This window comes from Castanea sativa, chromosome 8, assembly GCF_040712315.1.
Source record: "Castanea sativa cultivar Marrone di Chiusa Pesio chromosome 8, ASM4071231v1".
Classification (NCBI taxonomy): domain Eukaryota; kingdom Viridiplantae; phylum Streptophyta; class Magnoliopsida; order Fagales; family Fagaceae; genus Castanea; species Castanea sativa.
Genome location: NC_134020.1, coordinates 42,290,279 through 42,362,367, shown reverse-complemented (window position 1 = coordinate 42,362,367; position 72,089 = coordinate 42,290,279). Strand labels below are relative to the sequence as shown.

General features: G+C 34.0%; 1 protein-coding gene and 1 pseudogene across 1 annotated transcript; both read left to right on the top strand.

Moving 5' to 3' along the window:
* The first annotated feature begins 22,719 nt into the window (after positions 1-22,719).
* Positions 22,720-40,397, top strand: LOC142606353 (serine carboxypeptidase-like; annotated as a pseudogene).
* A 6,160-nt stretch (positions 40,398-46,557) lies between these two features.
* On the top strand, positions 46,558-50,156 carry LOC142608285 (serine carboxypeptidase-like). The gene is made up of 9 exons (XM_075780030.1): positions 46,558-46,868; positions 47,000-47,168; positions 48,411-48,530; positions 48,666-48,809; positions 48,885-49,035; positions 49,201-49,298; positions 49,413-49,671; positions 49,779-49,912; positions 50,004-50,156. Exons 1-9 carry the CDS (start codon positions 46,558-46,560, stop codon positions 50,124-50,126), a joined length of 1,509 nt encoding a protein of 502 aa, XP_075636145.1. The 3' UTR covers positions 50,127-50,156.
* Positions 50,157-72,089: the final 21,933 nt, after the last annotated feature.

Sequence of the window (72,089 nt, the reverse complement as noted above, 5' to 3'; positions counted from 1 at the left end):
TTGGCTAGGGCACAGTAACTCAAACCCTTTCCCTAGGGAATGTGGTATTTAGCTTGGAAGCCCTCCATACTGGTAGGAATGTCTACTAAACATTTGAATCTACCCATTTGGATGAAATAAAAATGAATATTTAGAAAAGAAAAGGGGAAAAATAAATGGCCGAGAAGGATGGCCGAGGAGAAAAAGAATCTAGGAGCATGAAAACTTACAAAGGAAAGAACAAAGGACTCTTTAGGAACTTCTTGGAAGTTAAGAGAGCAAAGGATGCTTAAGGGATGATTGATTTACGAAGTAATGAGAAAATTACACCCTTCCAAATGTTTTATATGAAAGGTGTGATACAACAAGAGTTATCCAGCTAAAAATTTGGGGGGAAAGATTCTGGCTGTTGGATTTACATCCCACTATTAAATGTGGAGGACAGGCGCTGCCTAGAGCATTTAATGTGGGCATCGTGAGTTTCAAAGCGTTAGAAATAGTTTCCAAAGGAGGAAACAACATTCTCACGTGTGAAAATTTGGAAAATGTGTAGAAGTTGTTGCATTGGGTTAAAACTCCAATTTTATCCTCGGATGGGGGAGAAAAATGAAGTTTTGAGGGGCTATTGTGGGGACAAAAGGCTCAAGATACGTTTTTGGGCCATGGGTTTGAGCCGATGATGTTTGCTTGTTTGATGACGGGTTAATGGTAATAACGATATCAAACTTACAGCCCCGGAAGCAAATGTGGCAAATGAGGTAAATGTAAATAATTCGAAGAAGACTACCTCCTCGACTAGTTGCAGTGAGGATCAAGTGGAACGTCATGTTAACTAGAATGATATTTTTGAAAGTCTTGGGTATGGAGATATGTTTAAAAGGGGCACAAATGGCAAGAGGGGTAAAGAAAAGATCTTAGAGAAAGCTGCTACCATCACATTGAATGCTTTGAACCTAAGTCTCTGGCCGCATTTATGAGGAAGTGATACCTGAACAGTGATTTTCAGCCTTACAACTATTACCTAGGGACTTCCAAAAAGGGAAGATGAGACAAGTATCAAGGGGAGAAATCTGAATCTAGAGGAAAGGAGAAGGGACTATAAGAGAGAGAGAGAGAGAGAGCTTGTAACAAAAGGGAGGGAATTTTGGTAAAAGATCTTTAAGTAAGAAGAAATATAAACACTTGATTCTCGGCTTGAGTCCGAGGATAAATTTCATCTTATAAATTTGTTCATGTATATTGTTTTGTGATCTTGGGCCATTGCCATTACCGTTTAAGCTCATTAGAATCAAGATTACTAGCCCACACTATAAATTTATTGTATTGGGTTCTTTGGGCCGACGTCCTCCTTCTTGTTGGGTAGAGGCTCGAATTACGTCCTTACATATATATAAATATATATATATATATATATATATATATATATATTAAATAATGACACAATATTGTGAGACCTTGAAAGTTTAGGGGGGCAAGATATTATAAAATCAATGAAAAGTCAAATGTCTTCAATTGTGTATATATATATATATATATATATATATATATATATATATATATCAAATATTGAATTCAATAATTGTGATAATTATTAATAATATTTTATATTTTTTCTAATAATAACTTCTAATATTTTTTTCTAATATTAATAATTGTGCCTACAAGCAATAACCTCACATGGTGTTGGGGATCAAGGGACTTAAACCAAAAAATTAAAGTCTTGTTGACCCAAGCCTTGGCGACTAAATCACCTATTGTATTGTCATATACTATGAATTTCCTGGTTAGCTAAATGCTATAACAGAAAATTAAGCTCAGACCACCGGTTCAGATTCCTTTAAGAGGCCTACAAGCAATAACCTCACATGGTGTTGGAGAGCCAGTTTTGGTAGCAAGAAAGTGTGCACTTTTTAACAAAATTGATTGAAATTGGTAATTTTTTTTTAATATTTGAGGACACTACATGGATACAATCCAAGTTTTCTCGAACATGGTAATCTGTTATGACCTATAGCTGGACTTAGTTAATGAAATTTTCTTGTTTTTTTTTTGAGTAGTGCTCTGTTTTGTACACTTTAAATTTTTTTTTAAATCTGGTAGGTAAAGCGTTTATGGGTACTTTTTAATTAATAAGGCAATTAAACTATTAAAGAATCAAAATCATATTTACTTGTGCACTAGTTGTGTCCCCCCAACCTGTTTGATAACTTTGATTAAGGATAAAAGAACACTAAACAACTTTTTCTTATTACGATATGGAGTAATTGAAGGGAATTAGCATGAAATTCCCAAACCTATGAGAAACAAAAATAGAGAAAACACACGCTAAAGAAAAAAATAATCATACGCACAAGACAGTATTTACGTGGTTCGACAATTTGTCTACATTCATGGAGTTGAAGGGATTTTACTATTATCAAGAAAAAATACAAAGTGTAGCCATATAGTTTTTTTTCACTCTATCAAAAACAACAATAACAAAAACGCTAATCACCAAAATAACGTTTTCTATATCCTGCGCACATGATTCATAATGGGCTACAAAACGGGTCAATAATAATGACATAATATTGTGAGACTTCAAAAGTTTATGGGGCAAAAAATTATAAGATCAACCAAAAGTCAAATGTCTTCATTTATATATATATATATATATATATATATATATATATATATATATATATATATATATATATATATATATATACACACACACAAATAAAGAATTCGATAATTATGATATTTATTAATAATATTATATATTTTGTCTTATATTAAATTTAATATGGTAATCATTAATATGTAATTATGGTAGTAATTAATGGTCTATTATTTTAATTGTGGCAATAATCTCATTGGGTGTTTAAATATAGGATATAATTTGAACTTAATTATCACATGGTGAAATCTTGACTCATGAGAGTGAGAAATTATTGTGTACTCTCAGAGTACCATAAATGTGTATTTCCTCCTCTCACATGAATGGTAGGACCCACTAATTAAATTCATTGTGAGACCTACCATTCATGTGAGAAGAGAGAGTACGCATTTATGGTACTCCAAAAGTACCTAATAATTTTTCCATAAGAGTTTGAAGCAGATATAGTGTGCATATTTTTTGGATTTTGACTTCCCTACAAGTTTGAAGCAAAAACTGTTATCGTTTGTCAATTGGAATATTTCTTTAACAATGAGTAATTTAGTTTTTTTTTTTTAAAGTGAGATAAAAAGTGACTTTAATCAAACAAGTTGACTGTTTTTTTGGAGATTAAATTTAATAAGGATATGGTGTAAAACTCAAGTTTTACCCTTCTAATCCCAACACACCACATCATCATATTACATATTAAAGAATAGACACAAGCACACTCAATCAAATCTAATACCCAATTGAATATCTAACTTAATTGTGAGTTTATTGAGATGTTATTTTACATGTTAGGATGTATTGAGTTTTAAGTAAAAAGCTGATGTGACAACCTCTTATTAGATGATGTGAAACATGGGTTTTACAACCCATCCTTACCAAATTTGAACTCTATCTTTTGATCTTATCTCTTAACTATACTAGTGGTTAACCACGACAAAGTTCAAAGTAATATATGCTTTTTTTTTTGGTTGTCTACATATGACATTTGAGAATTATGGTAGTTATCTATCTATATATTAATTTATATATTAAGAGGATTCGAAAAGTTAGTTACCCTCTCCTTTTAATCTCTATATATTACTAGCTTTTGAGCAGGCGTGTAAGTGTATGGTCAAAAGCTCTTCTATTTTTTTTTTTTGTTGAAAATGTTAATAATTTTCATTTATTATAATTTAGGATTACTACATTTTTCAATCACAAAATTACCTAAGGGCGTGATGAGTGTTATGCGTTAATGGGTGAAATAAATTTTTCATCTCATCACACCCCCTAGGTATGCTCAATTTCTCAAAGCTTAACTGTAGAAAGTGCAGGAAAGACTAATATATATATATATATATATATATATATATAAAATAACAAATAGTCGAAACGTTTGACTTTTTGTTGATCGTGTCTTATTGCACCACGTGGCTACATAAATTACAGACACATCTATGATTAAAATCACAAACAATTGTATCTTTTCAGTTAAACTTTCACCTTTAAAAAAAAAAAAAAAAAAAAACTGCCTATTATTACAAACAAGAGACACAACTCTTGGGGCAGTAGTTATAAATAAAACATCACTTCATTTTTATATCTTTCTCATTGAACAATCTTCTTTCACTTCTCTCTCCCTCTATCCGAAATTTAGTATTTGCAATAGGACTTCTTTTTTATAAAACCAGCCAGCAAAGTTCCAAAATGAGTTTAAAGGTCAGATACCTCTCCTCAAACGTATGGTAAATAAAAAGTGGAGTATAGATTAACGTAGCAGAAAATTTGTATCATAAACTCAAAGGAGTGAGTAAAAATTACTTACAAAAATCAATTGATTCTATTTTCTAGAGTAAGTAAAAACTCAACCAAAAGAAATAGTCAAATTATGCCATCTTAAACCCAAAACAATAAATACATTGACATTTTTTTTAAAGACCTGAAAGATTGTTTCTGCCCTTGAAATGTCTACTATGTTGAGACTTAATCATTGTAGAAAAGAGTAGTTCTATAAGAGAAGGATGACAAAGGATTTGGTGGTGGGAGAAATAAAAAGTGAAAAAGAAAAAGCCGTTCTATGAAAAAAAAAAAAAACAGGTGTATAAGCACTTTTAGTCCCTACATTTTGCATTTTTTTCATTTTGCTTCCTACATTTTATTTTTACCACTTTTAGTCTTTAAACCAATTAACGCATGACATTTAAGTCCTTACCGTCAGCCAACTAACGGAAAAAGCTGAGGTGGCAGACAGAACACCCTATTAGCTGACGTGGAGCTGATGTGACACTGATGTGGCGATTAAAATATTATTAAAAATATATTATTTAGCATTTTTTTATGCCACTTTAGCATTGTAATTTTTTTTAGTATAAAAAGTCATGTTAGACAATTTAAACCAAAAAAGAAAATAAATTTAAAAAAAAACACACACACACACAGAATCTAACCCAACTGGTTCGTGCTTCAAAAGCCACATCATGCTTACTCTGTACACAACAATCGCCCAAAATTCTTAGTAAATCAACATCTATGATTGACCTCCTCTCCCTCCCAAAATTTCAATCTCTTCGTATAAATCCTCTCCCTCCAATCCCATTTCTCTCACACATTCTCAAAATTTCAAATTGAAATCCAATTCATAGTTTCAATCTCCGAAACCCTAACCCCAATTCTCCAACTCCAATGGCTCCTACCAAGCAAACCGCTTGTAAATCCACTAGTGGTAAGGCATTGAGGAAGTAGTTGGCCACCAAGGTTGCTCGGAAGTCTGCTCCGGCCACCGGAGGAGCGAAGAAGCCCCACAGGTTTAGGCCAAGGACCGTTGCTCTCCATGAGATCTAAAAGTGCTAGAAGAGTACCGAGCTCCTAATCTGAAAGCTCCTATTCCAGTGCTAGGTTCGTGAAATTGCTTAGGATTTCAAGACTGATCTCCGATTCCAGAGCTTCGCCATGGCTATGCTACAAAAGGCCGCTGAGGCTTACCTTGTGGGACTCTTTGAGGACACCAATCTCTATACTATTCATGCTAAGAGAGTCACCATCAGGGAAGGGTTTTTTTTTAATGTGTTTGTTTCTGAAGAAAAATTCTGGGTTTATGGGTTTGCTAGATATTGAATTGGTTACTGAGTTTAAGGGTTTATTTCTTCGATTTACTTATGGTTTGGTTTGATTCCTTGGATTTATTTCTTGTTTTTCTAGATTTGATGGAGTAGATTTGGTTGCTGGAGATTGGTTTATTTCATGGACTTAGGATGAACACGAAGAACAACTTCAGTTCTTACGAAAAAATAATGAAAGTAAAAAAAAAAATTAAGTTTTGTTTTTTAATATATTTTCTTTTTTGGTTTAAATTGTCTAACATGGCTTTTTATAAAAAAAAAAAATTAAAATGTTGACCTAACATATAAAAATGCCAAATAATATTTTTTAGTAATATTTTAATTGCCACATCAGTGCCACGTCACATGAGGTGTTTTGTCTTCGACCTCAGCTTTTCCCGTTAGTTGGCTGACAGTAAGGACTTAAATATCACGTGTTAATTGGTTTAGGGGGACTAAAAGTAGTAAAAATAAATAAAATAAAATGTAGAAACTAAAATGAAAAAAATGCAAAATATAGGAACCAAAAGTCTATTTACACAAAAATATAATAAAATAGGGAGGAGTTTATTTATATATATATTTATTTATTTTAAAAAAAAAGTATTTTACAGGCTTATAGCACCTTATCACCATTGCTAAAGCTTCAAATTCCATGAAATTTGTCAAACGTTGAGATGACTGTTTTTGCAAAATCTTTTGACAAAAAAAAAAAAGAAGGAAAGATAGAAGCACAATACCGGCCTAACGCTTCTGCAAGATTTTTTTTTGTTGTTGTAAAAAGCATGTCATTTTTATTGTTTCTGTGAGTAAGACTGAGAAGAGTGAGAGAAGCAGATTAATGAGCAAGAGAGAGAAGGGAGAAGATGTAGTTGTGTTGGATTGGGAAAATAAAAGATAAGGCATTGGGAAAGTAAAAAACACTAAATGTGTGGATGGGAACAATTCAAAATAGGAGTAAAAAAAAAACAAACAGATAAAGATTAGAGAATTAATAAACTGTGGAGAAGGAAAAAAAAAATAGAAGAAAAAAGAAGAAGGAAAAAATGGAATCAACTTGGGAAATTTGAAAAGTATAGTAATTTAAAAACCTTTTCACAACAAAACACCAAAATTCAGCTAAACTATGTTTTTTCAAAAAAAAAAAAAAAAAACTTTAGGCTTGACTGGGATCTTTTGTTTTTAATGTTGATAGTCTTTCCCCTGTTTGGGTTGTGGTTGAACAGGGTATATTTTCAATAAAGTTCTATCTCTTATCTCACAAAAAACAAAAACTTTTTTTAACCAGCTACTTACCCAGCCTCACGTACTCTTCAGTGTCTCTGATTTTTTTTTTTTTTAAATTATAAAATAGGTTGAGTCATATTGGATATTCTACATTATTTTTCTTTTCATATTAATAACTTCAAAGTACTTATTCTGCAGGTCCTACTCTCATTTTCAAATAAAATGTTGCGAAAGACAAGAGTAGGGAAGAGAATGAGAAATCTAAGAAGAATAGTAGTCGTAAGGCATGTAAAGAAATTGTTTAGTATTATTGTTATTACTATTGGTGTTTCTTGATTCTTGGACCATTTCAACATTTAACAAAAAAAAAAAAAAACAACTTACAAATAGCAATTTTGGAAAAATTGCACAAGTTTTTTGTGTTTTTAAAAAAAAATGAAAGAGAAGAAGTTACCAAATACATATGAATTACTAATTATAACCAAAAGATTATGACCGTTTAAGAGCATCCGCAGTGAAGAGGGGATATCCCAAATGTAAGCCCATTTTACAATTTTGAGCCCAAAAGACCACTCCAACGAAAGATGTAAAATACAACTATGGCAAAAAAAATACAATTGAGCTACAGTGCGATTCTAAATGTAGAATCGCACTGTAGCTCAATGGTAAAAACAAAATATATATATATATATATATATATTTTAATTGATTTAGGTCTTCTCTCTCCTCTCTCAGATCATTATTTTCATTTTCTTTCTCTCTCTTTCTTTCTACGCTTTCTTCTTCTTGCTCTCTCTTCTTCTACTCTCTCTTCTTCCTGCTCTCTCTTCTTCAACGACATGGAGGCAACGGCGTGGAGGCTTGACAACTTCTGTGGTGGAGGCGTGGAGGTCGTGGGTTTGTTCATGGGTTTTTGGCGACCCTCTCTCTCTCGCCATAGCTGTTGGTGAGAACAAATGGGTTTGGGTTTAGTGAGAACGGATTGGTTTCATTTTGGATTTTGATTTTTGATTTTGATTTGGCTGGATTTTGCTCAGCGGAGGTGGGTGGTGTGATTGAGAACTGTGGAGATCGGTGTGGGTTTTGACGAGATCGGTGGGGGTGTTGACAACAGTGGAGATCGGCGTGGTGGAGATCGATGGGTGGCGAGATTGGAGTGGCAGAGATCGGTGGGTGGTGTGGGTGTTAATGTTTTTTTTTTTTTTTTTGCTGGTATATGTGATCGGCGTTGTGGTTGCTGTGGCGATGTGATCAGCATGATGGTTTTTCTTTTCTTTTCAGTTTCGCCGATCTCGGTTGATATGGATGATGGAGGAGTTGTGTGGAGGAGTTGGGTTGATATGGATGAGGACTTTGGAAGAAGGTGAACAGTGAAGCAATGGAGGATTCTGGAAGGTAGTGTGGACGATAAAATTGGGAAAAAAAAAGAAAAAATATATTTTATTGAGAAGATATATTATTTTAATGAGTAGAATAGAAAAATAGAAGTTTGGATGTTGGGTGTATTGAAAAATGGTATTGTATAATTGATAAAGTGGCTTTTTGGATGGTAAAATAGGATAGAATTGGGATAAATGAATGTTGATGCTCTAACAGACTCATTTTCAGTTAATAGACACATTTTCATTCAATATGCATATTTTCGTTTAATAGGCACATTTTCGGTCAATAGACACTTTTAATAGACACACTTTTCGTTTATTCAATATGCACATTTAATATATATCCAATATGAAGTGTTATGACTTTTTAATAGGCACCTTTTGGTATATCCAATTTAAATGGTTATGATCTTTCAATAGACACCTTTTGGTATATATATTACAACATATCTTGTATATATAGATATATATATATATATATATATATATATAATCGAAACTTTTAACTTTTTGTTGACATCTCCAGAACTTGCCACATCATTATTATTATTTATATATAATATAAAACCGAAGTCTTTAACTTTTTGAGAGACCCACATTAGAATTAGGATTAAAAAAATAATTATATATTTTTTTAATTAGACCTCACGTTAGAATTTTTTTTAAAAAGGACTCATTTTAGATTTCCAAAAAAAAAAAAGACTCACGTAAAAAAAAAAAAAAAAAAAACTTTAGAATTAAGAAAAAGAGAGAGAGAGACTCCTATTAGGACTCTCTCTTCCTTCCTCAGAACCCTAGCAATTACCACCTTAAAACCCTAAACTTAACTTCACTTTAGAAATCAAAAAAAAAAAAAAAAAAGGAAGAGAGACTCACATTAAAAAAAAAACGTTAGTATTGAGAAAAAAAAGAGTAAGACTAGGACTATCTCCCTTCCTCAAAACCTAGCAATTACCATCTCGAAACCCTAAACTTAACTTGGCAAGGTAACGTTCTTTCTTTTTTATTTGCTTTCATATGTGCTTGGGATTTCTTTCTAACTTATTCTTTTGTTATGTTTAGAATTGTTTTTCTTTTGAGTATTTGGGTTAATCTCCATATTTATATTGACATTTTTTTTGTGAGTTTGGTTTTTGGGTTGAAATTTCTAATAATTATTTTATATTGTATATGGTAGATGAAGCATCTCTTTTTTTTTTTTAGAGAAAAATCAAAGCTGCAATCTATGTCTTCTAGCTAGCCCAAGGAATGGTAAATTTTTATTTTGTATATTATATATATATATATTTTTTTTTAATTTGAAGGGTTTTGTTTGGTTTTGAAGTTGAATTTGGGGATTCTATAAAATTTGGAAGTTTTAAGTCTTGGGGTTTTTGGTATTTGCGTCTTAGTAGGTTGATCTTAATTCTTCACCTTATATGCTTTTGCTTTATTGAGAGTTTATATTTGGGTTCATGTGACTTTTTATTTTCTTAATTAAAGCTATAATTTTTGGTTGATTAATTATTTGTTTGCATTAATTTCAATTAATTATTTGTTTAGATTCAACATAAAAGATAATGAAATTAGGTGTTATAATTTTGATATTGTTTTGAATTATCTATATTGTTATTACTATGACTAAGTAAGATTGAGAAAGTCATATTGCTGCTCGAATTTGAAGCGTGATGTTTCTTCCTCATATCATGGTCTTTGTTTAATTATATCTTTGTAGTTTATATTAGTTGTAAGTGTGCGTATATATATAACTTTTGGGAGTTTTGCTTTATGAATTTAAGAATTGTAAATACTTTGTAGGTTTTGGTAATTAATATTAGACATTTATTATGATTTTTTTTTTTTGAGAATGTTATTATGATTTTCTTATGGGAATACCTCTTCAAGGCCTCCATTGGGTACCATTAATGTCATTTTTGTAACTCCTAGGAGGACAGATTCGTGCCCCTCCCGTATAATGACTGTGGCTCAGCCACTACTCGAGAACGCTAATCATGAGCCAAAGAGGGCGAGGGTTGCACTACAACTGGCATTGAGCTTCTCGGAGAAGGATAAGTTTGGAACTATACAACCACACGATGATGCTCTGGTGGTCACACTTAGGATAAGGGGTACGACGTGAGGCGTGTGATGGTGGATCAGGGTAGTGGGGCGAAAATTATATACCCTGATTTGTATAAAGGGTTAGGGTTAAAACTAGAGGATTTGACTAGTTATGATTCACCTCTAGTAGATTTTGATGGGAAGATGGTTATACCAATGGGGCAAGTCAGGTTACCAGTACAAACGGGGTCAGAAATTATAGAGGTTAACTTCATAGTGGTGGATGTGTATTCTGCATACACAACCACTGTGGTGAGACCCTAGCTTCATGCCATGGGGGCTATCCCTTCCACTTTGCATTTAAAGGTGAAATATCCATCTGGGGACCGGGTTGGAGAGTTGATCAGAAGCTAGTCTACAACAAGGCAGTGTATGGTGGCTGCAGTTAGACATCAGGCTGAGGGTGGGTCCTCGATATCAAATGAGCATGGTTTGTAGTAATTAAAGGAGCCGATGTTGTCAGGGGGTCTATTCGTAGAAGTGGAATGTGAAGCTTTAGAACGAGTTTCTATAGGTAAGGATAAAAAGAAGTATTTTCAAGTTGGCGCTTAGTTGCCTCCTCAGGAAAAGGAGGAATTGATGAAGTTCCTTAAGGGAACCCTTGACTTTTTTGCTTGGAATGCTTATGAGGCCCTTGGGGTTGACCCGAGCTTCATTTGTCATCATTTGAATGTTAACCCCACTGTGGTACCAAGGAAACAATCACCTTGGCGATCATCTAAGGAACATTCTGAAGCTGTCAAAGAAGAAGTAATTAAGCTCAAGCAGGCAGGAGCTATCAAATAGGTATTTTATCCTGATTGGTTGGCCAATACGGTGGGGGTTAAAAAGAAGAATGGCAAGTGGCGGGTATGTGTAGACTTTATTGATTTGAATAAAGTGTGTCCCAAAGATCCTTTCCCCATGCCTCGCATTGATTAGTTGGTGGATGCCACGGCTGGGCATCTTCGGATGAGTTTTTTAGATGCTCTTCAAGGTTATTACCAAATACCTTTGGCTTTGGATGATCAAGAGAAAACAACCTTTGTCACTCCTACATGAAACTATCATTATAAGGTAATGCCCTTCGGTTTGAAGAATGCAAGGGCTACTTACCAAAGGACGATGATCAGGATGTTCGAGTTGTAGTTGGGGAAAAGCGTTGAAGTTTATGTAGATGACATGGTGGTAAAGAGTAAGGTTGAGTTTGAGCATATTGGGAATCTTGAAAACGTCTTCGAGACACTAAGGAAGTATAAGTTGCGCCTAAATGCTTCCAAATACTCTTTTGGCATGGGATCCGATAAATTATTGGAATTCATGGTTACACATTGTGGAATCGAAGTTAATCCTGATCAAGTTAAAGCAATTAACAGCTTGTAGCCACCTTGTAATCCTAAGGAAGTTCAGAGATTGACAAGACTGATGGCTGCTTTGAACCAATTTATTTCTTGGTCCACGGACAAATACAAACCTTTCTTCCAGTTGCTGAATAAATGGAAGGGATTTGAATGGACTGAGGAGTGCGCTTTGGTTTTTCAACAGCTTAAAGAATATCTTTCTTGACCACCTATTATGTCTAGGCCTGAGGTAGATGAGGTATTGTTTGCTTATATCATTGTAGTTTCTCATGCTGTCAGTTTAGTACTAATAAAGGTTGACAACGGTGTTCAGAGGCCAATCTATTATGTAAGTAAGTCATTGCACGAAGCTGAGATCCACTACTTACCACTGGGAAAAGCTATTTTGGCAGTGGTACATGCCATGTGAAAGCTTCCCCATTACTTCCAGTCTCACACAGTTGTGGTCCTAACCCAACTCCCGCTTAGGTCTCTACTTCGGAGCGCTAATTATACGGGAAGGATTGCCAAGTGAAGAACAATTCTGGGGGGCTTTTGATATAAAGTACATGCCATGCACCTCTGTGAAAGGCCAGGTCCTTGCTGACTTGGTGGCCGCGTTCGTTGAGCCCTCATTAGAAGAACATACGAAGAGATTAAACATGGATGAAAAATCAGTTGACATGATCTCTTTAAAGGAATCTTTATCATGGAAGGTGTACATGGATGGTGCCGTAAATCAAAGAGGATCTAGAGTGGGGCTAGTTATAATATCTCCAGATAAGATCGTCATTGAAAAGTCCTTGAGAATGGGTTTCTCGGCCATAAATAATGAAGCCAAGTATAAAGCTCTGCTAATAGGGATGACCATGGTTCAAAAAATGGGAGGGAAGAACGTGGAAATGTTCTAAGACTTAAGGTTGGTTGTAGGCCAGGTGGAAGGGGAGCTAGAAGCCAGAGATCCGAGGATGCAGGAATATTTAAGTTAGGTTAGACATTTGCAATCAAATTCTGAATCTTTCACTTTAGTGCAAATCTCAAGAAACCGTAACACTTATACGGACTCTCTAGCCACCCTAGCAACGTCCTCGACATAGGGTTTACGTTGGGTTATTTTAGTGGAAGATTTGCATACACCTACTAAGATGAATATAGATGTAGTTTGTGTTCATCAGATCAAAAAGGGACCTAGCTGGATGGACCTTGTTGTGCTGTATCTTGAAGAGAATATCTTACCTGAGGAAAAATCTGAGGCTAACAAAATACGTAAGAAGGCTCCTCGGTTTTGGCTATCTGAGGATCAAAAGTTGTACAAATGCTCTTTTTTTGGACCATACCTGCTGTGTGTGCATCTTGGAGCATCAGAGCTGCTTCTAGAAGAATTGCATGAGGGGATTTGTGGAATTCATACAAGGGGAAGATCCTTGTCTCATAGAGCCCTTGCTCAAGGATATTGGTGGCCTAATATACAGAAGGAAGCACTAGAGTATGTAAAAAAGTGTGACCAATATCAGAGGTTTGCTCCCAACATTCATCAACTTAATGGGTTGTTAATCCTCTATCCAGGCCTTGGCCTTTCACTTAATGGGGCTTGGACATTATAGGACCCTTCCCCAAGGCAGCAAGGAATAAGAGATTTCTGTTGGTTGGCACAGATTACTTTACTAAATGGGTTGAAGTCGAGCCACTAAAAAATATCAGGGATCTAGATGCAAGAAGATTTGTTTAGAAAAATATTGTCACCCAATTCGGAATTCCTCATACCCTTATCTCAGATAATGGTGTTCAGTTTGATAGTAAAGCCTTTAAAAGATATTGCTACGATTTGCGTATTACAAACAGATATTCCACTTCAGCTTATCCGCAAGGGAATGGACAGGTCGAGGTTGTTAATAAGGTAATAGTTAATGGGCTTAAGAAGAGGTTGAATGATGCTAAGGGAGATGGGAAAAAGAGCTGCTATATGTATTTTGGGCTTAGAGGACTACACCACATAGGTCCACAGGAGAGACCCCTTTTTTAATGACTTATAGGGCCGAGGCAGTAATTTCTCACGAGACAGGTTTCCCAACGCTGAGGACAAGCTCTTTAGTCCGAGCAACAATGACGGATTGTTAGAGAAAATTCTAGACTTGGTTAAAGAATAAAGGGAAAATGCTATGGTTCAGCTAGCATACTATCAGCATAAGCTTAAACAAGGTTATGACTCGAACGTGAAGCTAAGACCACTGGCGCTAGGGGATTTGGTGCTGAGGAAAGTTTTGGGTACTGCAAAAAATCCAGCTTGGGGAAAATTAGGGCCAAACTGGAAAGGGTCATATTGCATCACCTTAGTAGCTAGAATATGGGCTTATTATCTTGAAGATCTGGATGAAATTATTGTACCACATCCTTGGAATGTAAATAACCTACGAAGGTATTATTATTAATGAAAGTTTTTCCAATTACATATAGCCTATTACTTTACGCGTTACATTTATTGTCTTTAAGAATCAAATAGAACCTTGACTATGTCTAGCTCCTCGGACCACATACCTTGGGAAAATTGATATCTTCCATTATTTATCTAAGAATTAAATAGAACCTTGGCTATGCTTGGCTTCTTGGACCACATACCTTGGAAAAATTGATATTTTCCATTATTTCTCTAAGAATCAAACAGAACCTTGGCTATGCCTAGCTCCTCGGACCACACATCTTGGAAAATTGATATCTTACATTATTTCTCTAAGAATCAAATAGAACCTTGGCTATGCTTGGCTCCTCAGACCACATACCTTGAAAAATTGATATCTTTAATTATATATCTAAGAATCAAACAGAACTTTGGCTTTTCCTGGATCCTAAAAATACATGCCTTGAGAAAAATTGATATATTCTATTATTTTTCTAAGTGTGGAAATTGATTTTGGTTACATTTTGCTTCTCGGACCACACTGATCTAGGTAAACTGGAATTCATGAGCATCATTTAAAGCATTTGTAAGCACTATATATATATATATATATATATATATATATATATATATATATATATATATATATGTTGTCTAGTCAATATTTGATTACATCCTCAAAGTCTTTAGGCTTAGAGGAAATGATGTGGATGATGTATGGATCATTGAGTTAAATGTGTGTTTTATTGAAATTATGGATTTAGAGATGTTTGTTTTACTATTATTTTTTTATGTAGATATTAACATGGGGCGTGTCTCACTATCCTACTAAATGAATGCTAAGGAAAACAAAAATTACACAAGGGAATAGTACAAGCATAAACAAACACCATGAACAAAGTACTTGCAATTCTCATTAATTTAAGCCTCGTGGAGGAGCAATTTGCTTACAAAAAATCCCATTACATACAGGGGCAAAATGCCATCCTCAAGGAAAAGGTATAAAGATAAAATTACAAAAGAAAGGGAAAAATGGCCGCGAAAGAAATAAAACCCTAGGAGCTAGGCTTTGGTCGGAGGAGGAAGGTCTTCTTTTTTGCTTGGCTGAGAGGTAACAACATCCTTGCCCTGGGACCCAACCTCTTTGGATTTGGCCTCTACCTCCTTCACCTTGGCCGCTGCATCTTTGGCCTTGGCAGCTACCTTGGTCTTTAAGGGATGCTTAACCCCATTGCCTTTACTCTTATCCTTGTTCTCTCCCTCCTTTTGGCCTTAAATGCCAGCTTGGCTGGATTATTTTGAAGCCTTAAGGGGAGGAGGAAGGTCCTGCGCAACCAAAGGCTATTTAGAGGATTCTTGAGTAATGGCAGGGGAAAGTGTAGAGGCAATTGGGATTTCATGGAAGTCAGGAGGGTAGTATACACTCCTAGGCTACCTCCACTCTGAGAAAGCAGGGACCCCTACAAGGTCAAGGGCTTTCTCCCAAGTTTCCTTGCAGTAATCTCTGCATACCTCGACCAGCTCCTTAGCTAATCGAACCTCGGTTTCTTCTACTCCGCAGTTGTAGGATGCTTGCCGAGCAGCCTCAGTAGCTTCCTCGGCTACCTGAGCGGTGGCTTTGGCCTTCTCAAGATCGGCTTGGAGGTCCAGAATTAGCTGCTTCTGAGTGGCTAGATCTATCTCTTTAAGATGCAGCTATTTACGTTGATCTTTAGTATGTCTCTGAGCACTCTCTATACCAGATTCAGTGCTCTTCCATGCCTTTTCCTTGGCAACCAGTTTATCAGCCAATTCTTGTTTTTCTTCCTTCACGACCCTCAGGGCTTTGACGGTCTCAGTGTGGGCTTGGATCTGGGCATTGGTCCCTTTCCTAGTGTCCTTGATCCATTCCTCAGCAATAAAAACTTCCTGAACAACCTGCATAAGAATAGTAGAGCTTCCATATATATATATATATATATATATATATATATATATATATATCTATGTGTGTGTGTGTGTGTGTGTGTGTGTGTGTGTGTGTGTCTTAGCATTTATATACTTAATATGATGGAACAAACTCACCATAGCAAGGTCCCTCTTTAGCGACATGAAGAGGTCCGACTGCCTCATACGCTTCAGGGAGTCCATGTCTTTAGGTAAGAGGAAGGTTTGCTCTAGAGCTTCAATGGGATAGCAGCCCCATCCAATTCCAGCTGGGGGGCCCAAATGCGTTGTTGACATCCCTCGGGAGTAATTGTCTCTTCCCTATTATCTACAGGAACAACCCGCTTGTCCTTGGCTATCTTTTGTTGCTTGGCCCCTTTTTAAAGGACCAACTCACTTTCCTCTACATCTTGCTCCTTCCTATTCTTCTTTAAATCTACTATGGGAAGCCGGCTAGTGGTGGTTGTAGGAGGAGAAGTGTGAGAAGGAAGAGTGGGGGGCAATTGGGATTTAGGGGCCTCTTTGGATGATGACCCTTTTGCCTAGTAGCCATCAGATCCTTCAAACCCTTCCTTGGATTCAAAGCCATTTATTCTTCCTTAGTCTCACTATCTACCGTGATGATTATCAAAGAAGGAAAATGGGTTGTTGATCTATTTGGTTCATTTTTGGAGTTTGAGAGGTCGATTGGATTGATTTGCTCCTCTTTTTCTTTCTCGAGTTGGAATTGGTCTATTTCTTCCTAGAGAGACAAGCGTAAGGAGGTAGATTCCTCCCTGGAAGCTGCTACTTCGGGATGTACAAGAGGGGGGACTGCTGTTATTGGACGTGTGAGAAGGAGGAGAGGAGGTTCTTTAGACAAATCTTATGAGGCAAGAAATCCTGCTTTAGAGATGTCTATTCTTCAGCGCTAATGGTCACCCGCTATGATTGCATTGCCTACGACTTGGAAGGTGGTTGATAATGGTTTAAAGCCCAAGATGAGATGGACTGCCTTCAACTGCCCATTTTCACTTACAAACACCTTGGACCTTAGAATTCTGTTGAGGTCTTGGATGTTGGTTAAGCTTAAGTGGGGCGCTACATGTTGCTTGTTTGCAAAAACATCCGAGAAGCAAATCATGGTCAGACTAATAAAATCCTCCACCAAAAGGAAACTAATATACAACAAAAGTATGAATGATAAAGCTAAAAGAACTAAACCCCGTGCCAAGGGGCTTAACCCTATGGAGTCACACTTGGTGTTCCCTCCTTGACTGAGCAGTGAAGACCGTCGTGCCACACGGAAGCTTCCCCATTACTTCTAGTCTCCAAAAATTGTGGTTGTAACCCAACTCTCGCTCAAGTCTCTACTTCGGAGTGCTGATATAAAGTGGGTAACAATTCTGGGGGATTTTGATATAAACTATATGCCACTCACCTCTGTGAAGAATCAGGTCCTTGCTGATTTAGTGGCCGAGTTTACTAAGCTATCATTAGAAGAACATACAAAGAGGTCGGACATGGATAAAAGATCAGTTGGCATGATCTCCCTGAAGGAATTTTTATCATGGAAGGTGTACGTAGATGGGACAGCAAATCAAAGGGGATCTAGAGTGGGGCTAGTTATAATATCTCCAGATAAGATCGTCATTGAAAAGTCTTTAAGAATGGGTTTTTCAGCTATTTACAATGAAGCCGAGTATGAAGCTTTGCTAACAGGGATGAATATGGTTCAGAAAATGGGAGGGAAGAATGTGGAGATGTTCTCGGGTTCAAGGTTGATTGTAGGCCAGGTGAAAGGGGAGCTAGAAGCCAGAGACTCAAGAATGCAGGAGTATTTAAGTCAAGTTAGACAATTACAATTAAATTTTAAGCTCCATATTTATATTGACATTGTTTTTGTGAGTTTGGTTTTTGGGTTGAAATTTCTAATAATTATATTATATTGTATATGGCAGATGAAGCATCTCTATTTTTTTTTGGGAGAAAAATCAAAGCTGCAATCTATGTCTTCTAGCTAGCCCAAGGAATGGTAAATTTTTATTTTGTATATTATATATAATTTTTTTGAATTTGAAGGGTTTTGTTTGATTTTGAAGTTGAATTTGGGGATTCTATAAAATTTGGAAGTTTTAAGTCTTGGGGTTTTTGGTATTTGCGTCTTAGTAGGTTGATCTTAATTCTTCACCTTATATGCTTTTGCTTTATTGAGAATTTTTATTTGGGTTCATGTGACTTTTTATTTTCTTAATTAAAGCTATAATTTTTGGTTGATTAATTATTTGTTTGGATTCAACATAAAAGATAATGGAATTAGGTGTTATAATTTTGATATTGTTTTGAATTATCTATATTGTTATTACTACGACTAAGTAAGATTGAGAAAGTCATATTGCTGCTCGAATTTGAAGCGTGATGTTTCTTCCTCATATCATGGTCTTTGTTTAATTATATCTTTGTAGTTTATATTAGTTGTAAATGTGTGTATATATATAACTTTTGGGAGTTTTGCTTTATTAATTTAAGAATTGTAAATACTTTGTAGGTTTTGGTAATTAATATTAGATATTTATTATGAATTTTTTTTTTTTGAGAATGTTATTATGATTTTCTTAACATGGATTATACACATTTCCCACTCTACGTTTCTTTCGGCTAGATAAAATAAAAGGTGCTCCCTCCAAAAAATTCTGGTCCCTCAAAAAAATATGTATTTTCAGGCAGTCATAGTTATTAAAGATTAAATATATGACTGTAAAATAATTAAGATGAGATATAACTCAAGCAGTCACACAGCTATGTAAGATAAGATTATGTATCATTGACTGCAAAATTGGGTCAAGTTTGTGTGAAAATTTACATGATAATTTTAGATAAATATTGTAAGAGAGATCATGATTATACATTGTATACTTTAAAAGATATACAATATTAAAGTAGGATGTTACAAGTTGAAATTTTTTAATAATGGGAAAAAGCTATTTTTCTCATTCTTTTCTAAATGTCATAATTGGAAAATTTTAATCCACACTATATCCTATCACTAGCAAATTGGCTCATAATATGAATAGATAAAAATCTTAATATAAAATAATGTAAAAAATATATATAATTTTTTATTTATAGAAAACACAAAATTCATTACTTAAAAAAAAAACACTTGCCCTTTGTTTGTGTGGTAAACCGTTATACAAAAAAGAAAATGAAATTCTCTTATGAGAAAACGTTTTGTTACAGATTATTAATCCTAATATATAATTTTATGAATTTTTTAAAATAAATTATATATTACATTTCATTCCAAAATAATTAGATATTCACGCATGATGCGCGGGGTTATGACTAGTTTACATTAATAACTAGGATAAATTGCAAACTACACCCCTAACATTTGGAAGTAATTGGATTTTACACTCCAATGTTTGGTTCCATTAGCAAATCACCCCTAGATAGTTTCTACTGTTAACTGTCATGTCATATTGCTGATGGTTTTTTTTTTTTTTGGGTGCCAAATAAGCTTCAAAACGAAACAGTTTCAATGACAATGAAGTGAAGACCTGACAAATGCAAAACGGTGCCATTTTTCCCAAAGAGAAAAATAATAATAATTCGACTTTTATACAACAACTTCAGCCAAACTCAAAAATAAAAACCCAAAACCAACGGTCCTCTTCCAGCTCCTCAGTTCCATCGTTGAAGGTCTCCAGGTGGCGGTGAATTCTTTTTCTCTTCTTTCCAGCTCTCTCTCTCTCTCTTTTTCTTAGGATTTTTGTTGCTGGATTTGGACTTGTTGGGGGTTTATTTTGATGGATGGATTTGTTATTTATGGAATGTTTTTTTAAAATTTTTTTTTATTTTATTGATGGATTTGTGGATTTGTGGGTTTTGTTTTATATTGATGGATTTGTCCGATCATATTATCGTTGCTTGAATGTAATTTCTTTCACTCCTCTTTGAAATTTTTTTTTGGGGTTTTTACTGTGTAATTTGTTGGGGTGTTTAATCACTTTAATGTGATAGTTGTTAATTAAAGCTTGTTTGTTCTATGTATTGGGATCCCATTATGTTTGCCAGATCATTGAGAGAATAGGGGCTGAATTATACTATCTTATATATATCTGTATTTGCAGTCAACTTTGAAGTCTACTTTCATTACATATGCTGCTGCATGACATCAACTTCCAGGATAGGGACTGAATGCTCTAGATTCGATCTGGTATGAAATTGCTATACCGATGGTTTGATTGCTTGACCAAAAAACAACATATTAGTAGTAGCATGGTTCATGGTCCTGGACTTTTGCTAATTTACATTGAATATAACAACATTGCATTAGACCTTACACACCTACTAAAAAGCATCTATGCACACCACCTCCAGTAAGAGGGTTGCTCTCAAATCTCAGAATAAATTAATACCACAATTGTTATAGTTTTGTCTTCAATAGTGAAAACTAATCTATTTAATTATATATTTAATACATTCTCAACAAAATATTTATATATTCTAATATTGTCAACAAAATTTAGGAATAAAAATTAAATAAGAAAAAGAATGATTATGCAGGCAATGGTGTGGCGAATAGGTGGTGCAATATGAGCATAACAACAATAAATGTTACGCTTCAGCAGCTTTGTAAAATTTATTTTAAAGCTTCCATTATTATATAATAGTATAGATAAATATTTTCAGACATTTTTTTTGGTTTTAAATTCTTCATTGATTTTATTGCTAAGTTGTAAACATCTAAATAAAGTAGATGAATTTATAAATGCAAATTTATATATATATATATATATATATATATATATATATATATATATATATATATAACTGCCCAAGATGAATGTGTAAAGTCAATCTATTTATATATTTAATACATTCTCAATAAAATATTTATATATTCTAATATTGTCAAGAAAATTTAGGAATAAAAATTAAATAAGAAAAAGAATGATTATGCAGGTAATGGCGTGGCAAATAGGTGGCACAATATGAGCATAACATTAATAAATGTTACGGTTTAGCAGCTTTGTAAAATTTATTTTAAAGCTTCCATTATTATATAATAGTATAGATAGATATTTATAGACATTGTTTTTGGTTTTGAATTCTTCGTTAATTTTATTGCTTAGTTGCAAACATCTACATAAAGTAGATGAATTTATAAATGCAAAGTTATATATAAATATAAAACTATCCAAGATGAATGTGTAAAGTCAATCTATTTATATATATTTAATACATTCTCAAAAAAAATATTTATATCTTCTAATATTGTCAACAAAATTTAGGAATAAAAATTAAATAAGAAAAAGAATGATTATGCAAGCAATGACATGGCAAATGAGGTGGCACAATATGAGCATATCAACATTAAATGCTTTGCTTTAGCAGTTTTGTAAAATTTATTTTAAAGCTTCCATTATTATATAATAGTATAGATAGATATGTATAGACATTGTTTTTGGTTTTAAACTCCTCATTGATTTTATTGCTTAGTTATAAACATCTATAAAGTAGATGAATTTATAAATGCAAAGTTATATATAAAGTTAAAACTGCTCAAGATGAATGTGTAAAGTCAATCTATTTATATATTTAATATATTTTCAAAAAAAATATTTATATATTCTAATATTGTCAATGAAATTTAGGAATAAAATTTAAATAAGGAAAAGAATATTGATTCTACAGGAAATGATATGACGAATGAGGTGGCGCAATATGAGCATAGAAACAATAAATACTTCACTTCAGTTTTTAGATATATATATATAAATTTATTATTATTATTATTATTATTATACAAGATAGAATTTCTACTCTAGCCTTCCTTCTAAAAACTTGAAACCCGGCTCTTAACCACCACACCCCAGAAACATTTATACTTGTGGAATGACTATTGCACTAAGGGTGCGTGGTGGTTAAGTTTATTATTATTAAGTTTGTACGTAGAACTTTCTTTAGAGAGTTTCAACCTATGGCGTTCGCTCCCAATAATATTGTGTATATATATATATATATATAGAGAGAGAGAGAGAGAGAGAGAGAGAGAGAGAGAGAGTTGAGTTCAAGTTACACTTAGTGTAACTTTAAGTAACGTTACACCACTCAATATTTTTTAATTGGATGCAAATTTTAATAAATCTACCGTTAGATTACATTATCTTTGTATATTCTCCATGCTTGCAAAATTTTAAGGTGATCAAAAATCAATAGTCATGCCATCTATCAATTGCATAAATTCGAGTTTTCGTAGTTTAAAATAATGTAGAAAAGATGAGTTTATGAATCGAATGGTAAATAATATCTAATTGGTATGAAAATTGGCATGCATGTTTAGAACATATAGAATATGAAATCCAACGGTGGAATTTTCAAAATATAAATTCATTAACAAGTTATTGGATAGTGTAACATTGCTTAAAGTTACACAAAGTGTAACTTGAACTCAACTATATATATATATATTCTACTCTAGTATAAATTTATTATCTTTGCCCATAGGAAAAGACACTCCATGAGGTTCTAACTAAGATACATCTGTTGCTGGTTGTACACTATATATAGTATTAAACATTTATTATGATTTGCTTAACATGGCCTTCTCTGCCAAGTTTGTTCATATTAAACACTATAAATCCCCACCTTTCTTTCTTTTGATACATTACAAAATACAATGGCACCAACTTTCATTCAAATCTCTCTCTCTTTTCTCTTGCTTCTTCTCACTTCACCATCTCATGTGCAACATATGCAAACAGCCACCTTCACTTCTCTCCAAAACAGCAAGCAGAAAAGCTCATAAAAAGCCTCAACTTATTCCCTAAAGACTCCATTAACATTGCCACACATGACCCTTCATTTGTTGCCCCAAAGATTGTAGAAAAATCGTTTAGTTTTCCTTCTCTGAATTATTCTGGCCTTTCTGTTGAAGATCTTGGTCACCATGCTGGTTATTGTAGTCTTCCACATTCCAAAGCAGCAAGGTAGGCCTCAAAATGTTGACCATATAAATCAATTCCTTGGCTTTTAAGTGGTTTGATTGTTATTATACTGCGATTTGTAATTTTTTTAATGATTTCGTAGAGTTATTTACGTGTTTAATATATGTAGGTTGTTTTATTTGTTCTTCGAATCAAGGAACAACAAGAAAGACCCTGTTGTCATATGGTTGACTGGAGGGCCAGGGTGTAGCAGTGAATTGGCACTGTTCTATGAAAATGGTCCTTTCCACATTGCAAGCAACTTGTCTCTAGTATGGAATGACTATGGCTGGGACATGGTATACATTAACTGTTAGAGATATATTAGCCCATTAGAATAAGCCCAAGCCTAATTCTACTTTGTGTGCAAGCCAAGTTTCCTACTTGTACTAGAAGTCTATTAGTTTAGGGTTTAGTCTACTATATATACATATGTTATGGTTCATTGTAACATAGGATTTGTTCTACACTCTAATATATTATTGATGTAGCCCTTTAGGGTTTTCTCCGTGGATGTAGGCCGTTAGGCTGAACCACGTAATCCTCTTGTGTTATTGTGTTCTATACTTTATGCTTTCGCTTCCGCATCCATAATAGCACATTCAACATGGTGTATCAATACTAATATTTAACATTAACCATATAATTCATTAAGCTAGAAAATCAGCTAGTATTTTCTATTGCAGCGTAAAATAGTATCTGCATTTTGCATAATCTCCTTACAAGTTACAAGAATCTCTTAGACTCATACCCTGAAATGTTCCTTGATAGATTTTTCGGAAGTAAACTACAATATTATTGAAATGTTTTTAAGAATTCAGGCCATAGTGGGAGGAAAAAAGAAAGAAATGATCTCTAGCTCTAAAGTATTAAGTACCTAACTCTAAAGTATTAAGTACCTAACACTATTATTTTAGTTAAAACAAATTCCAAGCAGCAAAAGGATAGAAAAAAAGTTTACCTCCAAAAAAATCAGGTGAAAGTATGATAATTGATAAAATCATACATGTGTACTTTTTGTCACATGACTTAATTAATGAGTCATATGACTTATTCAAATAATATACGTGAATAGTTTTATAAGTCGACATGTACTATGGTGAAGAAAAACTATCCCAAAAGGATTATTCTTAAAAAAATTGAATTGTTCCTCTTTTAAAAAAGAAATTATAGGCCAATTATATATGTGTGTGTTGGGGGGCGGGGGGGCTAAAATCTGAAGACCCTGGTTGATGGGTTGGGTTTATATCCGAAACAATTAATTTGTAGAGATGGGTTTATAGAGCCAATAGTTGAGTCTAAGTTAGTATTTCCCCACAGAGAATTGAAGATATAGTACCATAAGTAAAATTTGTAAAATATGTTAAGACTTGGATCTTATTACTTCTTCCTCGGAATTACCCCATGGAATGTTTACACTTAGATGAAAATATAGGATTAGGATATTCTCATTCTCAATACTAAAAGTGTTCTCTTTCTCTTTTTTTTTACCTGATCCCTGTACATGGGAGATCTCTTCCTATTGACAGTTCTAATGAGTCAACCATGGCCGTCCACCTGGGGGTGGATGATTCTTCATGCAAGATACTTGTCCCATCATTTTCCTCTCATTCTTTTGAGGTTGTCATAAGCAGGTAATAGGCTGTTGTGGCACTGTTCAGGTGTCATTCAACTATTAATGCAATATGCTTAGTTGTTGCAAAGCATTTAATATGGAAGGGACGGTTGCTTCATCAGGAAGCTTCCTCTAATTCTTGTTTGGGCTAGTTATTGTTACCTTTCTTGGACCAACACGTTTGACTTGGTATAACTGCTCTTCAACCGCGTTGGTCCATTCTTTCCTCAATTTCCTCCTCAAACCAAATGCGTCTTCAGATGACCTTTTCCCTCTATCTATTTGAGTCCACATTATCCATTTGAACATCTGGGTGGACCCTTTTAAATTCCGGCCTAGGCCCAACTTGCTCTAACTCTCCTTGGCCCCCACAAGAAATTTTATATATATATATATATATATATATACACACACACTAGCCTCTAAGCACGCGTTCACGCGCTTGCTCAGAGACTCTTCTATTTTTTTGGAAACATGTTAATAATTTGCATCCATTATAATTTTGGATTACTATATTTTCCCATCACAAAATTTGATACTTAAATTTTGTGCTTTTTTTAATAGCAATTCAAACACAAACTCTCACTAACATATTTTCAAAAGTTTTCCCTTTTTTTTTTATATAGAAATTCAAACACAAACAAAACTTGAGGATAATTCAGTAAAAATATATCATTAACTCCCACATAAAACTAAACTATTCTTTTTTTCATCAAATCCTAAATTTCAACCTCTTTTATCTCTCCCTCTATTTTTTAAAAATTGCTGTTTTTTTTGAAATTGCTATTCCTTTAAAATTTCAATTCTCACATTTTTTTTTCTTCTAAATCTCTTCTTCCCTATTTGAAAAGTATATTTTCTATTTGAATTCGTTTACTTCTTGGTCCTTCCTTTCTTTTATTTTTCATTTTATTTTGTTAAACTCAAATACTCTTAATTGTTCGGTTACTTTTTTTTTAATCTTTTTTTTGGGGAAGTACGTTTTTTTTTGAACCATTTAGGGAAGTATGTTGGGTTACTTTAAAGAAAAGAAAGAAAAAAACGTCAAAAAAAAAATTCTCCTCTCAAAATCTCGATTTTTTTAAATCTCAAACAAAAATAATTGAATTTAAACAAAGTGATAAACATCAATTTTTTATTGATAAACTTCTCAAATTCAAATCCTTTAAAAAGAGTTTGTGTTTGAGTGAAAAGTTTGAAAATATCCACACACAAAAGGAAAAGATAAGTAAAAAAAAAAAAAATCTGATACACATAGAAAAGTATATTTTCTATTTGAATTCGGTTACTTCTTGGTCCTTCCTTTATTTATTTATTTATTTATTTTTAAACTCAAATACTCTTAATTGTTCGATTACTCTTTTTTTTTTTTTTTTTTTTTAATTTAGATAAGTATGTTGGGTTACTTTGAAGAAAAGAAAGAAAGAAAAAATTCTCCTCTCAAAATAACGATTTTTAAATATAAAAAAAAATCTCAAACAAAAACAATTGAAAATTTTTTTTGCAAGCAAACAAAAATAATTGAATTTAAAACAAAGTGATAAACATCAATTCGTTATTGATAAACTTCTAGATTCAAAATCTTTAAAAAGAGTTTGTGTTTGACTGAAAAGTTTGAAAATATCCACATACAAAAGGAAAAGATAAGCAAAAAAAAAAAAACTAATACACGTAGATACAAATGACAAAGGTATACAACAAACACTCAAATAGAGTTTTATGCCAAAGTGATTCCTTTTGGGCTTTATTATACGTATAGACAACTTCAAAGAAAAAAGAGTTTGTGTCAGTTAAAACTTAAAATTGAAAAGTTTGAAAATATCCACACAAAAAAAAAAAAAAGAAAAAAAAAAGGAAAAGATAAGGAAAAAAGAAAAGAAAAAGAAAAACAGATGCACGTTGGTGCAAAGGAACAAAAATGAAGAAGGAAAATATAAGGAAAAGAAAAAAAGATTTTGAGGCATGTGATATTGAAGTCAATCACAGGTAATAAGCAATAGTCAAATACCATTGAATCCCTATAAAAATCTCATTCACCCACAGGTAAGTACAACTCAAATTCTAAATCATTGGTAGCCATGGAAGGTAAGAACTCAAACAATAGTCAATGATGAAGAAAAGAAAGAACAACTTGCAATTTAGATTAGAGATACAGAAGATAGAACTTGAAAAGCCATTTAAATTGTGTAAATTATGTTGAATTGTTTAGAACCCAAATTTGAAAATAGAAGAAGAAGAAAGAAGAGGACTTACCATTGAGACTGAATTTGTTTAATTTGAAGAAGAGTAAGAGTAGATGTTATTGGATTGTAAACTGCCAAAGCGTACGTGAGTTTGTGGGTTATTAAAGTAAAAAAGTTTTATTTTACATATTTATCTCTGTTAGTTAAAAACTTATAAGTATATGATATAGGGGTATTTTAGAACTATGAAAATTAAGAATCCAAACAGGGGAAGCCCCTTAAATAATAGTATAGATTAAAGAGAGAGGATCACATGCAAATTAGCCTAGGTAGAGGCCATTAGCAATTGCTAGTTGATACTACATGTTAATAGCAGAACTATGATAAAAATAATGAACATGCTGAACATCTATACAGTCAACTTTGTACATGGCAGAACGTTGTGTTAAACCTTTCCTGCTTTACAAACTTTTCAAGCTACACGATATCTTTTTACCACCTACTAATCAATAAAACTTTTACTGTCTTTTGTCAGGCATCAAACCTTCTGTACGTGGACCAGCCTGTTGGAACGGGATTCAGCTACACTACTGATGAGAGTGATATTTGCCATGATGAAGAAGGTGTTAGCAATGACTTGTATGACTTTTTGCAGGTATGCTTTCTTTCCCATGTGCATTTGTGTGTTTCCATGAAAAAAGAAATAGGAATCATGCATTCTTGCTTGGTTACATGTGATTGGAATTTGTCAGGATAGGATTCTGAGGTTAAGATTCACAAACTTTTCTAAATTATTTCAGGCATTTTTCAAGGAGCATCCTCAATTTGCTATAAATGACTTCTACATAACAGGGGAATCGTATGCTGGGCACTACATTCCCGCATTTGCTACTCGCATTAACCAAGGAAACAAAGCAAAGGAAGGCATTCATATAAAATTGAAGGTAGCTCTTAGATTTAATCAGAGTTATTTGCTTTAGTCCCACTTTATCAGATATTTAATTAACTCATATGCCTCAACAGGGATTTGCTATTGGAAATGGGCTAACCAATCCTGAAATCCAGTACAATGCATACACTGACTATGCTCTGGAAATGAATTTAATTAATTATACTGATTACAATAATCTTAACTTGAACGTTACACAATGTGAACAGGAAGCAAAAAAGTGTGGTAATTTTTCTAATTCTTAATTTCAAATTACTTTTCATTCTTATTGCCTTATAGATACAATCATATGATTCTCAAAGATTACTGATTTCTGCAACTTTTAAGATCTAGAAGCAGATTAATTAGTTTGCAACTACTCTATCATTATCCAATTGATCAATCATATGGAACTGCATTGTCAGGCACTAACGGCGGAAATGCTTGTAATACTTCATTTTACACTTGCACAGCGATACTCGATCAGATTGTAACACTGAACCCTGGTATAAATGTAAGAAATTAAAACAACTATCATTTTGTAGTTATTATGAAGGCATTACATTATGAAGAAAAATGGTAGTTTCGACTTTGATGAAAAACTTGTTATAAATTTGATTTGCAGTACTATGACATTAGAAAGAAATGCATTGGAGACCTGTGTTATGATTTATCGAACATTGAGACATTCCTGAACAAGGAGTCAGTTAGGGATGCGCTAGGGGTTGGGGACAGAGAATTCGTTTCATGTAGTAGTGATGTATATTATGCCATGCAGAATGACTGGATGAGGAATCTTGAAGTAGGTATTCCTGCTCTTCTGGAGGATGGAATCAAGGTGCTTGTGTATGCTGGGGAGTATGACCTCATATGCAATTGGCTGGGTAAGCTTCTTTGGCTCAACAGAAGTTGGAACTTGAATTAAACACCTCAAAGAATTTAGAGTTTTTTTTTCTTAGTATATCTTATTGATTCCTTTCTCTCTCGGCAGGGAATTCAAGGTGGGTTCAAGCCATGGAATGGTCAGGACAGAAACAGTATGGGGCATCCCCAACTGTTCCATTTGTAGTTGATGGTGCAGTAGCAGGATTGCTAAAGAGCCATGGGCCTCTCAATTTCCTCAAGCTCTCTCTCTCTCTCTCTCTCTGACTTTGTGTCCTGATTTGCCAAACTTGGTTCCATGTCACAACACATAGGTCCATGATGCTGGTCATTTGGTTCCAGCGGATCAGCCTAACGTTTCACTACAGATGCTGAGAAGGTGGATGAAAGGGAAATTAACCAAGTCTGAGGCAAAGGATAGTAATGTGAGAAATGGCGGGAAAAAAATAAAGTCTTAAAAAGTTAGAAATAAAAGCTAAAAGCTTATGTCAAACCTACCCTAAGTCTTTCTTTTTTCGTTCTCTCCTATTAATTAGAGTTTAGTTATGCCCTCTTGTTCTTGTATCCGATCTTATTGATCATTGTAATTTGAGTTCTTGATTCATGCTACTGTAACACGTTTCCAATGTGCTTGGTTGGCTTTTTTCTTAATAAAAATCCTTACACTACATTTAAAATTTATAAAATAAAAAATGAACCTGGCATACTCTCTTTGAGCATGTACCTATATTTATGGATTTCAGGAATGGTGTCAGGGTAGGACTAGTCATGATATGTTTGTCGTCCCGTGACTTCATGGTTTTTGTTTTCAACTCCTCAAAACATTTTATTGCTAGAATGAAGCATAAATATTATTTTGCATTTTTTTTAGAATACTAAGTATCTTTAATACACACGTTAATCATCATATACTATAAATAATACATTAATTTGTGCTTAGATACTGTTGTATTCATATTTCATAGTTATGAGTTATGACATAATGGGCGCAGTTTGCACAACATTGATAACTGTCGTCCTCAACAATAACGCTTGATTGATTTGTGAGATCATTACGTGGCTATAAAATAAGAGCTTGGAAATTCTGGTGTTATTGGAAGACACAGAGAGTCTGTAACATTATAGCAGAAGTTCAGTCACAATTGATCAAAATTATTAGACAAATAATAGATAATGCCAAGAGAAAGCCCTTGATTCCAGATCGGTATTTTGAACAAAAAACTTTGCAACCGAAACAAGAAGCACCCAAAATTTTCAAAACCCAAAGAATACAAAACCAGAAATTGAACACAATTAAAACAAACGCAGAAAATTAACACAAAACATTGGTCACAATAATAAGATCGGAGGAACAAAAACCACCACTCCCAATACTTCAAAACCCTCATCACCAAACCCACACTTCTTCAATCGCCAAACCCACTTTGAAACCCAAAACCCAACCACCATATTTCTATATCACTCCCCATTTGGGTTTCGAATTTTCAATGACTGAGACTTCGAAGTTCTAAAGATGAAAATACCTGGTCTTCTGAAATAAGGACAACGTTTTGCAATGGCCAAAAAACCTAGAAAGTGCTTGACATTCATGAATTTCTCAACTGAAAACATACGCTGCTGAGCTGTGAGCATAAACTGCTGAATTGGATGCAACCTCGTTAATAGTGAGACCTTTGCATGATTTATACCCGAACATGGCAAGTAATCATCGGAAAGAAAGATCCTAAATATCCCAAATAATCAAATGACATTAGATTTGGAGCTTCAATCTCGGCCTTCACAAGTGTGTCACAATCAAGTAACTGAAAAATCTTAAGCTCTAGGTTTTGAATTTTCTGGATTTGTGTACTTGTCTAATCTTCTTCAAAGATGACGCTAGATCTCAATTTATATGATTTTTGGTTTTTATTTATGTTTTTATTTATTTTTCTTTATTTAGTTAAAATTGATAAATTAATTTTTTATATTTAAAGGATGACTTGGCAAATGATGCACTCTATTTACCACGTAGATTATTTTCATTAGTGAGATGACGATAATGACTAAAATGAGATCGCTTTTAGATTTTAAGGACTAAATGCAAAAAAATTAAAAAGTAGAAACTAAAATGGAAATAGGGTCAAAATGTAGGAACCAAAAAGTTTTTTTTTTGCCTCATTCTCAAAAAAAAGAATAAGACATTTTTTCCTTAAAAAAATGCAAGTTCTCAATTTATATGAACTAGTAAGTTACCCGTGCGATCCACGAATGATGTTGTAATATTTTATGTAAGATGGTTTTAGAAAATGTTGCATAATTATAATAGCATAATTGTTATAGAAATTTATTAGTAATGAGTTCATCATTAAAAGCAACAATTATAAATTGCACACTCATATCCATTATAATTATTCAGTTGAAGTAATGAGAAAAAAAAAAACTTTAGAGGGATATAATAGAATAAAAGTTGATATAAAATATGTCTTTCTCTTTTTCATTAATTCTAAAACAAAATATACATCTCAAACACCCACAGTTAATCACATCATTTACAAAATTCACAAATCCACAACATCTAACATTAACATAAAAATTGTAATTGTCGTTGCTACTCAATATAAAATGCAAGTCCCCCTTCCTTGGTTGTAGCCACCCCATACAGGTTAGGATTAGATGAGACACAATGTTAGAGCTAGATAGGTGTAGTTAAAAGATTGAAGGAAAATGACATTGTTTTTGGTCTGTGTGTATTTGACGTAGGATGTCATGAAGGGTTATAGGTAGGTAAATATAAAGGGGTAGAAGTGCAAGAAGTAAAAATGATGAATTAAAATGCAAATTAAAGAGCGTTGTGTGTATGTGTAAAGGATGGAAAGTCTTGAAACTTTGAACCAAATGATACAAAGAAATTTTTTTTTTTTAATTAGAAAAGTTTTGAAGCATTGAATCAAATGGAACAAAAAATCAATATTTATGGCATGTTTGAATGGAGGGAGGAAGGAGGGGGAGTGGAGGAGAGTAGAGTAGAGTAGAGTAGAGTTGGCTAAAAATAAGCTAATTTTGTACTAAATCTACTCTACTCCCTCTCCCTTCCCCTCAATCCAAACAGATCATTAATTTATTCTTATCTTGGATGTGGAACTTGAGAAAATATCAATTCTCTTTATATAGAATGCGCCGCTTGGCAGAACTTCAAACTCTTTCATATGACGTCTATTTTAAATATTTTGTAAGAAATTATCTTATAACTCATTGGATTCATCAATACTATAATTCTTAGTTACAATAGTCATAGTTTATGTACAAAATTTGCCAGTATAAGTGTAAAATAATAGACAAATGAAATCTTATTATCTTTGAAACCAAATCTACTAAGTTTGTCAGTAAAAGTGTAAAAATCTATGGACTTTGTAGAGATTTAAAATTTCCAAACACCAATTCTCATCACAGGCAAACCAAATCGTAACCAAACCAGCAAAAGGATATTAGTCACAAACCATAGATATTGACATATGATAGTTGATGAAGAACATAAAAATGAAAGATATAAAAGAAAAGATTGACTTCAAAGAGAAAATTCAATTGTGATGATACTTAGGCAATTTTGGTGAAGGAGTAGAGAGAGAATAATTGGACCTGGATATGCTTGAATTCCTCGCTATTGCCCTTGTTATGGGATTTCATAAGTCACTTCCATTTATATATATATATGTGTGTGTGTGTGTGTGTGTGTAATTCAACAAAACACCCAACATGGCTAAATTGTAAACTATATAGTAGATTTAGGAAAATTTTAATGCCAAATTTTATGGAAAGCAGTTACTTTTTTCTTTTCTTATAATTTTTTTTAAAAATATATCATAAACCAAAGCCCTTAAGGCATTTGTTAACATTGAAGATTTTGTTTGCTGCCAAAAATTCCCACGCCAACCAAGGAAAATTCTAGAGCATGGGCTTGGGCTTTACAACAAAATATCATGGGCTTAAATTTTAAAACATACCCAACAAAATATCATGGAGTTGTAGGAGAGTATTAGGATATTCTCTCTCCATTTGTTCTTAATATAGAGGCAGACCATTATACAAAGAAGATTTACATTTTATGAATTTTAAGATGAGCTTATCTAATTTCACTGTAATTGGCAGAGCCTTCTGGTCTCTCCTCTCATCTTCATAAACGGTAGATGTTAAGGGAAACTTAATGATAGTAGCTCAACAACATTCTTTCCATTGTTACAATTCCACCTTCTTTCTATTTTTCAGTTTTTATTTCATGACTCAAATCATTTCCATCCCTCCCTTGTCTGCGTTTCTGTGTGTGTGTGTGTGTGTGTTTTGGAGTAACAATTTTACAGTTAACATGATGGGTTGGGCAGCAAAGGGGAAAATTGACTCCTCCCCCCTCCTCACTCCTTTTCTATTATTGACATTTCCTTCTCAGAACACTACTCATTTAAATAAATATGTACAGGGGTAGTGTTATGGAGTTGTGAGTGCATTTGAATTCTCTTCAAAATCAACTAAAGTCCGTAGCCTCCAATATTTCTGTTCCTAGAATTAATTTGTTAAATCTTAAATCTTGTGTGCCATTCGGTGTGCAGCCTTGTTAACTTCACACCTGACGTGCTTAGATTTCCATGATCGTAAATATGATGTAGCATGCTTTGCATCATCATTGAGATTTCTGAGAGCATTTTATAACCGTGGAAGTGGAAGAGTTGAGAGAACTAAAAAACGTTTTAGAATGGGGAAGTGGAAGAGTTGAGAGAAAAGTAGAGTAGCAGTGTTAAATGATGAGATGGAAGTAGGAAAAAAGACAAAAACAAAAAACTAAATGGCTAAGTTACCAAAGAAGGGTGCCACTTGGCAGAACCTCATGCTCTCTCACTTGACGTCTCTGCTTTTATATATATACAAATTTCCGGCCATGGTTCTAGTCATTGAATTACTCTGGCATCTACATTAACTAAAACTCAGTTGAATATGAAATATTGTCTTTGATTTTAATTTGTACAAAGACTAGATTTCATTAGAGGAGAGAAAATTGTAGTTTTATCATATATATATTTGTATCTCGTTATGATTTACATCCCAAAGATGAGGTCTCATACATTAGAAATAAATTTGATTACAAACTCATCAACAATCCCAGTCTAGAATCCTGTGAGAAATAGCCATTGAGTAAATCTTGCTTGAACAAAGTTTCTCTCCAAACTAGTTGGAGAAAACCCTTCAAACTTTTCATATATCTTTATATTGAATGTAAATTTTGAAAATCTAACCGTTAAATTATATGATTTTATTATATCATTCATGCTCACAAAGTTTCAAGAAGATCAAAGATCAATTGCTCATCAAACAAATGTTAAAATTTTAAATTTTTGTGATCTAAAATTATGTATAAAAATAAGTTTATTAATCAAATAGTAAATAACATCCAATTTGAGTGAAATTTGATATACATGTTAAGTATATAAGAAACATGAAATTTAATGATTAGAGTTTCAAATTTCATACCCAAAAATAAGATATATGAGAAGTTTAAAGAGTTTCTCTCAAAAAAAGTTTGGAGAGAAACTTTGTTCATCTTGCTTCTTCTTTTTTAGCATTTGTTTTTCTTAAATCCCTCTAACACTGAGACAAGGCATCTAAACCAGTCCTCCCAAGTATAAGAAGAAATGAAAGAATCCTTCAACCTTAGGTAACATAGAAGTCCTAGTGAGAGGGAAAATGTTTCTCTCCATACTAGTTTAATTTGGAGAGAAACCCTTCAAGCTCTTCTTATATCATTGTATTGGATATAAATTTTGAAAATCTAACAGTTGCATTTTTTATTATATCTTTCATGCTTCCAAAATTTCAAGAAGATCAAAGATCAATAGCTATGTTGTCAATCAAATATTTAAATTTCAAGTTTTTATGGTATTAAATTATGCATAAAATAAAAATTTATTGATTGTATAGTAAATAACATCCTATTCAAACAATATTTAATTGTGTGTTAAGAATATAAAGAAAATGCAATCCGACAGTTAAATTTTTTAAATTCACATCTAATATAAAGATATAAGAAAATTTTGAATGACATATGATTTAAACAATATTTGACTGCATGTTCAGAACATAAAAAATATTCAATCCAACAGTTAAATTTTTATAACTCACATCTAATATAAAGATATAGGAAAAGTTTGAAGGATTCTTTCCAGATAGTTTAGAGAGAAACCTTATCCCGGTGATAGATATAATAAAGAACATAAAGAACATGTATCCAACTGTTAAATTTTTAAAATTCATATCTAATATAAAGATATAGGAAAATTTTGAAGGATTTTTCTCCAAACTAATTTAGCGAGAAACTTTATCATAGTGATAGGAATACTAAACGAAAACAATTAATTAATAACCAACTCGTTTTCCAAATAATTCTTAATGTCTCAACTGTAGGCTAAAAACCTGTTCTCAATGGCATAACGGAAACAACTCACAAATGTTGTGCATTACCATTCTTTGGTTTGGACAGTCATTTTAAACATCTCTTCCTCAAGAATTTTACTCGCAGATATAGGTGCATAAAATATTCAATAAAAACAAGGACATTGGTCATGTTTGGAGCCCCAACTACCAAAAATATTTTACAAGATGGTTAGACATATGTTAAGGAGGTTAAATCTGATGGAGACTTTCATGCAAGATTAAACTTCTAAGGTGCACAATGCATTCTAGGGGATGATCACAGATCAATTTTTTTGAATAGAACAAAAGCACCTTAATCCCCAACTTTAGGGGACGACTATAGATTCTCAAAATACCAACTTGGTTCAACCACATGTATTTTTCTTTGCCACTCTACCCTATACATAATCAAACTCTTTATCACAATTTTGCTTGAATATGACGATTAAATATGTTCCATAAGAAAACTAAAAACTAGTTGTCCATGTCACCTCAACTAAGTAAACTTTTATTGCTAGAATGGAGTTTTCTAAGGAATAGTTCATAAAGATTATTTTAGACATATGAATGTTCAGTAAATACATGATAGGCCAAGAATGTATTAACCCCTTGTGATGAATTAATTGATTAAGTAGCCAAGTTTATTAATTAATCAAATTAACATGCAATATATGTGGTAGCACAAACAAATCACCAACTAAAATGAAATGTAGCGAAAAATAAAGTTAACAAGGTGATTTGTTTTCGAATGGGAAAAACCTCCAAAGCAAAAACCCCCACTGGTGATTTTAAGGTCATCACTCTTGAGAATTCACTATTATCACAACAAACGGTTACAAGTAAAGGAATCCATTTATCTTATACCAATCTACAATTGAACCCTTACCCCAATACCCAATTAGATTTGTTTTGTAGTGACAATCTCTCCTTTTAATGCACAGCTTCCCATATGTGACTAACCAATAGATGCGCAGATCCCAGTACCCAACTTAATCATTAACTTAAGAAGGATGTTGGCTACAAAGTTCTTCGATTCATCACACGGTGAAGATCACGAAGTTGCTTGGTCACAAAACCCTATGGTGTACAAACACAGCAGCTTCTTCAAGAGAAAGAAGAACTAGGGCAAACTAGGATTCCGATCACAATTTGCATGAACAACACTTCGCTTCACACTCGTGAAATTGTGCAACCTATGACGATCTTTAAAATAATCCTTATATATGATTAGGGTTGTGAGAAAAGAAAGCCCAAACACATACTCAAGAATTAGAATGAAATCAGAACTGAAAATCTGATTTTCGTAATTCTCGATAGATACCTTATCTGTTGAGAAGCTGTCGAGCATCGGGCTAAAACAATTTTTTAAATCTCGATAGATACTAGCTATCGAGATAGTTGTCGAGCTTTAAAAATCAACACTTCATCCTTAATTCTTGGACAAACTTGCATGGCTTTAACACTTGAACTTGAAACTTTGTTCCTTGAAGCATTAAACACATTCTAGATTTACTAAATTACAAGTAAAGCGCGTTTTGTCAAAGGATTAGCCAATTCTATATTGACATATGTTCCTAACATGAATCACATATGTCCTAACAATATACATTTACCATCATATGCTAATGCCATACACTAATTTAGCCAATAGATACTGTCATATATTATTATTCTGTTATGAAATATGCACAGTTGGCACAAAAGTGATCACGATTCTTTGATTTGTGAGATCATTGACTGGCTATTAACTAAGAGCTTGGAACTTCTAGCATCATGGGAAGACGCACAGAATCTGTAAGATCAACTTATAGCAGGACCTATTATAGAAACAACCTATTACAGATGTTTAGCTCCAATTTATTTAAAATTAAAAGAAAAATAATTTATGATGCCAAGAGAAAGCCATTGATTGAAAGGCACCATTATAAATTTGTATGCATTTAAAATATTCAAGTTCCCAACTTCCACGAATTAGGAAGAGAGGGTTGTGGTTATTGTCATTGATTCACATTGGCATGCATATACAATAACTAAAACTCAATTAAATATGAAATATGGTTTGTAATTGTTATTAAATGATTGCAAGTTGTTCAAAGACTGTATTTCTTTAGAGGGGCTAAAACTAAAAGCTTATCATAAATGTTTGTATCTCATCATAATTTACATCCCAAAGATAATTCTCATACATTAGAAACAAAATTGGTACCCACAAAACTCATCAACAATCTCAGTCTAGATACTTGTGAAATCAATCTGCTGAGTAAAGCTTGCTTTTATTTTTCTTAAATCCCTGTAACACTTAGACAACGCAATCAAAACCAGACCTCCCAACTATCAAAAGCAATGACGGAAGCCTTCTACCCTAGATTAGTACATATAGAAGTCCAAGTGATAGCACAATATATGAAAATAGTTAAAAACCAACTCGTTTTCCATATAATTCTCTTAATGACTCAATTTCTGGCTGAAACCCTATTCTCAAAGAAACAATGGAAACAACTTGTAGATGTTGTGCATTACCATTCTTTGGTTTGAACAGTGTCAATTTAAACATCTCTCCCTCAAGAATTCTACTAGCAAATACAACTACATAAAACATTCAAAAAAATCAGGAAATTGGTTGTGTTTGGTGTCCCAACTACCAAAAAGTTCTTCCAAGATGAGCAGGCATACATAAAAGAGGTTAAATCTCATGGAGACTTTCATGGAAGACTAAAGTTCTAAAGTGCACAAGGCATTCTAGGTGATGATCACAGATCAATTTGCTTGAATACAACAACATCTTGTTAGGACATATGTGATTAGATGTTAGGAACATATGTCAACATTGTATGTATTGGCTAATTCTTTGACAAAACGCATTTTACTTATAATTGGTTAGATCTAGGATGTGTTTAATACTTCAAGATACAAGATTTCAAGTTCAAGTATTAAAGTCATGCAAGTTTGTCCAAGAATCAAATGAGAAAGTGCTGGATTTTAAAGCTCAATAGCTAATATCTATCGAGGTTTAAAAGCTGCTAAAACCCGTGGCTTGACAGCTAGCTCGATAGATGGCTATCTATCGAGGTTTATGAAACTCAATTTTTCAGAACTGTTTTTCATCCAATCCGTGAGTATGTGTTTGGGCTTTCTTTGCTTACAACCTTAAACATATATAAGGATTATTTTAAGGGTTGTATTAAGTTGCATAGAAAAGAGCACAATTGCACAAGAGCATAATTCCTCAAGTGTGACCAAAAACCTAGTTTGCCCTAATTCTTAAAGAAGCTGTTGTGTTTTTACACCACAGGGTTTTGTGACCAAGCAACTTCGTGATCTTCATCGGTTGATGAACAAAAGAACTTTGCAGCCAACATCCTTCTTAAGTTGGTGATAAAGTCGCGTACAGGGATCCGCACATCTTTTGGTTAGTCACGTATTGGGAGTCGTGCAATACAATGAGAAATTGCCACTACAGAATAAGTCCAATTGAGTATTGGGATAAGGGTTCAACTGTAATTTGGTATAAGGTACTGAGATTCCTTTACTTGTAACCGCTTATTTTGGTAATAGTGTATTCTCGGGAATGGTGACTTTAAAATCATCTGGTGGGATTTTTGCCGTGTAGGTTTTCCCTATTCGTAAACAAATCACCGTGTCATTTAATTTATGCTGCATATTTAGTTATTTGGTAATTTATTTGTGTTGCTATGCTCATTGCATGTAATTGAACCTAATTAATTCATTTGACTAATTAATTGGTTAATTCATCACAAATGGTCAAGATATTTTTGGCCTATCACGTCTAAGTACGCACTAAGCCTACATCTCCTCACAAGTCAAAGGGAATGTTAAACCTACATTAGATTGCCACAGAAAAACTAGGAGAAGTAATTGGAATATGAACACCTTAAAAAAGACAAGGCTTTGTGGCAGCTTTAGAATCTCAACTTCCCTTCCGTTTCAACAGGCTATCTGCTGACACACAAGGCACTTATGGCAAAAAATACCAAAATAGAGAAAATGAAAAATACATAATATGAAGGACTTACACGTTTCACCATGATTATGGCTATCTATCGAGGTTTATGAAACTCAATTTTTCAGAACTGTTTTTCATCCAATCCGTATGTGTTTGGGTTTTCTTTTCTTACAACCTTAAACATATATAAGGATTATTTTAAGGGTCGTATCAAGTTGCACAGAAAAGAGCACAATTGCACAAGAGCATAATTCCTCAAGTGTGACCAAAAACCTAGTTCGCCCTAGTTCTTGAAGAAGTTGTTGTGTTTTTACGCCGTAGGGTTTTGTGACCAAGCAACTTCGTGATCTTCATCGGTTGATGAACAGAAGAACTTTGCAGCCAACATCCTTCTTAAGTTGGTGATAAAGTCGCGTACATGAATCCGCGCATCTTTTGGTTAGTCACATATTGGGAGTCGTGCAATACAATGAGAAATTGTCACTACAGAATAAGTCCAATTGAGTATTGGGATAAGGGTTCAACTGTAATTTGGTATAAGGTACTGAGATTCCTTTACTTGTAACCGCTTATTTTGGTAATAGTGGATTCTCGGGAATGGTGACCTTAAAATTGTCTGGTGGGGTTTTTGCCATGTAGGTTTTCCCTATTCGTAAACAAATCACCGTGTCATTTAATTTATGCTGCATATTTAGTTATTTGGTAATTTATTTGTGTTGCCACGCTCATTGCATGTAATTGAACCTAATTAATTGGTTAATTCATCACAAATGGTCAAGATATTTTTGGCCTATCACGTCTAAGTACGCACTAAGCCTACATCTCCTCACAAGTCAAAGGGAATGTTAAACCTACCATTAGATTGCCACAGAAAAACTAGGAGAAGTAATTGGAATATGAACACCTTAAAAAAGACAAGGCTTTGTGGCAGCTTTAGAATCTCAACTTCCCTTCCATTTCAACAGGCTATCTGCTGACACACAAGGCACTTATGGCAAAAAAGACCAAAATAGGGAAAATGAAAAATAAATAATATGAAGGACTTACATGTTTCACCATGATTTCACCTTCTAGCAACAGGCTATCGAGATATTTTATTCTCTGAAAATAAATATAATTCTCTCGAAACCACATTTCTAAAAAACGGGGAATTTTTCCAGGAAAGCATTATATTGATAAGGTATATTCTACCTAAACAGAAAAAACAGGAATTGGTTTGTGGGGTGGAGGTGACTTACAAGGACTCGGAAGAGGCGTTTGGAAGTAGAGGAGACAGAGATGAAGGAATTGAAGAGCAGAATTTGCAGAGAGAAATGGGATCGTTGTCAGGGAGAGTCCTCTCACAAACAAAGCAGATCCTGTAGCATAAGTTGGTGTAGTTTATGGCCAAGACTATGCACACTAGCGTTATTGGTTTCTCACTTTCCACTGCTTCTTTTTGAATCGTCCCCTCAACTCTTGAATGTTTGTTGAAACTTGAAATTATCACTTCTCAGCTTGCAGTCCATCTCGATAAAATCAAAATGTGGCATGGAGACATAAGAAAAAGGTCAGATATGGAGTTAGGATCTGAACTGGTACTAGGTTTGAGCCTCTTGTCTTGGCCAAGACTCATTTCCCAGCCTTCATGCCAAACAAACCATAATTTGAATTCATTTTTGGTATTTAAATTTTAAAGTTGTTAAAATTTTCATTTTCCGATTTTCCTCTTACCAAGTTTTATTTTATTTTCAAATTGGTGTTTGATAAATGTGGTTTTGCAAAGTGTTTGGGTGAAAAAAGTATTTTGTATCAAATAATATCACGTCATCCGTATCAAAATTCAAAACCCAATAAATAAGAGACATGTATGTAAAAATAACTACACACTAACACATGTCTCTCATTTGTTAGTTAGGTACTTGTTTTTTGTTAATATGTCTTATACTTATTGAATTTTGATATCGCTGACATGGTATCATTTGATACCAAATACCTTCTTGTTTGAGTGACTATTACTTTGAACCAAAATAAATGTGGAATCTACATGTCTTTTGTGATGGGTCTGAAACAAGTCATCAAAGACACGTGAGGCTCCAATTAGTTTCATTTGGAGGGTCCAGTTCTTACAAAAATTCTGTAGAACCTATTTTTTAGCGGCTATAATATATTTTTGAACATTTTTGGAGGGGCCATAATAAAACATAGCTCTCTCTCTCTCTCTCTCTCTCTCTCTTTGAGAAAAGTGAGGATTGCATTTAAAATCTCTCAAAAAAAGGGTTATTAATCATTATTTCATTACATTTTAACACAAAAATAATTACATTAAATTTAATGGGCAATTATCATATGGTGGAATCATGACTCATGAGAATTTGAAGTGGATATCATGCACATATTTTGGATTTGGACTTCCTAAGTTTGAAGTAAAAATGTTATTCTTTATCAATTGGAACTTTCTTTAACAATGAATAATTTATTGTATTTGCTCACTTTTTTTCTTAAGTGAAATAGAAAGTGACCTTAATCAAACAAGTTGAATTTACTTTTATTTTATTTTAAAAAATAGTTTACTTCATTAAAGTCACTTATTATCTCGCATTTTAAGTTTAATCATTAACTTCGACAAGAATCTTTTAATATAATAATGCTGGTAGTTATAAATATATTTTTCTCTACGTGAAATTAAATATGATAATTTTAAAAGGAAATTATGGTAGTATTAATGGTTTTTTTTTTTAATCTATAAGAAACAAATCATATAGAGAGTTTAAACATAGAATATAATTTGAATTTGACTATATAAATATATATTAATATAATGAAATAATATTGTGAGATTTCGAAAGTTTATATGGCAAAATATTATAAGATCAACCACAAGTCAAACATTTTTAGATTAATTTATATATTCCAAATATTGAATTTGATAATTATGATAATTATTAATAAGAGTCTAAATTTGGTTAAGATGGGATATAAAACTCATGTTTTACACCATCCAATAAGAGATCGCCACATCAACATTTTACTTAAAATTCAATACATCCTACCACACCTAATAACATCTCAATAAACTCTTAATTTGGTTGGATTTAATTATGGATATTAGAATTGGTTGGGTGGAGTTATACTTATTCTTGAATATGTAATAAGATGATATGACATCTTGAAATTGGAGGAGTAAATATGGGTTTTACACCACATCCTTACAGAATATAATCTATATTAATAATATTTTATTTTATTCCAATATTAAATTTAATATGGTAGTCATTAATAGGCAATTATAGTAGGTATTAATGGTCTATTATTTTACTCCAATGGAGTGCTTAAATATAGAATATAACTTAAACTTAATTAATTTATGAGAGGTGCTACGTCCACAACATTTTTACAACATTTTTACAACAAATCATAGGTGGTTAGTTGTTATTGGTTCAAATTTGAACCTAACACTAAGATTACTTTTTTGCTCCAACAATAACAACCAGTAACATCCTGCCACTTAGGATTTGTTGTAAAAATGTTGTGAAAATGTTATGGACATATCATTTCTCTTAATTTATATATATGGATTAAGAACAAGTTACATAGGGTAACTTAAACAATGTTATACTACATAATAGCTTTTTATTTAATCAATATTTAGAAACCTCACCGGTAGATTACATTATGTTCTTTATGTTCTTAACATGCATGTCAAATAAGAGTCTTATAACTTAACTAGTTGGCACCTCTTGATGTTTTCAAATGAGACATCTGAGTTCAAATCCCCCCACCCCCAACTATCTAATTTAATAAAATAAAAAGTAAAAAATGCATGCCAAATTTCATGCGAATTGAATACTCCCTCCGTCCCACTTTGTTTGTCATGTTTGAAAAGTCAAATTTTTTAAGGAAACATCATTTATTGTCTTGTTTGCCTTATAAAAATGTATAAGTTTACAAAATTACCCTTAAATAAATTTATTAGCTTTTTTATTAAAAAAAAAAAAGTTATTCTTAATGAGACAACTAAAAAGGTCCCCCAATTAGATTGATTTAAAAAAAATATTAGTTAGTTTTCTTTTCAAATAGTTTTGAAAATAAAGTAGGAGTATATAATAGGAACATTAGTTAACTAATAACTTTTACTTTTAGAAACATGACAATATTTTGGGACATCCCAAAATGGAATAGAGGACAAACAAAGTGGGACGGGGGGAGTATTAGTTATCATTCAATCCATAAACCCATATTTTATTCATAATTTTGAAACACAAAAACTTAAATTTAAACATTTTATAGATGAAATAGTTATTGATCTCAGATCATCTTCAAATTTTGTAACCATGGAGAGTATAAGAAGAAAATGTAATATAACGGTAGATGTGTCAAATTTTGCATAAAAAATATATATATTTAGAGGTACAATATTTCTTAAAGTTACACTAGGTATAAGTGTAACTTGAATCCAACATCTCTCTCTCTCTCTAGGCGCAATCACACCCAATCAATTCTAATACCCATATGAAAATCAAACCCAACTTGTAGTTTATAGAGATATTATTAAGTGTGATAGGATGTATTGACTTTTAAGTAAAAATTTGATGTAGCAATCATTTATTGGATGGTGTAAATTTTTTATTGGATAGTGTGTATATAATGACATATAAAATTTTTAAACCTTATCCAATGCAATGCATGAGAAATTTTAATAAAATATAATTTTATCACTTTTACTTTGTGTATAAATATGAAATTTGATAATAATGATAGTTATTAATACACATTTATTATGATTAGGTGTGTATGTGAAATATTAAATATGATCATTATGGCATATTAATTGTTATTTATAATGGTTGTTTTTTTATATTGAACTATTAAATATTTAAATATGGTTTTTATTAATAGTATTTATTATGGTTGTTTAGATATGAAACTATATATTATATTATGTACTTTCTAATATATATATATATATATATATATATATATATATATATATATTATACTATTTGAAGAAAACATGATGTCTCAATATTCTAATTGAGAGTTTACATATATAGAATTTTTTTGATAAATATGGTAAAATTTCAACCTATGACATCACTTCGTGATGGTTGCTCTTTACCATCAGGTAAAAACAACAATCGATATTTTGTGTAGGCGGGGTTCAAGCCACAGATCTCTTATTTGACGAGAATATATTTTACTAGTTGAGCTAAGTGAAACCTACATAAAGAATATAATTTAAATTCAATTGAAAAGATATACATATTAGAATATTGTCATGTAAAATTGTAAGACTTCAAAAGCCCATGTGTCAAAACAGCATTAAGTCAATTAAAAGTAATTTAGGGTATGTTTGGTATGGTGTAATAGCTCCTATAATGAAATAACTATTCATATGTAATAGCAATTCGGTCATTTAGTTGCATTTTTATTACATGAACTAGTATATAATCCATGCTTACGCATGGGAATGATGAATTGTAGTGGTAATATTGATGTTATGAGTTTCTTAACAATAGCACCATTGAATTGATGTTATATACTAGTAGCTATTGACTTATAAAAAAACTATTGTATTTTTTGGAGTTACTAAAATAATAAAACCATTTTAAAATAGTACATAAATAGTTTGGGACATTTGGAGGTACAAAAATAGTTTTCTCTTGCAATTTTTATGATATTGGTTATGTCAAGTTTTTCATTACATTGCTATTACGTATATAATTTTGAAAATCACTATTGGATTCTACATATACGATATCAATTCAAAATTATTGTCTATAAAATTCTACTAAATATAACACAAAATAAAATAATAAATTGGTCAAATAATATCTCCTAAATTGAACGGTGATAGATATTTGGAGGTACTAAAATAGTTTTCTCTTACAATTTTTATGATATTGATTATACCAAGTTTTTCATTACATTGCTATTACGTATATAATTTTAAAAATCACTATTGGATACTACATATACAATATCAATTCAAAATTATTGTTTGTGAAATTCTACTAAATATAACAAAAAATAAAATAATAAATTGGTCAAATAATATCTCCTAAATTAAATGAGGATAGATGCATGGGATCGTTTAGCTCAATTACAGTTTATTACGTTCAATAACTTCACATACAAAATATATGAATAGAAATTGTATAGAAAAAATATGTTCATTAGTTCATAGAAAAAAGTAATAGCAAAGCTCTAAAAAAATTAATTTGCATGGAAAGTTAACAAAAGTAAAATCCAATTTTGCTTCTAATTAAATTTTCTTTAAACTTTGAATTGGTTTTAAAAAACAAAACAAAAAACTATATATATATATATATATATATATATATATATATATATATATATATATATATATATAGTTAGAATTGGACATAGTCATGGTATATTACATAAATAACTTATAAATTTGAATTTTTTTTAGTTCTTAAAAAAAATCATAAATATAAAATCATTTAAATTCTCTCCCTCTAATTTTATATATATAGTTAGATATATGATTATGTTTTTTATGATTTATTTATATTGGACTCCTAATTTTATAAATAGAATTAGATATATGATTATGTTTTTTATGGTTTATTTATATTGGGCTTCTCGTTTTCTACACTAAATTAATTCATTTTACAAAAAAAAAAATAGATTAGATGAGACATGTGGCGCAACATTATACTCTAATTGAATTCCAATTTGAAATTGAATTGGATTTTCACTTAACTTTGCCTATTAATATATATATATATATATATATATATATATATATATATATATATATATAAGTTATTAGATAGGAATAACTATTTAGGAATAACTATTCTTTAAATTGAAAAATAGTTATTTCTCTTTAAAATGGATGTATAAATGTAATAGCTATTCTTTAATGTATATAATGGGTTTTAAAATTAATATATTTCTAAAAATATAAATTTTCCTTATACATCATCTTTTACAAGGTTTCCATAAGTACCAACCAAAGTTATGGATAGTAAAGATTATTATTTCTAATGTAATTTTCATTCAGTGTACTAAACATGCCCTTAATATAATATGATTTTTATTCCTCTTTTATTTTTATCTTTTGTTTAAATATAATGTTTTATAATTATGATTGTTATTAATAGAAATCTATTATTATTAAATTTGTATGTAAAAGCTAAGGACCTTGTAGTTGAATTAACACCTTCTCATGCATTAAGTGTTTAAGGATCTAGGAGGGAAGGGATTCAAATTACGAAATTAGCAGCATATTATAACTACCTCAAAAAAAAAAAAAATTGTATGTATATTCTAGCATACATTTATTATCCTTGCCCTTGGAGCAATGACACACTCCATGAGGTTAGATCTGGTTGGAAATTATATAAAGAATTAGACATCCATGAGGTTCAATGTATCTATTGCTGGTTGGAAACTATATACAGAATTAGACATCTATTATGATTTTTAAGATGGAATTATATCATATCAAGCACTATAAATCCCCAGCCATTGGCCCATTGTAGACTCTCAACTTTTGATACATTACAAATTACAATGGCATCAACTTTCATTCGACTCTCTCTCTCTTTTCTCTTGCTTCTTCTCACTTCACCATTCTTATGTGCAACATATGCAAACAACCACCCTCACTTCTCCCCAAAACAGCAAGCAGAAAAACTCATAAGAAGCCTCAACTTGTTCCCTAAAGACTCCATTAACATTGCCACCCATGAACCTTCATTTGTTGCCCCAAAGATTGTAGAGAAATCGTTTAGTTTAACTTCTCTGAATCGTTCTGGCACTTCAGTTAAAGATCTTGGTCACCATGCTGGTTACTATAGTCTTCCACATTCCAAAGCAGCAAGGTAGGCCTTAAAATGTCGAACATGTAAAAAATTTCATTGGCTTTTAATTGGTTTGATTGTTATTATATTGGGAATACACATAGTTCTAGTACTTCTTTTAATGATTTCGTGGGGTAATTTAATATATGCAGCTTGTTTTATTTGTTCTTCGAATCGCGGAACAACGGGAACAATCCTGTGGTCATATGGTTGACTGGAGGGCCAGGGTGTAGCAGTGAACTGGCATTATTCTATGAAAATGGTCCTTTCCACATTGCAAACAACTTGTCGCTAGTGTGGAATGACTATGGCTGGGACATGGTATATATTGAATATATAATTCGTTAAGCTAGAAAATGGCTAGTATTTTCTATTATTGCAGCGTAAATAGTATCTGCATTTTGCATATTTCCTTAAGTTACAAGAATCTCTTAGACTCATACCATGAAATGTTCCTTGATGTATTTCCCGAAGTAAGCTACAATATTATTATTATTATTATTTGCTAGCAACTACAATATTATTTAAATGTTCTTTAAGCGTTCAGGCCATAGTGCAAGGAAAAAGAAAGAAAGAGAGAAATGGCCTCTATAAGGTATGATTGGTTGGAATGAAAATAGAGAGAATAGAAAAGGAGAGAAAATGGATAATTGTCATTTTGCCCCCACTCTTTCCCCCAATATTTAATGTTAACTCTCTTTCTTTTTCTTCTTCTTTTTTTTTCACTTGATGTTAAAGTTTGGTACGATTTTTTATAACCAACTCCTTTTTTTTTTTTTTCTCATAATAAAATATTCATATAAAAAAATTATTTAATAGGAGCATGAAAGTAAATTTCTACAAACAATATTTTCTATTATAATTAATATATATATATATATATATAATTAAATAAATAAAGGAGAGAGGACATGCCAATTAGCCTAGCTAGAGGCCATTACCAATTGCTAGTGTAGGTTGATAGATGAACTTTGATAAACATTATGAATATGCTGAAAATTTTGTCCTTTTATTCAACAAAGTTTTTTATTTTTTTAGAATCATTCAACAAAGTTGATTGACAAGCTTCCTAATGATCTTTTATTTGTGCAAACAATAACATCAATTGCTTCATAGCGTATTAAAACATTAAATTTCAATTGTTTGGCACATTTTTATGTTTCCAACAGAGACACTCAAGATTTAAATCTTTCCTCCCTTGTAACTATCAAAATATATATATAAAATTAGAATAAAAAAATTTAATTTCATGTTAGTATAACATCAATACAGTCAGCATTATACGTGGCAGGACATTGTATTAAATCTTTTCTAGTGTACATACTTTTTAAGCTACTCGATAACTTTTTAAGCTATTCAATATCTTTTTACCACCTATTAGTTGGGAAATTATTGTGTACTCTCGGAATACCATAAATGTGTATAAATGGTAGGTCTCATTAATTAAATTCATTGTAAAACCTACCATTCATGTGAGAAGAGAAACTACACGTTTATGATAATCCGGAATTACCTAATAATTTTTCCCTCCTAATCAGTACTACTCTTATTGTCTTTTGTCAGGCATCAAACCTTCTTTATGTGGACCAGCCTGTCGGAACTGGATTCAGTTATAGTACTGATAAGAGTGATATTCGCCATGATGAAGGCGGTGTTAGCAATGACTTGTATGACTTTTTGCAGGTCTGTTTGCTCTCTCATTTGTATGTGTGTGCTTCCATGAAAAAAGAAACAAGAATCATGCATTTATGCTTGATTACATGTGATTGGAATTTGTCAGGAAGCTCAAGATTCACAAACTTTTCCACATTGTTTCAGGAATTTTTCAAGAAGCATCCTCAATTTGCTAAAAATGACTTCTACATAACTGGAGAATCATATGCTGGGCACTACATTCCAGCATTTGCTACTCGGGTTCACCAAGGAAACAAAGCAAAAGAAGGAATTCATATAAACCTAAAGGTAGCTCTCAGATTTTTCCAGAGTTAGTTGCTTTAGTCCCACTTTATCAGATACTTAACTCATATGCTTCAACAGGGATTTGCTATTGGAAATGGGCTAACCAATCCTGAAATCCAGTACAAAGCATACACTGACTATGCACTGGAAATGAAGTTAATTGATAATTCTGATTACAATCGTATAAACTTGGATATTCCACAATGTGAACAGGCAGCAAAAAAGTGTGGTAATTTTTCTAATTCTTAATTTCAAATTACTTCTCATTCTTATTGCCTTATGAATACAACATTATGTTACTCTCAAAGATTACTGATTTCTGTAACTTTTAAGACCTAGAAGCAGATTTAATTAGTTTGCAACTACTCTATCATTGATCAATCATATGGAACAGCATTGTCAGGCACTGGTGGCGAAAATGATTGTGTGACTGCATATGACATTTGCAGTGACATATTCGATCAGATCTTAAGCATAGCTGGTAGTATAAATGTAAGAAGGCACAAAACAACTATTATTCTGTAGTTGTTGCGAAAGCATTACACTGTGAAGAAAAATATGTATTTTCAACTTTGATGAAAAACTTATTATAAATTTGATCTGCAGTACTATGATATTAGAAAGGAATGCATCGGAGAGCTGTGTTATGATTTCTCAAACATTGAGACATTCCTGAACAAGAAGCCAGTTAGGGATGCTCTAGGGGTTGGGGACAGAAAATTCATTTCATGCAGTAGTGATGTACATGCTGCCATGCAGAATGACTGGATGAGGAATCTTGAAGTAGGTATTCCTGCTCTTCTGGAGGATGGAATCAAGGTGCTTGTGTATGCTGGGGAGTATGACCTCATATGCAATTGGTTGGGTAAGCCTCTTTGGCTCAACAGAAGTAGGAACTTGAAATAAACACCTCAAAGAATGTAGAGTTTTTTTTTCTTGGTATATCTTATTGATTCCTCTCTCTCTCGGCAGGGAATTCAAGGTGGGTTCAAGCCATGGAATGGTCAGGACAGAAACAGTATGGGGCAGCCCCAACTGTTCCATTTGTAGTTGACGGTGCAAAAGCAGGATTGCTAAAGAGCCATGGGCCTCTCACCTTCCTCAAGGTCTCACTCTCTCTCTCTCTCTCTCTCTCTCTCTCTCTCTCAAACTTTGTATCCTGATTTGACAAACTTGGTTCCATATCACAACACATAGGTCCATGATGCTGGTCACATGGTTCCAATGGATCAGCCCAAAGCTTCTCTACAGATGCTGGGGAGCTGGATGCAAGGGAAACTAACCAAGTCTGAGGCAGACGATAGGGTTTCTCCCCAGTGATGGCCTCAATGAACCCGGCATACTCTTACTGAGCATGTGCCTACATTATGGATTTCACTATTTCAGGAATGGTGTCTGGGTAGGACTAGTTGTGATATGTTTGTCCATCAGTGACCGCAAGGTTCTTGTTTTCAACTACTCCGTAAAATTTTTTATTGCTAGAATGAAGCTTCCTGAAGAATGGTAAATAAGGATTATTTCATACGTATGAATGTTCAGTGAATACACATTAACCATCACATGCTATACATTAATTTGGGCTATAGATATAGTCATATTTATTATCATAGCGTTATGACATAATAGGCATAGTTGAACATGAAATATGGTAAAAAAATAATAATAATACTTTGTGGCATCTGCAATAACTAAGGTTGCGATCGGCATTGGATTTAAAAACCATATTTTTTTTACTATTTAATTTATTTTTGCTACTATTCATAGGTTTTATTGCACTTTTTGGTATTATTCATGAGTTCTATAGTACTATTTCAGTTATTTTTTAGCTTTATCTATAGTACTTTCAGCAAAAAATTTTAAGTTTCAACTAAATAAGTTGTTCCCAAACGGACTCTAAAACTTAATTGAACATGAAATATCGTCAATGATTGTTATTCAATGATTTTAATTTGTACAAAGATTGGATTTCATTAGAAGGAAAAAAACTTGTAGTTTTATTATATATGAAAGTTCACTTGGTGTGTAAAACACTAATAAATGTTTAGACCCCCAATTTCATAATTACCAACACAAGCTTATATTCAAATAGTGTATATGCAGAATGATAAATATAAGCTATACCCAAATAAACAAACTACTCTAAGCCATAATTTAATCATAACACAACAGTAATTAAAAGCAAAGAGTAAGGCTTAGAGAGATGCAAACACAAGATAACACTAGTACATGTTATCGAAGAGAAAACCAAAAACTCGACAAAAAACCTTTCTGCCGTCTTCCAAGCAGTAAAATGATCCACTAGAAAATCAGTTAGAATACATAAATAGTAATAGACCCTCCAAGTTTAATCTACCCGATGCACCTAAGTCAAGCTTCTTGCTGGGTTAAGCCTAACCTTGTCTTCTCTAACTTACCGAATCCCGCAATAAGCTCATTGCATTAACCAAATGAATTGGTCCTCTCTGAACTACTTCCCAAGCACCAAATTACCTTCTCACTGATATGGATATGGTAAGATAAGGATTTGGCTAAAGATCCTCTCAATGGTATGTTAGTGGAGGGTGAGAGTAAAGGAATTTGGAGAAACACGTGTAAGATTGTGTATGAGTCAATCTTGATTTTCTCTAGGATTTCTCTCTCAAAATTCTATCTGGAAGTTCTCTACATTTCGTGGGTATAAGGGTGTTTATAGTAGGATATAAGGAGGAATTTGAAAAGTCATTTTTCTACATAGCAGGGGGTTCTGGCGACTCACTCGCAACTGGAACAAGTCACGAGTTTTAGTTACAAAATAACTAACTGGTCAGACTGTACTTTTTGTCCTGTAATGCTCCAGCTGTCATGACCATTCAACTTCCTGCATGCTTCACAAATGTGGCACTTCTGACAAGTCACCACTTGCGAGTCACTCGTGAGATCTAGTCATGAGAATCCTCTTGATTGCACACATACTTGAATTCTTCACACTCTCTCATATATAACCCTTACATGATTCCCACCTAAATACAGGGTATTTAATTGCTAAATTACAAGCAAATTTGGCACGGAATAAAGCCAACAAATGGTTGAATAAATTCAACCTCACAATATATGTTTGTATCTTGTCATGATTTTCATCCCAAAGATGAGTTCTTATACATTAGAAAAAAATTTGATTAAAAAAAAAAAAAAACTCATTAACAATCCCAGTCTACATACATGTGAGAAACAGCCACTAAGTAAAGCTTACTTCTTTATTTATTTATTTATTTGTTGCATTTTGCTTTTCTTAAATCCGTCTAACACTGAGACAAGGCATCTAAACCAGTCCTCCCAAGTAATAAGAAGAAATGATAGAAGTCTTCCACCTTAAATAATACATAGAAGTTCCAGTGATAGATACAATAAACGAAAATAGTTAACAACCAACTCATTTTCCATAAAATTCTCATGTCTCAATTGCCGGCTGAAAACCTGTTCTCAATGGACCAACTCGCAGATGTTGTGCATTACCATTCTTTTGGTTTGGACAATGTCATTTTAAACATCTCTCCCTCAAGAGTTCTACAAGCTGATACAGCTGCGTAAAAAAAAATTTGAAAAAAATAAGGACATGGTCATGTTTGGTGCACGCCAACTATCAAATAATTCTTCCAAGATGGGGCATGTGCTAAGGAGGTTAAATCTCATGGACATTTTATGGAAGACTATACTTCTGAAGTGCACAAATGAATTCCAGGTGATGATCACAGTGCAACTTGCTTGGGTATAACACTAAAATAAAATCCATGGGAAAACTAGAAACCAGTTGTCCAAGACACCTAAACTAAGTAAAATAGTGATTCATTGAAGCACTAAGCCTGCATCTCCTCACCGGTCAAAAGGGAAGGTAAAAGCTTCCATTAGATTACCTAGAAAAACTTGGAGTAATTGGAATATGAAAAGCTTAAAGAAGACATGGTACTCACAAAACTCATCAACAATCTCATTCTAGAAACCTGTGAAAAAAAATCTGCTGATTAAAGCTTGCTTTTCTTTTTTCTTCACCTTCTTTTTTTTTCTCTTTTCTTTTTTTTTGGGCTGTTTCTTCCTTAAATCCCTCTAACACAAGGCAATCAAAACCAGACCTCCCAAGTATAAGAAGAAATGACAGAAGCCTTCCACCTAAGAAAAGTACATAGTCGTCCCAATGATAGATAGAATGAATACGTTTGGATCCAGCATTTTCCAGCTGTGTCCACGTTTTTTTTTTTTTTTTTTTCAACGCGTGTTTGTTACTGTTCATTGGCCATGAACAGTGATTTTAGGCCAATAAATAGTAACTTCTGGAATGAACAGTGTTTTTTACTCATTTAAAAATTATTTTGCTACAGTGTTTTCAGTTTTCAATTTTCAATTTTCAGCAATAAGTTCTATCCAAACGGACTCAATATGTGAAAACAATTAACAACCAACTCGTTTTCCATATAATTCTCTAAATGACTCAATTGCTAGCTGACAACCTGTTTTCAAAGGAAAAACGGAAACAAGTCACATATGTTGTCCATTATCATTCTTTGGTTTGGACTATGTCATTTTAAACATCCCTCCCTCAAGAATTTTACTAGCAGATACAGCTGCATAAATTATTCAAAAAGTGAGGACATTGGTCATGTTCGACGACCCAACTTCTATGAAGCACGGGTGCGAGTGCGGGTGCGGGTGCGGGACTCGGCAATTTTTAAAAAAGGTGGGTGCGGGTGCGGCGAGACTCGGCAATCAAAAAATTATTAAAAATATTTTTATTTTTATTTTCTATATATTTTTACTATTAAAATATTCTTAAAAAACATATTACTATGCCTTGATTCACAAAACTAAGAAAGAAGAAAGAAAGAAACACAAAACAAAACACAAAACCAAAAAGAAAACACAAAAGAAGCAAGAAATATTCAAAATAAAATTGAGGAATGACAGATTTAGGGTTTTTGGGTCTCATTCAGAGCCGATTTCAACTGTTTCGGCATGATTCAAGGCCGATTTCGGGCTGTTTCAGTCGTTTCGGTCACCGGCTGATACTACCCGATACGGCCCGATTTTGACAAATTCGGCGCGAATCGGCGCAAATTGAAGCCGAGTCGGCGCTATTCAAGCCGCGTTAGTGCGAGTTGGCTGGAAAAAAAAAAAAAAAAAAAACACGTGGCAGACGCAGCCCGGCGCGCGAGCAGCAGCGTCCCTCGCGCGTCGCCACGTCGCACCGCGTCGGACGCGGGTGCAGTACCTCTGGCATCGCATCCATGCATCATAGCCCAACTTCCAAGAACATTTTCCCAGACAGGCAGGCATATGCCAAGGAGGTTAAATCTCATGGAGACTGAAGACTAAAGTTCTAAAGTGCACAATGCATTCTAGGTTATGATCACAAATCAATTTGCTTGAATACAACAACAGTGCCTGAGTCCCTAACTATTGGGGACGACTATAGATCCTCAATATACCAATTGGGTTCAACCACATGTGTTTTTCTTTGCCACTCTACCCTATCCATAATCAAACTCTTTATCGACAATTTGCTTGAACATGAGGAAACTAAAAAACAATTGTCCTAGATATCTCAACTAATTAAGTAAAACAGTGATACATCTAAGCACTAGACCTACATCTCCCCACAAGTCAAAGGGAGCTTTGAACTAGGAATGGTAATGGGTCGGGTTTGGGTTGGGTCGGGTTTTTCCATATTCAAACCTGACCCATGGGCCAAGATCCGAGACCCGGACCCAGCTCGATTATTAATCGGATTTTTTTTTTCTGAGGCCTAGACCCGCCCCTCGGGGCCCCGTTTATCTTCTTGGGCCCAAATCTGACCCAACAAAAAAAAATTCCAGCAAGTAAGCATAATCCAACACCCTCGTCCCTCGATCAAAATCACATCATTTTCATATTAATTAACCAAGTAAGCGTAATCCAACATGATTTGAATTCAATACAGAATTCCAGCAATTAACATCATCATCATCACAATCTTTAATATAACACTAAAAACAAAAATAATAAAACCCAACAAATTCTTTAACCTAAAACGCTCAACCGCTTCACTTCTCAGATGAGTTAGGTCCCCTCTTCTTGCCAAATCCAACTACTACAAACAAAAAAAAAAAAACAATGGCACCAACCAAAATCACAAATTCATCAAAACCCAAATGCTAAAAGCAAACAAAACACACAAAAAATAGAGATTGAGAGAGATATATAGATATATATACAGGTTGTGACGAATCGACGATTGTGGCTGTGTGTTGAGGCGTGAGGGGCTGAGAGACAATTCAGCGTGAGGGGCTAAGGGCGTGATGAGGCGTGAGGGGCTGAGGTGAGGGCGTGATGAGCTGTGAAGGGCTAAGGGCACTAAGGCGTGAAGCTGAGGGCGTGAGGGGTTGCTGACTGCTGAGGACTGATGGGAATGAAAGGGATGACTGGGCTGGGTAGTGACTTAGGGTTACCAATCTCAATGATATATATATAGGGGGTTTTTAGTAATTTAACATAACCGGGTATTTATCCGAGCTGAGTTTCAGGTCGGGTTTCGAATTTTTTTGATAAAACCCAAACCTGACCCGGATTTGCTTCAAGTTTTTTTTTTAAAAACCCATACCCAACCCTATTCTTTATCAGGCCGGGCTGGGTATCCGCGGGTCGGATCTAAATTGCCATCCCTACTTTGAACCTACCATTAGATTGCCACAAAAAAACTAGGAGAAGTAATTGGAATATGAAAACCTTAGAAAATACGAGGTTTTATGGTAGCTTTAGGATCCCAACTTCCCTTCCATTTCAATATGCTTTCTACTAACACACAAGGCACATGCGGCAAAAAATACCAAAATAGAGAAACAAAAATATATGAAACATGAAGGACTTATATGTTTCACCATGAGTTCATAACCATGTACCAGACAAAACTATTCACATGGCTAGTTGGTAGTTGCTAAAAGACATTATTTCACCTTAAAAATAATTTCTAACTCACAAAAAAATCACAGTTTGAATTGAAATGGTTAACGTGCAAAAGGCTGTGGGCTTTAGACCCACCTATTTACTTGTATAGCACACATACTTGTACTCACACTCTTATCTCTCATTGGTGTTACTCTAGACTTGCAATTGCTTTCGCCTCACAACTACTGTTGTAGCCATTCGCCGTTGAAACTCCGACGCATCTTAGTATTCATCTCTGGTTCCAAAACTGCAACCTCCATTGATGAGGAGTCTAACATCGCAAGGACCACTGCCAAAATCATCGCCACCGTAAATCTTGCTTTGATTGCACTTTTACAGGTACCACTAAGATTGAGTTCCACCGATCTACTGAATTGTGGAAACCCCACTGCCATTAGAGACCTCATGCACCATCACTCGCTGGCCAAATAATTTTGCAACACGATCACGCGCCCAAGTGCCTACACTTGATCTCTGATGGCGTCATCCATGACATCATTGGTGCCATATCAACCCTAGCTAACGCCATCTTCTAGGTTCTTGTTGGCATCATCCTGATGTCATCTGCCCACGTCATCACCAGTCTTGCTAACGTCATCTGCTTACATCAGCGTTGACCTTCTGCAGTCACCGTTGACCTGATCGAGCGTTGACTTTTGCTAGGTTGACCGTTGACTTTTCTAGAGTTGACTTTTTGCAGTCTAGGTGCTCCTTACCTAGTTTTTTGCGTAGATTTCATTTTTGCATTTTGCTTCTAAATGAAAAATAAGGACATGTCTTCTTTTTATTACAACAATCGTCGCCGAAAATCCAACAAAGATTTTCGCAATTTTTGCAAACATCTTGGTCATAATGTCGAGACTTGCTATCAATGCAACAAATCAGCTATTTCCATTTTTGCTGCTACTATTACTAACACTAAGAGTATCCAACCAATGGCTTTCGTCTTTGCAAAGCTCAAGTCATCGCTAATACTGAGAGTATCCAACCAATGGCTTCCGTCTGGATCCACTATCACCATTTTTACAATTGACCTTCAAAAAATCATCGCTAATATCATTCGTATGGTTAATAATGTATCTTATTCCTCTTCTCTCTCAGTTTCATCTGGTTTTTCTCCTTCCTCTTGGCTAATGTATTCTTCCTATTGCAACCATATGACACTCACTCATCCTTATTTTTTTAACTTAAACCTGCACCACACCCTCTTAATATTCGCACAGCTAATGGTTCCACAATGTTTGGTCATAATATAGGTTCTATCTCTACCTCCAACCTCTCGATTCATGGGGTCTTTAATATTCCTAATCTTTCTTACAATTTATTTTCTATGAGACAATTAGCTGAGTTGGGTTATTGCATTATCTTTGATTATTCTGGGTGTATTATGCAGGATCCAAGGACAAGATAGGAGCTTAGGACCGGTCCCAGAGTTAGGCATATATTTCCTGTGGACAACCTTTGTCTTCCACCTATTGCTCCTATTTCTATTGTTGTTGTAGCTATTGCAATTTCTTTTATTCCTTCCCTTGCACTTTGGCATGCCCAACTTGGTTATGCATCTTCCTCTCGGGTACAACACTTGGCTTTTAGAGGTTTGTTAGGTTCAGTGTCTACAGAAAATTTTGATTTTTTGTTTCATGTCAATTAGGAAAACAACCAGATTTGCCTTGCAATACTAGTGAATCAATGTCCACTGATATCTTTAACCTAATTCATTCTGATGTCTGGGGTCCTTCATCTGTCTCTGGTATTGGCAGATCTTGATATTTTGTTGTCTTTGTTGATGATTATTCTCGCTATAGCTAGATTTTTCATATGAAACATTATTCTAAATTATTGCAAGTATACTCTAATTTTGCAAAAAAGGTTAAAACTCAATTTTCTAAACGAGTCAAAATTTTTCGATCTAATAATACCTTTGAATACACTCAATATGCTTTCCAAGCTATTTTGAATTCCTATGACACTATTCATCAACTAATTTGTCCAAGCACGTCTGAGTAAAATGGTAGAGCCGAACGAAATTTCATCATATTCTTGACATTATTCGTGCTCTCCTTTTTGCCAAAGTTCCTACTCCTTTTGGAGTGAAGTTGCACTTCATGTTATTTATGCTAGTAATCGCATTCCTACTCCTGTCATCCAAAATCAAACTCTATATAAGCGCCTTTTTGGGTTACCTCTAGACTATCACCACCTTCACTCCTTCGGTTCTACATGTTTCGTTCTTCTTCAGCCACATGAGCATAACAAACTTAAACCTCAATCTAAACTTTGTTATTTTCTTGGCTATGGCGAAACTCAAAAGAGGTATTGGTGTTATGATCTTGTCTCTCATCATTTTTGTATCTCCCGTAATGTTGTATTTTGGGAACATCACTCCTTTGTCGAGATCTCTCACTTTTGTGCCTCCTTATCTACCTCCCCTGTCTTAAATCCTTTTCCAGATGAGCCACATATTCCTTCTATATTTGCTCTTGATCCTCCTATAGACTTCTTTGTCCAACCACCAGATATTTTTGATGTCTCTCCTAGATCACCCCCTAATGAACAATTGGAAGTTGAACAGGTCAAAGACAAGCCACCCTACCTTGAGCTTAGGTCCCCTGCTCCTACTCCAACTAAAGATCTTGCACAAGACATTCCACCTCGTCACTCAATTCGGGTAAAATCCATTCCTGCACATTTACTTAACTATCATTGTTACACTGCCCTTGCTACATTGCACGAGTCTCACACCTATCGTGATGCCTCTACTAAGCCTTTATGGCAGATTGCAATGAAAGAAGAACTTGATGCATTATCGAAAAACCATACTTGGGATTTATTGACTCTCCCCCCTGGGAAATCTGTGGTTAGTTATAAGTGGATCTACAAGATCAAGACTTACTCTGATGGGTCCATTGAGCGATATAAAGCCCATCTTGTTGCAAAAGCTTTTACACAGGAGTATGGGATTGATTATGAAAAGATCTTTGCTCCGGTTGCTTGAATTTCATTTGTTCTTTCCCTCTTAGCTGTTACCACTGCCAATAAATGGGATCTATTTCAGATGGATGTCAAAAATGCCTTCCTTAATGGAAATTTAAGTAAAAAAGTTTATATGCAACCTCTTCTTGGTTTTTCCATTGAACTGAATAAGGTTTATCACCATCGACGTACACTTTATGACCTTAAACAAACTCTACGAGCTTAGTTTGCTAAGTTTAGCTCTACCATCTCTCGCTTGTGTTACATTGTCAGTCATTATGATTCAGCCTTATTTCTTCGTCGCACTGACAAATGCACTATTTTGCTTCTCCTATATGTGGATGATATGATCATAACTAGTGATGACCTCAATGGCATTCAAGAACTTAAGGATTTTCTCAGTCAATAGTTTGAGATGAAAGATCTTGGACATCTCAACTACTTTTTGGGTCTTGAAATCACTCATTCTACAAATGGACTTTATATTACTCAAGCTAAGTATGCTTCTAAACTTTTTTCTCGAGCTAGACTCACTGATAGCAAGACTATCGACACTCTAGTTGAACTTAATGCACATCTAACTCCCTCAGGGGGAAACCATTTTCTAATCCCTTTCTTTACAAACGCTTGATTGGCAGCCTAGTTTATCTCACTGTCACTCGTTCAGAAATTTCCTATGTTGTTCACCAGGTGAGCCAATATTTGTCTGCTCCACAATTGACTTACTACGTTGTTGTTTAGTGCATTCTTTGATACCTGAATGGCACTCTCTTCCATGGTCTTTTCTACTCTGCTCAGTCTCCTTTTGTCCTTCATGCATTCTCTAATATTGATTAGGCAGGAGATCCCCCTGATTGTAGGTCCACCACTAGCTATTGCTTTCTTCTTGGTTCTTCTCTGATTTCTTGGCAAAGTAAGAAACAAACCCTTGTGGCCCGCTTTAGTATTGAAGCAGAATATCGTGCCCTTGCTGGTACCACATCTGAGCTCCTTTGGCTACGATGGCTTCTTAAGGACTTAGGTGTGTCCACATCCCCTACTACTCCTCTTTATTGTGACAACCAAAGTGCCATTCATATTGCTCACAATGATTTTTTCTATGAACAGACTAAACACATCAAGATCGATTGTCATTTTATCCATTATTATCTTGTCCGTGGTGCTTTCAAGTAGTTCTCGGTCTCCTCTAAAGATCAACTTGCAGATATCTTCATCAAGTCACATTCTAAGGAACGCCTTTGTGCTTTGGTTGAAAACCTCAAGTTGGTCTCACACCCACCTTGAACTTTAGGGGGGTTGTTAACGTATAATAGGTTGTGGGCTTTAAGCCCACCTTGTTTACTTGTATAGTACATATACTTGTACTCACACTCTGCCTCCTATATAAAGGCATTCATGTATATTTTATTATTTGAAAAATACAATATATTCATTTAGTATTTGTAACAAAAATGAATATTAAGAATTAATAATGAACTTTTTAGTGAGGAAATGAGGCTACTAGTAAAAGGATGAAGCCTGGTAAAGTCAAAGAAATCATTAGCAAAGCACCCAAAGAGAACTTTAGAGCACTAGCAATTGGGGATGTAAAAAAAAATACCTATTTTACATCCTCAAACACTACTTTATCTATTTTACCAACTCATCCAACAATACACCCAACATTCTAGTTTTTATTTTTACATATAACTTAATAAAATAATATAAACTACCTAATAAAAAAAATAAAAAGTAAAAAAAAGAGATAGTGTGAGAGGAAGAGAGAGAGTATGAGATATTAAAAAAGTTTTTTTTTTCTTTACAACCCTAAGAGCACCAGCATTGGGGGTGTAAACAACCCCCCTAGTTGCTATTTTACAACCCAAGACACCCAAAACCCACTTCATCCGGGTTTGTAAACTTAAAAAAATTTGCAACCTATGAACAATAAGGTTGCATATATGCAACCTACTGTGCATAGGTTGTAAAGAAAAAATTTATTATTTTAATCTTGTGGTTGTGTGTAGAGAAAAAGAGAGCAAAAGGAAAAAGAGAGATAATAGTACTTTCTATTATTTTATTAAGTAGTTTATATTATTATATTGGATTGTATGTAAAAATAAAAACTAGAATGTAGGATGAGTTGTAAAATGGATTGGTAAAATAGATAATGTATTATTTAAGAATGCAAAATAGGTTTTTTTTAGCATCCCCCGAATGCTAATGCTCAAAGGTTGCATATATGTGCAACCTTACTATAGCTAGGATTGAAATTGTTTTGGATATACATACTCGAATAGAGTAGAATTTTAAGGGTCTAGTTACTAAAATAGCAACTAGGGGATTTTTATACCCCCAATGCTAGTACTCTTAGTCACACTATCAAAGCATATCACAATGAACAACTCTTTATCTTATGCTATTGACATCTACCAAATCAACCAAACAAAACCTAACATTTTGTTATTACAAAAAAAAAATAAAGACATAATAGAGAGCCTAATGCTGACACCCCCAAAAAAAAAAGGAAATTCTTGAAACCCCATTTCCAAGAATTGAAATTTATCAAAGAAAGTGATAGGCCAAGAATGTATTGACCCCTTTGGTAAATTAATCAATTAATTAGCCAAGTTAATCAATTAGATTCAATTACATGCAATAAGCATTGTAGCACAAACAAATCACCAACTAAGTTAAATGCAACAGAAAATAAATTTGACACAGGTGATTTGTTTACAAATGGGGAAAACCACCGAGGCAAAGCCCCATTGGGTGAATTTAAGGTCACCACTCTTGAGATTTCACTATTATCAAAATAAACGGTTACAAGTAAAAGGAATCTCAGTACCTAATACCAACCTACAGTTGAACTCTTACCCCAATACCCAATTGGACTTGTGATATAGTGACAATCTCTCCTTTCAATGCACGGCTCTCAATACGTGACTAAAAAATTGATGCACGGATCCAAATACGTGACTAACACACTAACTTAAGGAAGATGTTGGCTGCAAAGTTCTTCAGCTCATCCAATGATAAAGATCAAGAAGCTCCTTGGTTACAAAACCCTTGGCGCAAAGATGCAATAGCTTCTACAAAGAATATGATGAACTAGGGCAAATTGTCTCTGATCACAATATGCATGAATAATCACCTTGCATCCCTTTTTGCAACACTAAACGACCTTTAAATAATCTTTATATATGTCTAGGGTTGTGAGAAAACAAACCCTACACAAATACACTTAGATATGCGTGAAATCAGATCTAGAAATATGAATTTCATAATTCTCGATAGATATAGTTTCTATCGAGCTGCTGTCAAGCATCAACATTAAACCTCGATAGATACGATCTATCGAGCTTTAATGACAGCACTTCTTCACTTGTTTCTTGGATAGATTTGCATGGCTTCAATACTAAACTTGAACTCTTGTTCCTTGAAATACTAAACTCATCCTAGATCTACCCAATTACAAGTTCCACATATGTCTTTAACAAGTTCCACATATGTCCTAACAATCTCCGCCTTTGGCAATCTGTGACAAAATCATAACAAACAAATGAATTATGAGAGAAGTCTTAAATTACTAAACTTATAACCACTTGCTGAATACAATAAAATCTAACCCTAACACAAACTCTTGAAAAACTTCGCAAGAAGAGAGTTCATGGCATGATAGATTTTCATATCTGTCTTTCTAAAACACTTTAAACAAAACTCATCAAGGCATCTTAGTATGAAACAAAAATAAAGGATTGCATACATAAAGAAACACGTGTATAAAGAGAGAAGAGAAACAACATATGGAGAGATAGGTGAAATAAAACATATATCATCATCATCATCATCATCATATATATATATATATATATATATATATAAATAAATATATAATACAATGTATGTCATAAATAAATGGTCACAAGACCAGTGTACAAGAGGATAATGTAACTAAAGATAAAGAAAAGAAAAGTACATAAAATCCTCACTACATCCCTCAAAATATAGACACTCCCCCTAACAAAAATTTTCTATACTAACTCTCTCCCTAAGAACAAGACTGCTCTCATCCAAAACTACTTCCCCTTTTTGTCACGAATGACAAAGGCCAAGTCACTGAGAGGGCATCATCTCGACATCACTAGAAGAGCTAGCATCCTAATCACCATCATCATCACTATCCTCATCTACCAAAGCCTCTAGAGAAGGAGATGGAGAAGAAGCGACGAAACCACCAAGGCGAGCCCGTCGTCGTGCTATACTACCGACACGAGTGTTCACCTGAAACAACTCAGTGGAGAGAGTGTCAAGGTGAGCATCCATGCGTTGAAGCTGCGTCATGATAGCCTCCAAGGTCACATCACCAAACGAGGAAGAAGGAGCGGAGGTGGAAGGACTAGCAGGGACTATAGGATCAGGAGTCACCACACATAGCCGCTTTGATCGAAGTTGAGCCTCACTCCGTCGAATAGTATCGGCATCAATGGCACCCATGATGGGGAAGGAAGAGAGAAGGGGAATCAGGAATCTCAATGGAAAAGTGTCTAAGGATACGTGTGATAGTAGAAGGAAAGATGAGATTATCACGTGTAGTCATATCCTGATAAACATCGATGACCAATGTAATGAAGTAAGGACAGAAGTTTATGGTGAGAATCTCTATCATAGCAAGAAGGAAACGAGCACAAGGCTCAGTGATGGAGTTATAGTGAGACAATGGAGTAAGAGCAAATGTCATCACCATATTAAGGAACCTCGGATCTTTTGCAAAGCCCGAGCATAAAGTATTTAGCTTACCACCCCATATGGAAGGAGTCTCACAAAAGTCAGAGATGAGTTCGTCTTTAAACATGGGTCAGAGATGATCACAACCAAGGTAGTTAGGATGCACTACCCTAAGTATGTGTAGAACCTCAAATATAAGATCCGAGGTAACTATGATACGTATACCTCAAATGAACGTAGCAAATAGAGGCACAGAGGTATCGACACCGTGTATATTGGAGTAAAAATCCTATATAAGCATGACGGGACATCTCAAAGGACTCTCACAGAGAAAAGCCCAACCCCGAGTCTGAATGATGGTGGGGAGAAAAGTGTCGGAAAAGTCTGACAGAATGACTTGGTGTTCCGAATGAATGCCACGTCGCTGAAAGTTTTCCAAGAAATCCTTTTAGGCCTTCTCATCATGGAACCAAATGTGAAGAGGGGGAAGAGAAAAAGAAGAAGACCCAAAACCACGAAAAGGGTTCTGAGCCGGAGTAGATTTGCGCTGTTTGGGTGCCACAGCGTAGTCTATTTGAGAGAGAGAGAGAGAGAGAGAGAGAGAAGACAAAACACAATCACAATAGAGTACACAAAAGGAAAAGAAATGAAACGTATGCATGGAATATGCATTAACATGTGACGGGCAAAATATAAATTGCATCATGGGTTGAAACTCAATCAAAACCTACGAGCACACGATTTTCAACAATCAAGCACACATCTAAATGCATGAAATATTGTTAAAATGCAAGGAATATGCAATGCATAAGCATACGATATCAAATCATAACACCTAACCCTACAATATCACAAATTACTCAAAATCCAAAAAAAAAATTTTGAAAACCCCAAAACCTAGGTCTAAAATGCATGGATGAATGAAAAATGAAGGTTTTAGGTCATTTACCAAGTGATTTGATCTTGGTAGAGGCCAAAATGTAGAGGGCAGAGAGATTTGAGTGAGAGAAAAGTGTTTCTGTGGAGAGAAAGGTGAGAAAATGAGATCTGATTCGCGCCTCAGGTATTTAAAGAAATCTCAGCTCGATAGATCAAAGTATCTGTCGAGATCTGTTGAGCATTAAATCTCAATAGATGTAATATGTCGAGGTGCTATGGATCGAGAAGTTGTTGAGAATCTATCGGCCAGACAGAAAGTCTCTCGATGGATCGAAGAAGCTGTCGAGCATCTGTCGAGAAGAAACTCAAAAACCTCAATGGATCGAGATTGCGATAAGATCTGTCGAGCCTAAAAAGAAGGGAGGGTTCGATAGAAGAGGAATATGTCGAGATCTGTTGAGAAAGCTATCAAGCTTGAAGAAAAGGAGTTTTCCAAGGAGGAAAAACACATAAAGATGAATGCAACAAGCAAGCTACTCAAACATAGATCCAATCAGCATATTAAGCCCTCAAAACATCTCTCAACATACATGCAAAGCATTCAAGATCTAATACACACACACACACACACACACACACACACACACACACACACATTAAACAAGTCTAACCAATTTTATGTTTCAAAAACAAGTTAAGACAATTTAGTGAGCATATATTAATACATGTATTCCTTGTGATGGCCAAATCACATTGTACCTATACATGTATCAGAAGTAGCAAAGAATTTATGTGTTGTGTGTAAAAAACATGGCAAGAGTGCATAAGTGTCTCATTTATGACAATTTGAGATATGAGAAAATCAAATACCCTCACACACAATCATAACTGCTTGATGGGGACTATCACCTTTGAGGTACATCCTTTAACTCCCACATCTCCTAGAAACACGCTTGCAACCATATTTAAAAGCATTTTTATTCTTTTTGCTTTTGTATTTCTTTGCGTATTTTTCTTTTTGAACATATCAGGCATGGGCATATATAGAGCGAGAAAAAATACCCAATTTTGTAAGCTAAAAACATCACAATTTTGCTATGCCGAAGTACACAAATGTTATGAATGATTGGCGGGCTTTAATGGTGAGATGGTTATTTATGCATTTCTCTTAGGATTTTTTAGTCCTTCTCGTCAAAATGAGTGATATAAGTTTTAAGTATAAGATATTACTTAATCATACTCATCGCAAATACGAGCCACAAAGCTCACTTGCTTAGTTGTGCATTGAAATGCTCATCTAAGCTACAAGAGATACAAAGTTTAGAAAACTTTGTTTTAATGGCTATCCAAGGTACACAAGTGCCAATATACACAAAGACATTGTTTTTGTATTTTTTTTCAATTTTTTTTATCTTTATGGAAAAAAATAAGCAAAACTGAAAACAAATAAACAAAAATATGTTAAACAAACAAAGCATAAAACTATATGCAAATGCATAAGGAATGAGGAGAAAGAGAAGAAATCACTCCATGGAAATTGCACCAATGTTTTGGCATAGGAATTCAAACCGTTTGCTATCAAGAAGCTTAGTGAACAAATCAACCTTATGATCATCAGTGTGGATGAACTCAAGAATGAGTGTGCCATCTTCGACAAGCTCTCGAATGAAGTGGTGTCAAATCTCTATATGTTTTGTTCGAGAATGTTGAACAGGATTTTTAGAGATGTTGATGGCATTGGTATTGTCACAATAGATGGTAAGATGTTCTTGACAAATACCATAATCAAGGTGGAGTTTTTGCATTCACAAAAGTTAGGTGCGATGTATTCAGCCTCAGCAGTGGATAATGAGATGGAATTCTGCTTCTTACTCATCTTGGAGACAAGATTATTACCCACATAAAAGCAACCCCTCGAAATACTTTTTCTATCATCAACATTCTCAGCCCAGTCTACATCAGAATACCCAATTAAGATATCATTGGTGTCCTTGCTATACCACACCAAAATCAATAGTGGATTTGACTATTTGATGATTCTTTTCAAAGCACTCATATGAGACTTTTTGGGGTTAGCCTAATATCTAGCACACACTCCCACACTGTAACTAATGTCAAGTCTACTAGTAGTAAGGTAAAGAAGACTACCTATCATGCTTCTATATAGGAAAGAATCAACACTTTTGCCTAACAAATCAATAGTGAGTTTAACATTTGGGCTCATGGGGGTTCAAACAAAACTAGTACATTCCAATCCAAAATTTTTCATAAGATTTTTAGCATATTTAGATTGAGATATGAATATACTTTACTCTTGCTAATGAATCTGTAATCCAAGGAAGTGATTCAACTCTCCAATCATGCTCATCTCAAACTTGGCCTGCATAAGCTTTGAAAAGTTATGAGCAAGTTCATCCTTTGTAGACCTGAAGATGATATCATCAATATAGACATGAGCAACTATCAACTTGCCATTCTCCCTTTTGATAAAGAGAGTTTGATCAGTTTGTCCTCTTGTGAAACCATGTGAGACCAAGTATTGTGTAAGTCGGTCATACCAAGCTCTAGGTGCTTGCATTAGTCCATAGAGTGCCTTCTTAAGGTACAACACATGATCCGAAAAGTGTGGATCAATGAATCCTTTAGGCTGAGCCACATAGACATCTTCTTTAAGGAACCCATTCAAGAATTCAGTCTTAACATCCATTTGGTAAAGTTTGAACTTCAAGTGACAAGCTAGGGCTAGGAGAACCCGAATGGATTCCATACTACAGGAGCAAATGTTTCATCAAAATCTACTCCTTCCACTTGAGAGTATCCTTGGGCCACTAGACGAGCCTTGTTTCGAATCACATTTCCCTCCTCATCAGTTTTGTTGCGGAATATCCACTTTGTGCCAATGATGTGCTCTCCTTCTAGTCTAGGTACTAGGGTCCAGACATCATTCCTTTTAAACTGGACCAGTTCATCATGCATGGCCTCAACCCAGCTTTCATCCTGGAGAGCATCCTCAACCTAAGTGGGTTCAACCTATGACAGATAGCAAGAATAAGACACAAATTTAGCAACACATTTATCAACTGTACGCTTTCTTAGTGTAAGTTCATTCATATTTCCCACAATAACGTCATGAGGGTGATTTAGCTTGATCCTTAAGGAAAGTCCTTTCTCTTCATGAGACTTAGACTCAGGTGATGTAAGAATATTTGCTGAGACTTCTACAACACTTAGAGTGCTTGGAGTGACAGGCTCTTGAACAACATCTTCTTGAACAGCCTTAGGCTCTAAAGAAAGAATTTTCTTAGGTATTTCCTCACTGCTTTTATCAGAATCAGAATCTGAAGCTTCATCAATAACAACATTGATAGTTTCCATCAACTTCTTTGTTCTTTTGTTGTACACCCGATAAACTTTACTTGTAGAGGAGTAACCCAAAAATATTCCTTCATTGCTTCAGGAATCAAACTTTCCCACATTCTCTCTATCCTTGAGAATGAAACAAGTACTTCCAAAGATTTTGAAATACTTCACATTTGGTTTTCTTTCTTTCCACAATTGATAGGGAGTTTTCTTTGTACCAGGTCTTAAATATACCCTGTTAACCGTATGACATGCGGTGTTGACTACTTCTTCCCATAAATTTCTAGCCACATCCTTGTTAAGTAACATGGCTCTAGCCATCTCCTGAATGACTCTGTTCTTTCTTTCTACTATACCATTTTGCTGAGGAGTAATAGGAGCAAAGAATTCCTGAGATATACCAGATCTAGTGCAAAAGGATTCCATGTATGAGTTCTTGAATTCTTTACCATGATCACTGCGAATTCGATCAATCTTCAAGTTCTTCTCATTTTGCAATCTTATACACAAAGCTTCAATGTGCTCAGGAGCATCTAACTTGGATCTTAGAAGAATGACCCAAGTATACCTGTTGAAATCATCTACCGCAACCATGATGTATCTCTTTCCTCCAAGAGACTTGGTTCTAGTTGGACCCATAAGATCCAAATGTAGTAGCTCCAAAGGTCTGAATGTAGCTGATGTCTGAGTGCCTAGATGTTTTGCTTTCTTTTGTTTCCCAAGATGACACAGTCCACACACCACATTGTTAACTCTGTTGAGCTTTGGTATTCCCAAAACTAATTCATGCTTAGATACAATTGACAGATGTTTGTAGCTACCATGTCCTATCCGTTGGTGCCATAGGTATTCATTTGGCAAAAGAATGCTATTGCACACAATATCAGCATCAGGTATCAATCCATAGCAGTTATCCAAAGTGCAGACACCGCTTATAAGTTTCTTCCCAGACTTATTCAACACAAGGCATTTCCCTTTTAAGAACAGGACCATAAAGTCTTGATCACATATCTGACTTATGCTTAACAAGTTTAATCTCAGACCTTCTATGTACAACACATCTGTAATGCTTGGCAGTCCAGGTAGAGAGATGGTTCCCTTCCTTTTTATTTGTGATTTGCTCTCATCACCAAAAGTGACATTTCCACCTTTTTTAGACTCAAAAACCTTAAAGAGAGAACGGTCTGCAGTCATGTGTCGTGAGCATCCACTGTCAAGGTACCACAAACATGTGTCCATTACCTTAAATGCAAATTTCATCATAAAGCACACCTCATGCTTGCATAACAATTCAGTAGGAATGGTTTTCTCACTCATCTGCCATTTGAGAATAAAACCTTTAAGTTTCACCCTTCTCAGATGAACTACTCTGTACATTTTCATTCTAAGACAGTCTAGTTTCTTCTTTGTCATACTAAGACCTCTTTCAATAATCATCAAGATAGCTTTCAAATAACTTTTAGACTTGCATTTTCTAAAACACTTAATCAAATAGAGATTAGAAAAACAAGAAGTATTTGAAATAAAAGATCTTTTCCTGCCGTTTGCAGCCATGACAAGCGGTCAATGGATCACACAACAAAGATTAAAACCTAATTAGAGTGTGTCTGCTCTGATATCACTTGATAAGCCAAGAATGTATTGACCCATTTGGTAAGCTAATCAATTAATTAGCCAAGTTAATTAATTAGATTCAATTACATGCAATAAGTGTGGTAGCATAAACAAATCACCAACTAAGTTCAATGAAATGAAAAATAAATTTGACACGGGTGATTTTCTTACTAGGTGAATTTAAGGTCACCACTCTCAAAAATCCACTATTATCAAAACAAGCGGTTACAAGTAAAATGAATCCTAGTACCTAATACCAACCTACAGTTGAACCCTTACACCAATACCCAATTGGACTTGTGATGTAATGATAATCTCTCATTTCAATGCACGGCTCCCAGTACGTGACTAACCAATTAATACACAGATCCAAGTATGTGACTAACACACCAACTTAAGGAAGATGTTCGCTGCAAAGTTCTTCAGTTTATCCAGCGATGAAGATCAAGAAGCTCCTTGATTACAAAACCCTTGGCGCAAAGATGCAATAGCTTCTACAAAGAATATGATGAACTAGGGCAAATTGTCTTCGGTCACAATATGCATGAATAATCACCTTGCATCTCTTTTTGCAACACTAAAATGGCCCTTGAAATAATTCTTATATATGTCTAGGGTTGTGAGAAAAGAAACCCTACACAAATACATTTGGATATGCGTGAAATCAGATTTGGAAATTTGAATTTTGTAATTCTCGATAAATACAGCTTATGTCGAGCTGCTATCAAGCATCAACATTAAACCTCGATAGATACGATCTGTCGAGCTATTTGTCGAGCTTTAATGACAGTACTTCTTCACTTGTTTCTTGGACAGATTTGCATGACTTCAATACTAAACTTCAACTCTTGTTCCTTGAAGTACCAAACTCATCCTAGATCTACCCAATTACAAATGCGTTTTGTCAAAAGATTAGTCAATTTATAACATGTCTCTAACAAGTTCCACATAAACAGAAAGTATTAAATTGAGATATTTTATTCTGTGAAAACAAACATAATTCTCATGAAACCCCATTTCCAAAAAGGGGAAATTGCAAAGAAAAGTGGGATAGTTGTCAGGGAGAGTCCTCTCACAGTCAGAGCTAACCCTGCATAGCATAAGTTGGTGAAGTCTATGGCCAACACTTAGCACTCTAGCGTTATTGGTTTTTCAACTTCCATTGCTTCTTTTTGAATCGTCCCCTCAACTCTCGGACTATTTGTTGAAACATGAAATTCTCACTTCTCAACGTGCAGTACATCTCAATAAAATGTGGCATGGAAACATAAGAAAAAGGTCAAATATAGAGTTATGAACTAGTACTAGGTTTAAGCCTCTCGTACTCTTCGCCATAAAAGTGACCTATTTCCCCACCTTTTTGCCAAACAAACCATAATTTTAATTAATTTTTGGTCATTTAAAGTTGTGAAAATTTTCATTTTCGTCTATCAAGCTTGATTTTATTTTCAAATCAGTGCTTGATAAATGTGGTTTTGCAAGTGTTTGGGTGACTAACTTTGAAGTTTGTGCTAAAATAAAAGTGGAATTCACATGTCCTTTGTGATGGGCTGAGTTGGAACATCTTTTTCTTGAGGAGGAATTTAACGTCATGTAATTATTTTTAAGAAGTGAATGACAAAGGGCCCAGCTAATTTCTTAAATATGATTGTAGTGGTGAAATTTTTTAGTCTCACAAAGGGCCCAGCTAATTTCTTCGGTTGTTGTCTCATTAAATACATACAAGGGAGACGTGAGGATTCATAAGATTTTGAAGCGGTTGCCATGCCTATATTGTGGATTTTTTTTATACAAGATAGAAATTTTACTCTAATTTAATCTAAGTGTATATATGTGTGGAGCTCTCTCCTAGAGACTTGAACCCTGACTCTTACCCTCCACACCCCACAAGCACTTATACCTGTAGATTCTTACTTCCTTATGAGTTTGAAGCAAACAATGTTATCCTCTATTAGTTAAAATCTTTATTATCTCCCTTATAAGTAGCCTAGTCGATAATCCGTACAATATGGAAAAAAGTTTAATTAATTTTTTTCTCTCTTTTATTTTTTTTTATTTTTTTTTTATATAAGATAGAATTTCTGCTCTAGCCTAATCTAAGTGTATATATGTGTGAAGCTCTCTCCTAGAGACTTGAATCCTGGTCTTTGCCCCTCACACCCCACAAGTATTTATACTTGTGGGGTAACTAGGAATGGCAACGGGTCGGGTTCAGGCCGGATTTTTGCATACCCGGGCCCGACCCGCGGGCCAAGACCCGGAACCCGAACCCGACCCGATTATTAATCGGGTTTTTTTCCCAGAGCCCATACCCGCCCCGCAGGCCCCGTTTATCTTCTTGGGCCCAAATCTAGCCCAACAAAAAAAAAATTTTTTGAAGCCCATTAAATTTTTTTCCTAGATTCAAGCCCATTCAAGCCATTTAGGAAGTTAGGGTTACAAATCTCAAATGCTCAATGATATAATATATATATATATATATATATATATATATATATTTATTTATAAAGGGGGTTTTGTTATTTAACATAACCGGGTTTTTATCCGGGGCGGGTTTCGGGTCGGGTTTCGAATTTTTTAATAAAACCCGGACCCGACCCGAACCCGCTTCGGGTTTTTAAAAAAAAAACCCATACCCGACCCTATTCTTTATCGGACTAGGTAAAATCTGACCCATTAGGGTCGGGTCGGGCCGGGTATCCGCGGGGCGAATCTAAATTGCCATCCCTAGGGGTAACCATCGCACTAAGGGTACGTAATTGTTTTTATTTTTTATTTTGTATGAAACTGGATAATTAT

Coding starts and splice junctions, on each gene's coding strand:
- LOC142608285 (XM_075780030.1), top strand. CDS start 46,558: ATGGCATCAACTTTCATTCGACTCTCTCTCTCTTTTCTCTTGCTTCTT. Junction 46,869..46,999: donor CCACATTCCAAAGCAGCAAG/GTAGGCCTTAAA, acceptor TAATATATGCAG/CTTGTTTTATTTGTTCTTCG. Junction 47,169..48,410: donor ATGACTATGGCTGGGACATG/GTATATATTGAA, acceptor GTCTTTTGTCAG/GCATCAAACCTTCTTTATGT.